The sequence below is a fragment of the Oncorhynchus kisutch genome, linkage group LG18 (genome assembly GCF_002021735.2).
Source record: "Oncorhynchus kisutch isolate 150728-3 linkage group LG18, Okis_V2, whole genome shotgun sequence".
In the NCBI taxonomy this organism is placed as follows: Eukaryota; Metazoa; Chordata; class Actinopteri; order Salmoniformes; family Salmonidae; genus Oncorhynchus; species Oncorhynchus kisutch.
In genome coordinates this window covers 75,635,585-75,696,532 of record NC_034191.2, presented here as the reverse complement: position 1 = coordinate 75,696,532, position 60,948 = coordinate 75,635,585, and the positions used below count along the sequence as shown (strand labels likewise).

General features: G+C 42.8%; 5 protein-coding genes and 1 long non-coding RNA gene across 9 annotated transcripts in view; 3 read left to right on the top strand and 3 right to left on the bottom strand.

The window, feature by feature from the left end:
- Positions 1–1,415: 1,415 nt before the first annotated feature.
- LOC109880270 (importin-4-like) lies at positions 1,416–6,145 on the top strand. Its single transcript, XM_031796804.1, has 10 exons — positions 1,416–1,589; positions 1,696–1,761; positions 2,045–2,146; positions 2,260–2,343; positions 2,543–2,698; positions 2,821–2,874; positions 3,092–3,201; positions 3,393–3,631; positions 3,885–3,998; positions 4,233–6,145. Exons 1-10 carry the CDS (start codon positions 1,530–1,532, stop codon positions 4,322–4,324), a joined length of 1,077 nt encoding a protein of 358 aa, XP_031652664.1. The 5' UTR covers positions 1,416–1,529; the 3' UTR covers positions 4,325–6,145.
- Positions 6,146–7,264: 1,119 nt separating this feature from the next.
- Positions 7,265–8,101, bottom strand: LOC116354823 (uncharacterized). The gene is made up of 2 exons (XR_004204054.1): positions 7,689–8,101; positions 7,265–7,494 (listed from the first exon to the last, which is right to left on the bottom strand). It is a non-coding gene; the product is annotated as an uncharacterized LOC116354823 (long non-coding RNA).
- Positions 8,102–8,335: 234 nt separating this feature from the next.
- LOC116354716 (flap endonuclease 1-like) lies at positions 8,336–9,315 on the bottom strand. The gene is made up of 3 exons (XM_031795308.1): positions 8,906–9,315; positions 8,643–8,709; positions 8,336–8,497 (listed from the first exon to the last, which is right to left on the bottom strand). The coding sequence occupies exons 1-3, from the start codon at positions 8,965–8,967 to the stop codon at positions 8,336–8,338; spliced, it is 291 nt and encodes a 96-aa protein (XP_031651168.1). The 5' UTR covers positions 8,968–9,315.
- A 4,727-nt stretch (positions 9,316–14,042) lies between these two features.
- LOC109909747 (homeobox protein Hox-A3) lies at positions 14,043–16,934 on the bottom strand. 2 transcript variants are annotated; one of them, XR_004204053.1, is made up of 5 exons: positions 16,389–16,934; positions 15,475–15,824; positions 15,234–15,350; positions 14,616–14,963; positions 14,043–14,186 (listed from the first exon to the last, which is right to left on the bottom strand). XR_004204053.1 is itself a non-coding variant. In XM_031796803.1 (4 exons), exons 1-4 carry the CDS (start codon positions 16,720–16,722, stop codon positions 14,766–14,768), a joined length of 999 nt encoding a protein of 332 aa, XP_031652663.1. In that variant the 5' UTR covers positions 16,723–16,934; the 3' UTR covers positions 14,043–14,765. The 2 variants fall into 2 exon arrangements, 1 of the variants encoding a protein (XP_031652663.1); XM_031796803.1 differs by having other exon boundaries at positions 14,043–14,963.
- Positions 16,935–21,410: 4,476 nt separating this feature from the next.
- LOC109909626 (importin-4-like) lies at positions 21,411–33,232 on the top strand. Its single transcript, XM_031796802.1, has 29 exons — positions 21,411–21,476; positions 21,766–21,852; positions 22,001–22,080; positions 22,223–22,264; positions 22,466–22,595; positions 22,793–22,972; positions 23,079–23,144; positions 23,484–23,585; positions 23,705–23,788; positions 24,082–24,237; positions 24,360–24,413; positions 24,631–24,740; positions 24,932–25,170; positions 25,424–25,537; positions 25,772–25,885; positions 26,140–26,263; positions 26,425–26,536; positions 26,789–26,910; positions 27,108–27,185; positions 28,360–28,417; positions 28,551–28,656; positions 30,212–30,405; positions 30,945–30,995; positions 31,083–31,208; positions 31,473–31,699; positions 31,876–32,008; positions 32,304–32,408; positions 32,511–32,580; positions 32,682–33,232. The coding sequence occupies exons 1-29, from the start codon at positions 21,411–21,413 to the stop codon at positions 32,810–32,812; spliced, it is 3,261 nt and encodes a 1,086-aa protein (XP_031652662.1). The 3' UTR covers positions 32,813–33,232.
- A 25,311-nt stretch (positions 33,233–58,543) lies between these two features.
- LOC109909788 (programmed cell death protein 6) overlaps positions 58,544–60,948 on the top strand; it is an 11,636-nt gene continuing 9,231 nt past the window's right edge. Inside the window, exon 1 of one of the 3 annotated variants that reach the window (XM_020508811.2) lies at positions 58,544–58,753. In XM_020508811.2, the coding sequence (XP_020364400.1) occupies positions 58,641–58,753 (113 nt within the window). In that variant the 5' untranslated portion in view covers positions 58,544–58,640. Of the gene's footprint in view, positions 58,754–58,798; positions 59,013–60,948 lie in introns of those variants that run through there. The other 2 variants (XM_020508812.2, XM_031796801.1) reach the window with 2 other exon arrangements.

The following is a 60,948-nucleotide window of genomic DNA, read 5'->3' as shown; positions in this document are numbered from 1 at the left end:
AAACACTAAGATTTTGGAAGAGCCAAGATGTCTGGGGAACTAGAGCAGATTCTCTTACAGCTCACGCAGCCTGACAATGCGATTATTCAGCAGGTAAAGACTCTCCTGATTTAGCCTGTGAAATTGGGATTGACACTTACCCTGGCATGCTTTGATAACAAGCACCAACGGGCTATCAAACTGTTAACGTTTAGTTATCAAAATGGACAACTATTAGCAAGCCAAATTATGTCACGAACGAGTGTGGCTAAAACAGTTATTTTCCTACATGGTCTGTCTCACTTTATAAACTTGACAGTTCACGAATGTTTTAGCTGCCTGGCTAGTTTACTTTATTTCAGTCAGTATTCGCCATATCCAACATTTTTTTCCTCCTACAGGCCACCGCCCAGCTGAAGCTGGCTTTTAAAGACCCAGCCATCATCCCAGCGTTGTGTGCTGTCATGACTGGGTCCCAGAACACGCAGGTATGTAGGTGACACATGAGTTACACTAACACCTATCATCTGTGTGAAGATACCAGATGTTGAACCCAGGGCCTTGCATGAGTTATCTTTGTGCTGCTTATCGCTGACTCTCACCAGTGAATTAATCGTTGCTCCCCCCTCTCATCAGATCTGCCAGTCAGCTGCAGTAATGTTGCGGATGAGAGTGAAGAAGCATTGGAAGAAGATTAGCCCTGATCACAGAGAGAGGTTGGCTGCCCTTTGTTGTCCAATTCCCCCCCCCCCATCAGTAATTTTCAAGTCCTCTGTATTTGGACTGTTGAATGAATTCCCACTGAGCATTATTTTTTAAACATTTCTATTGTATTTGAGATGTTTTTTTTGCTTCATAGTTTGAAAGCAGTGGTCCTGAAAGCCTTCCAGCAGGAGACAGAGTAAGCATATTTTATCCTTTACATAAAAACACACAGTCACACATTTTATTTTGAGGTGGAAAACGCGATTTATTAGAATATCAGTGGATTATCAAACAGATAGCTATAACCTATATCGGACCATAACCACTAACTCATCCATACACACCGATGAAACTTGTTACATCTGAACTTGACAATAACCCCTGTCTCTGTTTCCAGACACACAGTACGCCACTCCCTCTCGCAGCTCAGCGCAGTGATGGTCAAACACGAGACGCCAGACCGCTGGCCTGCTCTATTCACACTCCTCAACCAGTCCACCAAGAGCAACAACCCAATGGACAGACAGGTATCAGCTTCTTTAGATAGAACTAAAAAACTGCAACATCTTTGTTGTAATTCACGGGATATAAAAGGATGGCTTCAGTTGGCTTGTCCTGACAACGTGAACATCGAGAGGTTGGGCTTTACGTGGATTTGACCGGCGCTCTTGATGGTTGCTCACTGATTGGTCAGAATATGCATTGATCAAAATGTCTCCCTCAGGTGGGTCTACTCTTGCTCAGCAAAGTGGTGGAGTCCAATCCGGAGCCCTTCAAGCCCCACTATCGCCAACTGCTGCAGCTGTTTGGCACCGTGCTGCGAGACCTGGACAACCCCCACAGCCATGTACTACAGCATCCTCACCCTCACCGCTATGACTGCCTACACTGGCACAGAAGAGATGGTGAGGCCACAATCTTATCTATTTGATGTCCTTTTGGAGTGAACAGAGGTTTTAGTCTACCAGTTTCCTTCGTTGCTGTGTTGAAATGAAATGTCTTGTCTTTCAGAACCTAATGCGCTCCCTCATCCCAACACTGATCATTGCTCTCAGACACCTCATCAAGGCAGACCAGGTAGGGAATAGTTCAATATGTCAGCCCCCACTAGCACCACTGGTGACTGCACCAGTCTTCAGGGATGACTGTTGAAAAACACTATTGTCCCTTGATTGGAGTTATTCTATGTGTTGATCAGGCCAGTGAGCCCATGGAGGTGTTATTAGACTGTTTCTATGTGTTGACCAGAATCAGGCCAGTGAGGCCATGGAGGTGTTATTAGACTGTGTCTATGTGTTGACCAGGATCAGGCCAGTGAGGCCATGGAGGTGTTATTAGACTGTTTCTATGTGTTGACCAGGATCAGGCCAGTGAGGCCATGGAGGTGTTCGATGAGCTGATGGAGAGTGAGGTGTCCATCATGGTCCCACACATCACTGAAATTGTCCACTTCTGCTTGGAGGTGAGAACAAGGAGCTTATAAAAATATTTCTAATGACTTTTTGCTTACATGCCATTGTAGGAAAAGTGATGGTTTGTCTTATTGACAATGACATGTGTGTATGTGTGTCTCAGGTCAGTGCAGACACTACACTGACTGACTCCCTGCGTGTGAAGGCTCTGTCCTGCATTGCTTTTCTCATTCGTCTCAAGAGCAAGGTAAAGTCACCAGTTATAAAATGGATGCCCTGGCCTAGATTCACCCTCCAGTGAGCCCTCTTGTCCTTAAACTGAGGTATATGTCAAAAGTCTCTCTAAACCACTAAACCATAGAGATGAGCCTTTCTCCTTTTGTCAGTTAAAAAATGTGTAGCTTGTCAAGTGATGTATGCTGGGTTGTTCTCTCTCTCCGCTTCAGACAGTGTTAAAGCAGAAGCTGCTCAATCCCATCCTGCAGACGGTGTTCCCCGTGCTTAGTGCAGCGCCACCACCTGGGGAGGAGGACCCTGAGGACGAGGAGAACAGCAATGAGGACGACACTGACAACGAGAGTCCCAAACACTTTGCTGCTCAGGTAAACTTCCCTTCTCTGTTGTTGGACTGTATATATCATGCACAGAAAATATATCATGCACAGAAAACAGGTGATGTTTTTTCAGAGAGCGTGTTTGAAATAGAATGTATTTTTGTTTGCAGGTTATTGACACCATGGCTCTTCGCATGCCCCCTGAGAAACTATTCCACCAACTGGTTAGTGAACACACTCACTCGCTTCATACATCATTTGCCTGCCAATCAGTCATTTCAATTCATATTATTATCATCTCTGTGACATAGCGGTAGGATTGTAGCAGCAGTATTTTTTAAACTAATTTGCGGTCTTGTACTGAGGTACACCAATTTCCATGCATAGAAGTACATATGGTTTTAGTAAGTATGTATGTCTGACCCATGGTGTGTCCATCAGATGCCGCTGACTCAAGCATGTCTGGCCAGTGATAACCCCTATGAGAGGAAAGCTGGCCTGATGTGTCTGGCAGTGCTGGCCGAGGGCTGTGCCGACCACATACGGACCAAGTGAGTCCCCTGTGCAATGCTGTTTCTGATGTCTATTCAGTGGCTCCGTGTCCAAAAAAATAAGTTTTTTTAAAGGTTTACATTTGGCAATGTGTGTAATGTAGATATAAACCACAGTCATGGTTTTTATTTTTCCTCTTATTCAAATGGAGAGATTGTATTTTTCCTGCTAATCCCACTCTGTCTGTCAGGATGCTGTCGTCCATGTTGCAGACGGTGTGCCAGAGTCTGTCAGACAGTAACCAAGTGGTCCGCAGCGCCGGCCTCTTTGCCCTGGGACAGTTTTCTGAGCACCTGCAGCCTGAGGTCAGTAAGTATTGTGCTGAGCTGATGCCACTGTTGCTGGGCTACATGTCTGCTCTGAACCAGGCCAAGATCGGACACGTCACCAAGGCCTTCTACGCCCTGGAGAACTTCCTGGAAAACCTGGGTGAGGATCCTCCCATTCACCTTATCCTGATCCATAACCATCTGTCTTGCTATTATTTGATTCTGTTCTGTTCTATACTCAGATAATAAAATGCTAAACTGTAGCTAGGTAAACAAATATTCAGTCAATGACTCTCTTGTTTTTTAGTCTCGTCCCCAGACTACTTTCAATGTACAAATAAGATGAGGTTGAATTTGTCATCATCTCTGTTCTGTGCTGATATTTTCACTAACAGTGTTCCATCCCCTATCAGGTTCAGAGATTGAGCCCTACCTGCCCACCCTGATGGAGACCATGTTGTCTGCCCTCAGCAACGCAGAGAACCTGAAGCTCAAAGAGCTGGCTGTCAGTGCTATAGGAGCTATAGGTAACACCCAGCAAAAGGCCTTTCAATAGAGCATGTTACATCTCAATAATGTAGCGCTGGTGTCTTCCTTCATCCACACTGGTCTGAAAGCTAAAAGGTAGTCCCAGTTGTTTTAAAAACTGTTTTCAGATCAGTGCAGATGGAGAGGACAGAAGTTGAGGAAGCCACTTGAGACTGTTGAGATGCAAGTGGTGCGTACGTAGCTAACTGTATTAACTCTTCTCTTCCTTTCAGCCAATGCAGCCAAAGAGAAGCTAGTTCCTTACTTCCTGCCTGTCATTGAGAGTCTGAATGCAACTCGGGGGTTTATGGCAACTCTGAACTAATTGGAATATTGCAGCACCTGCTGCCCTCTTAATACCGCACAAGTTGTCGAGGTCCAACCTAAAACCAAGTATTGGGTCAGTGTTTGCTCTGATAAGACATGCTTTATTTGTACAACCAGGCCTTGTTTCCCCTTTGCAAGAGTGACAGATCAGGCAACAAAATTACATTACCAAAAATCCTGGTCGAAGCATTCCATGTGGTTCAGTGTAGAGCTATTAACAGTTGCCAGGTTCTCCAAACATGTCTGCCTATAGAAAAAAATGGCTGAAAGCCATGGTGTATAGCACCTTAAACCACAGGTACATGTTTACTGTTTCTAATTACTTGTTTCTAACCAGTTTATAATAGCAGTAAGGCAACTCGGGGGTTTGTGGTATATACCACGGCTAAAGGCTGTATCCAGGCACTCCATGTTACATAATGCATAAGAACAGCCCTTAGCCATGGTATATTGGCCATATACCACACCCCGCCGGACCATATTTCTTAATGTAGTACAGTAAATAACTTTTTATAGGTATCATAGGACAATTCAGGCAACTTGGAGACAGATGTCTACAATGGCCGGACATGTAAATGCAGTGTATAGTCAGCACCTGGTAGCAATGCTTTCACATACTGGACCAAACTGGCCCAAGAATTACCATTCAAATGCTTGAATGCTTTAGCCTACCTCCGTGGCTGCATTGCAATTGTAATGGTTCAGTTAGAGGTGAGAATATGTGATCATGTTGAGACTATGGGACTATTGACATAGCTACTGATCTCTAACTGGGCAGGGGGGGTCATAGGTGTGGAGTGTGTGTTTGGCAGGTTCGATAATCGATTTCTTTAGTGTCCGTGTCTCTTTTGTGACCTTTATTAAAAGGTGCGAATTGTCACCTCATACTACTCTGCATGTCAATTGAGACATGCTCAACTACAACAACGTTTTTACAACTTGAAAACGTGTAGAATTAGACACGCACTCATGCAAGAATATTCTACGGTAGTTTGTTCACAAACAATATTGATCATTTTCGCCCCAAAACAGGCGCTCTACACTTGTAAAGCTGATGTTGATGTGTATTTCAATGTGGTATGGAACACCGTTTGGGTCTTTGCGTGTCAAAAAAGGTACACGTCAAATAACACTATTTGACACGTTAAATAATCTCATAATTTGACAAATAACAGTTTAATTGTAGAATGTTGTGTTGGACTGCAACTTCTGGGGTAGCTAGCTAGCGTTAGCTTGGTACCTAGCTAACACCAATACAACCAGCCTGAAAACAATGACCAGTAGAAACTGCAGTTATTTTCATTATTCTTAGCAATGATTTAGGAATCCTTGTAAGTATTAGCAAGTAACCGCACCTAAAGGACATCAATAAGAAGACTTGCTTGTGCCAAGAAACACACGTAATGGACATGAGACTGGTGGAAATCTGTCCTTTGGTCTGGAGTAAAAATGTAAGATTTTTGGTTCCAAATGCCATGTCTTAGTGAGACGCAGAGTAGGTGAACAAAAGATCTCTCCATGTTTGGTTCCAACTGTGAAGCATGAGGATGAGTTGTGATGGTGCTTTGCTGGTGACACCGACAATGATTTAGAATGCAAGGCGCACTTAACCAGCATGGCTACCACAGAATTCTGCAGCGATACACCATCCCATCATGTTTTCCTACAGGACAATGACCCAACACACCTCCAGGCTGTGTCAGGGCTATTTGACCAAGAAGGAGGGTAATAGAGTGCTGAATTACAGAGTACTTTGTTGAAGCACCTTTAGCAGTGATTACAGCTCCAATCTTCTTGAGTATGACACTACAAGCTTGATACACCTGTATTTGGGGAGTTTCTCCCATTATTCTCTGCAGACCCTTTCAAGCTCTGTCAGGTTGGATGGGGAGCATCACTACACAGCTATTTTCAGGTCTCTCCATAGATGTTAGATCAGGTTCAAGTCCGGGCTCTGGCTGGGCCACTCAAGGACCTTCAGAGACTTGTCCAACAGCCACTCCTGCCTTGTCTTGGATGTGTGCTTAGGGTCGTTCTGTTGGAAAGTGAACCTTTGCCCCAGTCTGAGGTCCTGACCAGGTTTGAGTGAAGGATTTATTTTACTTTGTTCTGTTCATCTTTCCCTCGATCCAGACCAGTCTCCCTGCCCATGAAAGACATCCAATGGAGGCCAATGTGTTCATGGGGAACTTCAAGGCTGCAGACATGTTTGGGTAACCTTCCCCAGATCTGTGCCTCGACACTATCCTCTCTCAGGGCTCTACGGACAATTCCTTCAACCTCACGGCTTGGTGTTGGCTTTGACATGCACAGTCAACTGTGGGACCTTATATAGACAGGTGTGTGCCTTTCCAAATCATGTCCAATCAATTGAATTTACCACAGGTGGACTCCAATCAAGTTGTAGTAACATCTCAAGGATGATCAATGGATGCAGGATGCACCTCAATTTCGAGTCTCATAGCAAACAGTCTGAATACTTATGTAAATAAGTTGTTTATAAATATGCAAACATTTCTAAAAACCTGGTTTTCGCTTTGTCATTATGGGGTAGTGTGTGTAGATTGGGGGGGGGGGGGGGGAGTATTTAATCCATTTTAGAATAAGGCTGTAATGTAACAAAATGTGGAAAAAGTCAAGGGATCTGAATACTTTCTGAATGCACTGTGTGTGTGTGTATATATATATATATATATATATATATAGAGAGAGAGAGAGAGGGAAAAAAAGGACAGTATTAATTTAACATAATGCTTTTAAAGTCTACACAAGAACGGAAATGTGCTATAAAAACATTTCCCCTTTCTAATGACTCTATACTCTAGCACATTTTGTTTGTCATATTGATAATGCAACAAAGCTTCAGCAAGAGGCATCTCCCTCTCCCCTAGCTCTGACTTGAATGGGAATGCACGTTACATTTAATTTGATATAAAAAAAAAAAACTTTATTCAAAAGAATAAACATTCATAAAACTTGCCTAGTTCAACATGAAAAACAGACTTGATCAGACGCACTATAATTGTAGCTAAGTAATTGTAGCTAAGTGATTCATACACTCCTGCACTAACTTCTGCTATACTTGCTTCACTTCCTGTTTGTAGTCTATTTGCCTGGGGTTGCACCGGTCTTCTGCTTCTTCTTGTTGGATCCCTTTGTCTCAGGTTCCTAAACAAGGAGGAAGTAGAGGATTATTTTAACATGGATACAGTATGGTCAAGAGACTTCATGTTGTTGTTTCTCTCTCAAGACAATCTGTAATAGAACAAACTGTCAACCATTTAGATTGTTCAGGTTTCTAGCTCCACTTCTCTCCCTCTGTGTGCCATGCTGTCAAGTATGTGATGTAGTGACCTAAGCACCTTGCGTTTTGATGACAGAGACCCGGTGATGGTGAAGAAGGTGTCCAGTCGTCCCTGTGTGCTGCCCTGTCGGCTCTTCAGAATCTTCTTACAGCCGTTCTTGATGCGGTCCTCACTGAAAACACATCACACACACACCTGAAAGGATGAGTCACAAACTTCATCACTCACACATGCATGCATAGATTCACATTGTGATATTGTTGTATTGAACATGTTGTGGATGTGTGGTGGTGTAGAGATGTTATATGATGTACTGTTTAATCTTTAGTTCATTCAGTACAAACGTAGTTCACTGTTTTATCTTTGGTTTTTACATATAATGTGGGTGCTTTGGTGTGTTTGGACCCCAGGAAGAGTAGCTTAAGGGGATCCATAATAAATAGAAATACCAACCACGGCATAACTTGTGGATGTGGTGTGAAATTGGTGTGGCAGGTAGCCTAGCAGTTAAGAGCGTTGGGGCAGGGTGCTTCTGCAAGGGGCCAAGGAGACAGACACTCAGACTGACTTCTGGGACAGTGAGAACTGCTGCATCCTTGTTTTGAACTTAAACTAAAGACTGTTAGTAATGTGGGAGTGTCCTGAATGTCTGCGCTGAAGAGGAGCAATGGAGACAATGGAGAATGTAATACAGTGAACACTACTTAGCTACGGACAGTCAGTAGAGCAGTACTCACAGACGGGTCGATGTTCTCCAGAATCTCCTCGATGGAGCCGTGTTTGATCAAGTCAATGGCTCTCTTGGGCCCGATTCCCTTGATAGTACCACAGTAGTCACAGCCCAGCAGTACGCACAGGTCTATGAACTGAGACAGAGGCGAGAGAGGGGAAGAGTGAGTGGCGGAGGTAGAGGACTACACAGTTACAAACAAAAAGGTCATGGTCTGATGTCACAACATGACATTATACTGACAGTTCTTGACCACAGAAGACGGGTATGTCTGGAGATACCTGCTCATGGGTCAGATTAATGTCCTGCAGAAGGCTACTGAACAGGAACTCCTGGATAGGAAGCTTTCTAGGATAGAGGAACATAAATGTTATAAAACTAAAAAATATATGAATATCTAACACACATCAAATACAATAACATACACCGCTTTTTCTACTGGTAAAATAGGACCACAAACTGTATGGCTGTGATGCTGCAAATACTGTATAATGGGATGAAAAGATAGGTAATGATTAAGGTAGTATAGGAAGTGCAGTAGTACTTGGCTTCGCTGGCAGTGAGTTGCCTTAGTAGGACCCCTGTTCCAAAAGTCAGACCGTCCATATTCTCTGTTGCAGTGGCAAACACCTTCCCAGCCTTAACCAGAGCAGCGCAGCTCGCCTCAGCCTCACACGGAGCTTAGATGGGAGATTGTATCTTCACTATCAAAACAGAACAAATGATCTAGCCAAAACAGAAATACTATCAGATGGGCACATTTATGCCGACATATGTACGCAAGCCAGGTAGCCTATAGGCCTACTTCTAAGCGTAATCAGGTGCATGTCCTTACTCAACATTGACAGGAACGCTCCAAACAAAAGACAATGACTAAATTGAATTGACAAAACTCTTAAAGGGAATGACATAAACCTTTCATTGTTTCTCACAAGTGTTGCATAGGTTGTCCACTCTGACAACGAGAATGGTAAAAGGAGTAATAATATATTGAATGCATTAAACAGAAATGACCGTAACCAAACAAACATTGTAGATTAAAAATTATAGGAAGTAACGGTAAATGTAACTGGTGATAACCATATCTACACGTACATACTACCTCAATCAGCCTGACTAACCCCACTGCCAGCGAAGTCTGTATGTAGCCTCGCTACTGTATATAGCCTGTCTTTTTACTGTTTTATTTCTTTACCTACCTATTGTTCACCTAATACTTTTTTTGCACTATTGGTTAGAGCCTGTAAGTAAGCATTTCACTGTTGTATTCGGCGCACGTGAAACTTTGATTTGATATATGTAATGGGGAATAGACAAACTAGCAATCAAACACTAACAATCAAATGCAAACAATTCACACAATGCAGTTATGAAACAATGAATGTGCACAAATTGGCGGGAGAGAGCACATTCTGGAGACAGAAGTACATTGTGCATCTGGATGCCGCATGGTCAATCTGACGTCTGCACCTTTACGGTGATACCGCCTCTGCAAAAGTCAGAGCATTGCTGTTGTGAAGGAAGTTGTCAAGGAAGTGAGTTTGTGTTTAATCAGGATGTACCGCCCTCACCTACCGTCAACCAATCATGTCAATGCGGAGCTATACAGAGCCCTCCGCATTGTTACAACATTTGGGAGGAGCATGGCATTGCAGCACAGAGTTTGATTTGGCACACAATTCCAAATATATTTTTTTGTTTACTCAAATGGATTCCAATGGACATTGGCTAGTAGCGGTCATCAACCACATGGACAGATTATTTGTGTTGTGTAATGTATATGGATACTGTTCTAGTCCTCCAAATAACTTACTTCTAGAGGAAATTGAAGAAACTCTTAAAAGTATTTTGAGAAAATGTCCGTCCAGTCAGATTGTAGCTAGTTGAGATTTTAATATGGTTTATTCTAATGAGACTGATAGATTGCCTCATAGGCCTAACATTGGTGTGAACACGTTCGTGAATTTCTGTCAAAACCCGGACTTAATTGACAAATGGAGAGTTAAAAACCCCGGAGAGAGACGATACACATGAAGTAATAGAGATTGTTCTCTACAATCAAGAATTGATTTGTGGGTGATAACCTCTAGTCTTGAGCTCAACACTGTAGAGGTAAAAATATTGCCTGCAGTCCTGACGGATCATAGAGTCATATGGTTGACTGTAAGAATGTGCAGCAATGATGGTAAGGAATACTCGGGTGGTTATTGGAAATTAAATAACTCATTGTTATTGCATGATGATTTAAAAAATGGGATTAAGAATCTAATTTCTGTTTACTGGATTTTAGCTACATCTAATGCAGAATTTGGTCAATATTGGGAACTGCTGAAATTTAAAATCCGCTCAGCCTGTATTACTTATGGAAAACGGCTTGCTTTAAGAAGGAGATGTGAGGTAGCTGAACTCTAAGACAAATGCGGATATCACAGAGATTGAGCATCTTGATTTTATTGAAAAAGCTAAATTGGATGATTTACAGAATCAACTAGATACATTGTATGAGGAAAAGGCTAGAGGAGCATTCATAAGATCCAGAAAACAATGGCTTGCAAAAGGCGAAAAGAACAGTAGATACTTTTTTAATTTGGAAAAGAGGAGAGGGGAACTCAACACACTTCGGAAATGTAAGATTAATGGGGTTACCACTGAGGATAGAGAGTTGTTATCAGACTTTACCACTAAATTGTATGAGAATCTTTAATCCTTAGATAACAATTTGGGTGACTCTAAGGATCTCCTTGATTCTATAGAGAAAGTTAATTCGGTTAATGAAGAATTCAATCGGTCTTGTTGTCAAGATTTATCCATTATGGACATCCAGTACGGGATTGCTCAGTTAAAAAAATAACACATCTCCAGGTTGTGATGGATTAACCTCTGAACCTTCTCTGAAGAAAGAGCACAATTTTTACTTGAAACCTTTAAGGAGGCTTTAAAGAAGGGAGAACTACCTGCCTCTTTGAAGCAAGCGGTTATTACTCTTATACCTAAACCACACAAGGATCTCTTAAATCATGATAATTGATAACCTCACTTTTTTGAAAAATGTGTCACAAACGAGATTAGCATTGGATATCGTGAAGCAGTTCTCCAAAATCTCAGGTTTGGTATTAAATCTTTCCAAATGTGAGATGTTTGTTTTGAAAGGAGCTTTCAATTCAGCAGAATGTAACATCTCTGAAAAAGATACTGTAACCTACCTCGCTGTAAAGATCACCAAAAATCTGAAGCCTGTGAATGATCTTAATTTGAACCTTGTAACTGAATCTGTCAAAAAAATCTCATGGTTAGGGAGGGATTTAAGTCTTCAAGGAAGGGTGCTTTTATCCAAAGCTGAGGGGCTATCTCGTGCATCCTATCTTTTTTTAATCTATTGACATTCCCAAATCCACTTGCTGTTTCTTAGATAGGCTATTGTACATGTTCATATGGAAAAACAAGCCACATAAGATTAAAAAAAAGAGATGTTTATCACCAACAGGGTTTGTGGTGGCGTTCTAAATGTCTTAGACTTCACTCTATTCAATCAGATATCAAAAATCAATTGGGTTAAAAGGTACATAAAAAATCCTCATAGTTTCTGGAAATTATACCTCTTTTTGTTTTTCAGAAGTTCGAAAAGCTTCATTTTTTTACTACAATGTCCATATATTGTTGGTAAACTTCCTGTGAAACTGGCAGCTTTTCACAAGCAGGCTTTAATGTGCTCGGCTTTGTTCTATAAACACAACTTTTCACCTCATACATGTTTTATATGGAACAATGGGTCGTTATTACATAGAAAAAAATATGTTATTTTACCATAAATGGTTCTCGAAAAACATTATCATTGTCCAGACAATTTGTTAATATTAGTGGGAACCTATTTACGTGGAGATAATTTATGGAAAGATACAACTTTGAGGTTTTAAGCGAGGAATATGACACTGTTATTAAAGCTATACCTAGTGGGATAAAAACGTTTCTTCAGAATATTGTATATTTTGGAATATCTCCGATTGTAGGTGATATCCAGGTAAATGGCATTGGTCTACTAGATACGAAATTCAACAATTGTTTATTAAGGGATATTTTCTACAGGAAATCTATTCCCTCTGGGATATTTCGTTGGCCTTCATCGTTTGATGTAAACTGGAGCCGTGCTTGGCTCACTCCACACACATTTATGGTGACCAATAAAGTAAAGGAGATGTCCTTTAAGATTATCCATAGATTCTATCCGTGTAGTACCTTGATTTCTAAATATATACCTGATGTTACCAGTGAATGCAGTTTTTTTAAACTAGAAACGGAATCTATTGAACACTTATTCTGTCATTGTTTATATAGTGAAGTGTTCTGGACTGATGTAAAACTATATCTTGGCCTCAAATTGCATACAACCATTGAAATGTCTAAGTTTGACATATTATTCTACTACACTGATTCCACAATTGAACGTGAGTATGTCATAAATCTCTTTATTTTAAGAGGAACATCTGTCTTACACAAATCAAAATTTGTGTAAGACAGATGTTCCCCTTTTCCCATTTTTTTTAGATCTGATGTGGAATGCTATTTAGAGTCATTAAAACGTATACAAAACAAAATGTAAAAAAAATGTATTCGCTACATGTCTGTATTTGAATTGATATGTGGATTCGTTTTTTTTTCAATTTCTTTGTGGAATCACTCTGGCTGTTATGTTTTGTATGTTACTGTTAATAAAAAAAAAAAATTTTTTTAAAGGATCAAATTTAAAATAATTGTAAAAAAAAAACACAGGACGGTTCTTATTATAGCTCAGTACACATTACAACAGTGAATATGCACACTCAAAATATGATATATTATTTAAATGGACAAATATGAGGGGTTAATGAATAATCATTTGAAGATAGATTAACGAGGTGGCAAGGACAAGTTTTGAAACTCTGTATTGGAGGTGTGTTTTTTGCTTCTTCACCCCGCCCACTCCGAAAAAGTCAGCCGTCGTTATTTGTATTTTTTAAGGTGAGGTGTCGGTCTCCTTCGATTCATGTGTCTTTAAAAGTACGAGACATATCTGGATTCCTATATAATGGATGTAGCACAATCGAACCTAAATTATAATTTTTTATCAATATTTAGATGAATCCCCGCAGGACATTGGTGAGGAGATCTGACATGTGTCAGGAACATCCGAGTAGAGGAACACACCCAATGCGTGTCCTGTCTTTTGAGGTAGTTAATCTGATTGGTGGAAGCAAAGTGAAAAGGGTGTTTGCTTAGCCAATCACATACAGGCCAATTATCGCCTCCAGGAAGTGGGGAAAGATGCATTTGGAAATGACTAACAGGGCTGTGTACAGACCTCCTGTGGGGGGAAAATAAATATAGATGTCAGACAGACTGCCACAAAGGCTGAAAGGGGATGCAAGGAATTATGTTAATGGCTCTAGAAGGGGATGAAAGTGTATGACGTGAATGTGTCAGTGTGACGCAGGCTTGCGGTTTGGCAGAAGGATCAGTTCTAGCATGATGTAATGTCAGTGATGGACCAATATTGTGTACCATAGTTGCCATCGACTGAGTTGGTTCCAATGTAAATAGAATCTTTTCAATAAAGACATCTATTACAATGAGATAGATATAGCGAGTAAGACGAGATATATACACACACACACAAACCAAGTATTGAGTCAGTGTTTGCTCTGATAAGACATGCTTTATTTGTACAACCAGGCCTTGTTTCCCCTTTGCAAGAGTGACAGATCAGGCAACAAGATGACATTACCAACAATCCTGGTCGAAGCGTTCCGTGTAGAGCTTTTAACAGTTGGCGGGTTCTCCAAAAAACTGCCCTGTGTAAAGACAAAGAAAAGTAAATCCCACCAACATGGCCACATCATTTCATTACAGGTGGACGGTAAAACCAAAAGGGTTTATGATCCAAATAGAAGGGAAAAAAAGCATAAGGCATAACTAAAAGAGGTAAAAATTCTAAAAAGTTAAAAAGAGAAAGGTCACACGTTCAGATGTGTAGCATCTGTAGTTAAGTGATGGCTTTAAAAAAAAACAAAAAAAGCCTGCCACTTCCAACATAGACAGTGAAAAAGTTTGTCAAACATATGAATAAGGGATAAAAGTCCAAACAGACCTGCACATTTTTAAGATGGATTGATATAATTAGCCAACACTGCATTATTTGAGAATAACCTGTGTCTGAATCTCAACCTTAATTATAAGAATCCTTCCAAACAACCACACATTTGGGAAAACAGTCGATTTACCACTGAGACATTCCCCTGTGTATTATTGGCTAGCATTGTGAAACAGGGTCGTATGGAGCTGTTGGTATGAGTAGGGCTCCTGTCGTCGTGATGCTGGAGTCGTGTTTTACACTGTCCCTGTTGTAGCCCCTTGCTGTGCTGTAGAAGCCATTAGTGGGGCATGGCTGGTGGCAGGGGCCAGTTGCCCAGGGGCCTCGCAGTGGCCTGGGAGGGAGAGGAGGATGGCTGAGGGTATCCACCGGTGTAGTAAGGCAGGTTCTGCTGGCGGCTCTCAATGAACATGGCCTCTTGGAACTGTTGAGTGTTGGAGTGATGATCCAGAATCTGTGTTTGGGCCTCTCCCTGAAACTAGAAAGAGATGGTGGTTAATATCACCATACGATCAGCATGAAGCTAGAGCACTGATGTGTGTAGAGATGTTTCATCCTGCCTTTAAAGACACTATGTCCAAGCCTATTGCCCCTGTTACCAACCAACAGGAGGCACAAGCTAGACAACTGCTGGAGCAATAACTGTAGTTTAAGATAAATGTAGTCTTGTACAACATAACCAAACATATCAAATAGGAAAAGAACATGTCTGTTGTGCAGTTTTACACAGCATTATAATTGTGCTCACCTGAGGGCGTGGTGGCATGTTAGGGTAGCCAGGGTTTGGATACCCAGCAGATTCCCAACCGTTGTCTTTCTGGTGCCTTTTCAGTTTCATCCTGCGATTCTGGAACCAAGTTTTTACCTACAAGACATGCATATAATTAGTCAACATCTGAAGTAAATACCAGCTAAATGTATGATTTGACACAATGGTGAAGAGTGGGTTACGCTCATAACAGTAGGCTAACAGTAGGCTATCAACTCACCTGTTTGTAAGTTAGCCCCGTCAGTCCAGCCAGGGCCTTCATCTCAGCAGGGGATAGGTACCTCTGCATGTTAAACCAATGGGTCAGGGCATCCATCTGGCCTGTTGAAAAAGCAGTCCGTGCTTTTTGTTTGGGGGTGTCCTTGTTCGCTTTCTCCGGGAGAGGCAAGGGCAAAGACGGTGGGGCGTTGTCCTCACTCCCCAGAATGTGTACGCTTGTGTTCTCTGGATAGGAGCTGGAGACAAGCTCACTACCATTTGGCCTTCCACTTTCCATCTCCTCTTCCAACTCCCTTTTCACCCAGGTGGCAGGGTTGGTTTGAGGATAGATTTTCTCCGAAGTCCAAGAATCTGCGCGAGAAAATAGGAGAAAGTTATTTACACTTGTCGGTACACAAAGTCTGCATTTTGGCTTGGTTGAATTTGAACAGTTCCACAGGGTGGCGCCATTGTACATGCAGTCTGACTAAAGGTTAAGAGGGGACACTTTTGGCGGTTCACAAGCACAAACATGTAGTTAGCAAGATGGCGTCAGATACTCACACATGGACTTTGTTTGAGAGGGAGATCGCAACTTTCGCCAGAGACCCAGCAAATGCAAGTACAATAACTACCACTATGGCGACCTAACAGTCTGCTTCATAGACAATTCAAAATCAAATGTATATAGCCCTTCTTACATCAGCTGATATCTCAAAGTGCTGTACAGAAACCCAGCCTAAAACCCCAAACAACAAGCAATGCAGGTGTAGAAGCACGAACTACCTAGAGTACTGTAGGCCGTATATACACGGTAAGAGACCTGCTCTTAACCATATTGCACAAAACAACTAAATGTAATGTCAACTAGCTTGGCTAGCTAACGTTATTTACCTGGTGATCTGTGCAACACTGGATCTCTTTGAGTGTAGTTACCTGGCTGCTCGATCTCCTTCGGCGGTTGATCAAACGGAGTCCGGTTGTGGGGAATGAAAAGGCCTCCAATCGGAGTATGGCTCTGAGGGTCGCCGAGATACATTACAGGACCTGGGTGGTGGGAATTGCCATTACTAATGTTGTGTTCGGGATTCCTGGGTGGGGATTCATGCGGCGCTTGCTGGTGGTAGCCGCCGCTGACCCCAGAGTTGTGAACGGCCTCTGCCCAGCCTGAGATGTTGGGATGATTTTGCTCAGGCCCTGTTTGGTACATGATACCATAGGAAAAAGCATGGTAGGATGGATTGTAGCTCACTGACTTCCAATCTGCCATCGCTTCCACAGTTCCTCTTCTTTGCAAGCAAGAAATGTCCAAAAAGACCCCCTAAATTAAGGATGCTGTAGCCAACCTTCCGGAAGTTTGAGCTCTTCTTGGTGTAGCTAGCTAGTATAAACTAACTACCGGACTGCTGGAAAAAACCGAAGTTTATCGCTTTGAAGAATATTTATACTGTCCATCGAATCTGGGGGTCTTGTTTATAGGGCAAGGTGTGGGTCAGGTCTCAGCCAATCATCAAGTCTTCCATTCAGGTATCGGTATTGAGGCCGCGCCCCTTGAAAGGTCTGTTCAGGAGAAATTACATTTTTGTCATTTAATCACTGCCCTGAACTTTTAATGTATTTCTTGAACTAGTAATTCTAAGAAGCAAAATAAGCAGCAAAAAACAACATTTTTTTTCTCAGAAACACTATTTGATGGTTGATTTATTTTGGTGCAATTCATTAGTCATTATCCAACATATATATCAGATATCCATTAAATCTTCACTATTTTATATTTTAAAACATATGAGTTTAAAAGTTTCATTAATTGGAAGTAACACAATGAGTGGACACTTAATGGTCACAGTATTTTGTAATATTTGCAACTGTTCGTGTATCCCATATTTTATCCTCTCTCAATCTTTGATTAATTAATGTGTTGAAGTTTAATGAGTACAGTTTTCTGCTTAGTCTGCTTCTCTTATATTTTAATTTGTTAGCTCTATAATTGAAATTTCAATCATAGAGTCATATCAATTCTATGTGTAAAGCCTAATTTATAACAAATGTCAAACATGTTTACATTTCCGGCTTGGATCATAATGTTCATTCTCTCACATCCCTGCCATAAAGTGTCTCTTCAGAGCTGTCCCATTGCCTCAAGGCAATAGTGACCACAACAGTTAATGTGACCAAGGCTGCTGGTGGTGCATTATGCTTGAATTGTAGAGAAAGGCTACAGAAATGTGTGTAGCAATGGTGGTAGAAATACTGTAGATGTATTTATTTAATCTGCAGAAATGTGTTGACTAGTATGTAGCCTAAAGACTATGTTTTATTCTCCCTAGTTTTGCCCAGACATAGGACATAGACTTGGGTCGGGGGACAACTCCACTTGGTTAGATGTGATTATCACATATGCATCTGTGTTATTTGGCTTAAAAGTGGAAATGGAAGCAGGAATCTATATGTTTCTCACAGCATGCTGTTGACGATGCAGTTAGCATAACTCAAAACACAAGGTAAGTGATCACTGATCACTTTCTACCTGAGCCTTTATCCCTTCTCAAATACAGATTTTTGTAGTTCAATTCAGGCAACTTGGAGACAGATGTCTATAATGCCTGGACATGTAAATGCAGTGTATAGTCAGCACCTGTTAGCAATGCTTTCACATACTGGACCAAACTGGCCCAAGAATTACCATTCAAATGCTTGCTTTTAGTCTACCTCCTTGGCTGCATTGTAATTGTAATTGTTCAGTTAGAGGTGAGAATATGGGACTATTGAAATAGCTACTGATCTCTAACTGGGCAGAGGGGGGTGATAGGGGGGTAGAGTGGGGTGTGTGTTTTGGGGGATGGGTGTGGTGGGAGGCTTGTTGTTGGGGGGGGGGGGGGGGGGCAGGCAAGTGAATAGAAGATGTATCCTAAATGCTTTTTTATTCTAAATGCATTTAGTATATAAATCATAGGGCTATTTTTTTTATTTAACTTTCATTTAGCATCCTTTGTAGATGCCCAAAACAACACAGACAAATGTAACTGCATGTTATGGCAAATGTGACTGAAGCCTATCTATTCTCAGCAGTTTGTGGGTAGAACTTTATTTGATTGTTAAAAGGTTAAAATCGGATTGTGTGAACGTTTGGTTTTGCTGCACCAATGAAGGGAGAAATACTTATTATAAACCGGGTTGATGGAGCCCTGAATGCTGATTGGCTGAAAGCTGTCGTATATCACACCTTATACCACAGGTACTTGTTTACTGTTTCTAATTACTTTTGTAACCAGTTTATAATAGCAATAAGGCAACTCGGGGGTTTATGGCAATATTGTGTACTGTAGTTGACATCGACTGATTTTGGGTCCAATGTCAATACAATCTTTTCAATAAAGACATATTTCTATTACAACTTAACACTTTAAAAATGACTTACTGATCTAGATAGAGTGAATAATATGCAGCTGTAGTACAGTTAGTCTCCATTTACTTTACATGGACCGCTTTGGGATAAATACAAATCAGCCAAGAATGCAAATGGCTGCTGAAATCCTAGCCAATCAAAGTTACTGTCTACCTTTCCACTCTGAACTAATTGGAATATTGCAGCACCTGCTGCCCTCTTAATACCGCACAAGTTGTCGAGGTCCAACCTAAAACCAAGTATTGAGTCAGTGTTTGCTCTGATAAGACATGCTTTATTTGTACAACCAGGCCTTGTTTCCCCTTTGCAAGAGTGACAGATCAGGCAACAAAATTACATTACCAAAAATCCTGGTTCTCCAAACATGTCTGCCTATGAAAAAAAATGGCTGAAAGCCATGGTGTATAGCACCTTAAACCACAGGTACATGTTTACTGTTTCTAATTACTTGTTTCTAACCAGTTTATAATAGCAGTAAGGCAACTCGGGGGTTTGTGGTATATACCACGGCTAAAGGCTGTATCCAGGCACTCCATGTTACATAATGCATAAGAACAGCCCTTAGCCATGGTATATTGGCCATATACCACACCCCGCCGGACCATATTTCTTAATGTAGTACAGTAAATAACTTTTTATAGGTATCATAGGACAATTCAGGCAACTTGGAGACAGATGGCTACAATGGCTTCACATGTAAATGCAGTGTATAGTCAGCACCTGTTAGCAATGCTTTCACATACTGGACCAAACTGGCCCAAGAATTACCATTCAAATGCTTGAATGCTTTAGTCTACCTCCGTGGCTGCATTGTAATGGTTCAGTTAGAGGTGAGAATATGTGATCATGTTGAGACTATGGGACTATTGACATAGCTACTGATCTCTAACTGGGCAGGGGGGGTCATAGGTGTGGAGTGTGTGTTTGGCAGGTTCGATAATCGATTTCTTTAGTGTCCGTGTCTCTTTTGTGACCTTTATTAAAAGGTGCGAATTGTCACCTCATACTACTCTGCATGTCAATTGAGACATGCTCAACTACAACAACGTTTTTACAACTTGAAAACGTGTAGAATTAGACACGCACTCATGCAAGAATATTCTACGGTAGTTTGTTCACAAACAATATTGATCATTTTCGCCCCAAAACAGGCGCTCTACACTTGTAAAGCTGATGTTGTGTATTTCAATGTGGTATGGAACACCGTTTGGGTCTTTGCGTGTCAAACACGTCAAATAACACTATTTGACACGTTAAATAATCTCATAATTTGACAAATAACAGTTTAATTGTAGAATGTTGTGTTGGACTGCAACTTCTGGGGTAGCTAGCTAGCGTTAGCTTGGTACCTAACTAACACCAATACAACCAGCCTGAAAACAATGACCAGTAGAAACTGCAGTTATTTTCATTATTCTTAGCAATGATTTAGGAATCCTTGTAAGTATTAGCAAGGTAGTCGCTTGTTGTTCGCCTATTGACATTAAACTTCAGTTCATGAAAATAAATAGCTAGCCAGCTACTAAACCCTGTTGCCCAAAGTTAACGTTATAAGCAGCCAGCTAGGACCGGGACCGGTTTGTGAAGCTAGCCAACCTCGTTTAGCATGAGCTATTCAATTATGGCATAATTCTACTATTTGTATTTTATTTGCATCACTGTCAATTACATAATTTTATTTTGGAGGCTAACTGCAAAAGTCCACTATTGTGGTTAATCCTTATTGTGGCTAGCTTCACATAGATGGGTCTGATCATCAATCAAATAAGAACTGTCTTGTAAATTAGGGTTATTTTAGATGACCCCTAGCTACTGAAACAGATTGTTGTTTTTGCTATGCTTTTGGGGATGAACATTGTTTGCATCCATGAGCTAGCTAGCTCTTTTTATGACCAGCACTGTAGGTGCTCGATTCAACTTTAGCATACGTATCGATGAATCGTTGTGACATATTAAATACGAGTGATAGTGTAATCAATGTGTAATAACTAGTAAACATTTTTTTAAATGTATGAATTCGTTAAATTATGTGACGTGCAGTCATATTCAGGTCCTGGGTGGTCAACAAGCTTATTTGACACGTCAAATAGTGTTATTTGGGACGTCAAATAGGGTTGATATGACACATCAAATAGTGTTATTTGACTTGTATCTTTTTTTCTCTCAAAACGGCGTTCCAGAATGTGGCCCTTTTAACGAGGCTGTTCACGTGGAACCCTCCCTGGGTTGGTTCTGTGCCGCGTGGCATTGTGATAGAACGAACCAGACTGGGATTCGAAACCCAACCGTCGCCTATATTGAGGTTCCTATAAATCGGCGGAGGAGAAGATTATCCATAGATATGTTTTGATACGCTAATAGCTAGCAGAGTTGCTAACTAGCTACATATAATTTGTTGACATATTAGTCGAGTTAGCAAACTGGCTATACTTTGACCATTCAGACCGTTCTCCCAGTTTATGCCTGTCAAAGGGTCATGTTTTAGCGTGACAGTTTGCGCATCATTTTGAATAATAACATCTCAGAAACACTGAGATTTTGGAAGAGCCAAGATGTCTGGGGAACTAGAGCAGATTCTCTTACAGCTCACGCAGCCTGACAATGCGATTATTCAGCAGGTAAAGACTCTCCTGATTTAGCCTGTGAAATTGGGATTGACACTTACCCTGGCATGCTTTGATAACAAGCACCAACGGGCTATCAAACTGTTAACGTTTAGTTATCAAAATGGACAACTATTAGCAAGCCAAATTATGTCACGAACGAGTGTGGCTAAAACACAGTTATTTTCCTACATGGTCTGTCTCACTTTATAAACTTGACAGTTCACGAATGTTTTAGCTGCCTGGCTAGTTTACTTTATTTCAGTCAGTATTCGCCATATCCAACATTTTTTTTCTCCTACAGGCCACCGCCCAGCTGAAGCTGGCTTTTAAAGACCCAGCCATCATCCCAGCGTTGTGTGCTGTCATGACTGGGTCCCAGAACACGCAGGTATGTAGGTGACACATGAGTTACACTAACACCTATCATCTGTGTGAAGATACCAGATGTTGAACCCAGGGCCTTGCATGAGTTATATTTGTGCGGCTTATCGCTGACTCTCACCAGTGAATTAATCGTTGCTCCCCCCTCTCATCAGATCCGCCAGTCAGCTGCAGTAATGTTGCGGATGAGAGTGAAGAAGCATTGGAAGAAGATTAGCCCTGATCACAGAGAGAGGTTGGCTGCCCTTTGTTGTCCAATTCCCCCCCCCCATCAGTAATTTTCAAGTCCTCTGTATTTGGACTGTTGAATGAATTCCCACTGAGCATTATTTTTTAAACATTTCTATTGTATTTGAGATGTTTTTTTTGCTTCATAGTTTGAAAGCAGTGGTCCTGAAAGCCTTCCAGCAGGAGACAGAGTAAGCATATTTTATCCTTTACATAAAAACACACAGTCACACATTTTATTTTGAGGTGGAAAACGCGATTTATTAGAATATCAGTGGATTATCAAACAGATAGCTATAACCTATATCGGACCATAACCACTAACTCATCCATACACACCGATGAAACTTGTTACATCTGAACTTGACAATAACCCCTGTCTCTGTTTCCAGACACACAGTACGCCACTCCCTCTCGCAGCTCAGCGCAGTGATGGTCAAACACGAGACGCCAGACCGCTGGCCTGCTCTATTCACACTCCTCAACCAGTCCACCAAGAGCAACAACCCAATGGACAGACAGGTATCAGCTTCTTTAGATAGAACTAAAAAACTGCAACATCTTTGTTGTAATTCACGGGATATAAAAGGATGGCTTCAGTTGGCTTGTCCTGACAACGTGAACATCGAGAGGTTGGGCTTTACGTGGATTTGACCGGCGCTCTTGATGGTTGCTCACTGATTGGTCAGAATATGCATTGATCAAAATGTCTCCCTCAGGTGGGTCTACTCTTGCTCAGCAAAGTGGTGGAGTCCAATCCGGAGCCCTTCAAGCCCCACTATCGCCAACTGCTGCAGCTGTTTGGCACCGTGCTGCGAGACCTGGACAACCCCACAGCCATGTACTACAGCATCCTCACCCTCACCGCTATGACTGCCTACACTGGCACAGAAGAGATGGTGAGGCCACAATCTTATCTATTTGATGTCCTTTTGGAGTGAACAGAGGTTTTAGTCTACCAGTTTCCTTCGTTGCTGTGTTGAAATGAAATGTCTTGTCTTTCAGAACCTAATGCGCTCCCTCATCCCAACACTGATCATTGCTCTCAGACACCTCATCAAGGCAGACCAGGTAGGGAATAGTTCAATATGTCAGCCCCCACTAGCACCACTGGTGACTGCACCAGTCTTCAGGGATGACTGTTGAAAAACACTATTGTCCCTTGATTGGAGTTATTCTATGTGTTGATCAGGCCAGTGAGCCCATGGAGGTGTTATTAGACTGTTTCTATGTGTTGACCAGAATCAGGCCAGTGAGGCCATGGAGGTGTTATTAGACTGTTTCTATGTGTTGACCAGGATCAGGCCAGTGAGGCCATGGAGGTGTTATTAGACTGTGTCTATGTGTTGACCAGGATCAGGCCAGTGAGGCCATGGAGGTGTTTTTAGACTGTTTCTATGTGTTGACCAGGATCAGGCCAGTGAGGCCATGGAGGTGTTCGATGAGCTGATGGAGAGTGAGGTGTCCATCATGGTCCCACACATCACTGAAATTGTCCACTTCTGCTTGGAGGTGAGAACAAGGAGCTTCAAGCTTCAACAACATTTCTAATGACTTTTTGCTTACATGCCATTGTAGGAAAAGTGATGGTTTGTCTTATTGACAATGACATGTGTGTATGTGTGTCTCAGGTCAGTGCAGACACTACACTGACTGACTCCCTGCGTGTGAAGGCTCTGTCCTGCATTGCTTTTCTCATTCGTCTCAAGAGCAAGGTAAAGTCACCAGTTATAAAATGGATGCCCTGGCCTAGATTCACCCTCCAGTGAGCCCTCTTGTCCTTAAACTGAGGTATATGTCAAAAGTCTCTCTCAAGTGGCGTCATCCCTTGTCTCCTTTCCCCATCTCACTAAATAAATGGACAGGTGAATGCAAATTCCCTAGCCTGTGTTTTCAGAGAAGGAGAGGAAGCCACTAAACCATAGAGATGAGCCTTTCTCCTTTTGTCAGTTAAAAAATGTGTAGCTTGTCAAGTGATGTATGCTGGGTTGTTCTCTCTCTGCTTCAGACAGTGTTAAAGCAGAAGCTGCTCAATCCCATCCTGCAGACGGTGTTCCCCGTGCTTAGTGCAGCGCCACCACCTGGGGAGGAGGACCCTGAGGACGAGGAGAACAGCAATGAGGACGACACTGACAACGAGAGTCCCAAACACTTTGCTGCTCAGGTAAACTTCCCTTCTCTGTTGTTGGACTGTATATATCATGCACAGAAAATATATCATGCACAGAAAACAGGTGATGTTTTTTCAGAGAGCGTGTTTGAAATAGAATGTATTTTTGTTTGCAGGTTATTGACACCATGGCTCTTCACATGCCCCCTGAGAAACTATTCCACCAACTGGTTAGTGAACACACTCACTCGCTTCATACATCATTTGCCTGCCAATCAGTCATTTCAATTCATATTATTATCATCTCTGTGACATAGCGGTAGGATTGTAGCAGCAGTATTTTTTAAACTAATTTGCGGTCTTGTACTGAGGTACACCAATTTCCATGCATAGAAGTACATATGGTTTTAGTAAGTATGTATGTCTGACCCATGGTGTGTCCATCAGATGCCGCTGACTCAAGCATGTCTGGCCAGTGATAACCCCTATGAGAGGAAAGCTGGCCTGATGTGTCTGGCAGTGCTGGCCGAGGGCTGTGCCGACCACATACGGACCAAGTGAGTCCCCTGTGCAATGCTGTTTCTGATGTCTATTCAGTGGCTCCGTGTCCAAAAAAAGAAGTTTTTTTAAAGGTTTACATTTGGCAATGTGTGTAATGTAGATATAAACCACAGTCATGGTTTTTATTTTTCCTCTTATTCAAATGGAGAGATTGTATTTTTCCTGCTAATCCCACTCTGTCTGTCAGGATGCTGTCGTCCATGTTGCAGACGGTGTGCCAGAGTCTGTCAGACAGTAACCAAGTGGTCCGCAGCGCCGGCCTCTTTGCCCTGGGACAGTTTTCTGAGCACCTGCAGCCTGAGGTCAGTAAGTATTGTGCTGAGCTGATGCCACTGTTGCTGGGCTACATGTCTGCTCTGAACCAGGCCAAGATCGGACACGTCACCAAGGCCTTCTACGCCCTGGAGAACTTCCTGGAAAACCTGGGTGAGGATCCTCCCATTCACCTTATCCTGATCCATAACCATCTGTCTTGCTATTATTTGATTCTGTTCTGTTCTATACTCAGATAATAAAATGCTAAACTGTAGCTAGGTAAACAAATATTCAGTCAATGACTCTCTTGTTTTTTAGTCTCGTCCCCAGACTACTTTCAATGTACAAATAAGATGAGGTTGAATTTGTCATCATCTCTGTTCTGTGCTGATATTTTCACTAACAGTGTTCCATCCCCTATCAGGTTCAGAGATTGAGCCCTACCTGCCCACCCTGATGGAGACCATGTTGTCTGCCCTCAGCAACGCAGAGAACCTGAAGCTCAAAGAGCTGGCTGTCAGTGCTATAGGAGCTATAGGTAACACCCAGCAAAAGGCCTTTCAATAGAGCATGTTACATCTCAATAATGTAGCGCTGGTGTCTTCCTTCATCCACACTGGTCTGAAAGCTAAAAGGTAGTCCCAGTTGTTTTAAAAACTGTTTTCAGATCAGTGCAGATGGAGAGGACAGAAGTTGAGGAAGCCACTTGAGACTGTTGAGATGCAAGTGGTGCGTACGTAGCTAACTGTATTAACTCCTCTCTTCCTTTCAGCCAATGCAGCCAAAGAGAAGCTAGTTCCTTACTTCCTGCCTGTCATTGAGAGTCTGAAGGGCTTCCTCACTGACACCAGGGATGAGATGAGGTCTCTGCAGACACAGGCTCTGGGTAGGTTAACTATCTCTAAGGCTTAGTCAGTTTGATGTGGTCGTTCAGCAGACACTTTTAGTCAATATGACTGACAGCTTAGACTTGACAGTATACTATATGTGGCCCCGGTAGGTTTCTAAATTTAAACTCTTATATTTCATAGCACTATGCTCCAACTAACTGAGCTATCGGAACCCGTCTTGTGTAAACAAGATGAATGAACTATGAGTCACCTGTGAATGGGGATTGATGGGTATACATTGTCCTTTCAGATACTCTGTCAGTGCTGGCCCGCACCATAGGTAAGGAGGTGTTCAGCCCCCTGGCTGCAGAGTGTGTTCAGCTGGGACTCAATCTCACCAACACTATCGATGACCCAGACCTGCGCCGCTGCACGTATGTAGTTACCGGGTGTTTGTGTGCCAGATACTGCTACTCTCTAGTAGAAGTCCTGCCAACCTTTTTTGGGGTGGGCTTTCAGAGTGCATGGCTGTTTTCTGACTTGTAGATTAGTTTGTATATCGCCCAACTCTCTGCCTTTCTCTCGGTGTGTGCAGGTACAGCCTGTTTTCGGCTGTGTCCACAGTGAGTCCAGACTGTCTGAACCCACACCTCACTGCCATCACCACCATCATGCTTCTGTCTCTCAAGTCCACAGAGGGAGTCACGGTCAGTCAATGGACTTTATGGCTCCAAACCCTTCCTATTCTCACCACTCAGGACGTGGTGTTGTATTCCATTTCAACTCAGCCAATTCAGGACGTGACATGAAATGCATGAATGAAAAGTCCACATAGATACGTAATGACATTTTCAATGGACCGAATTGAAATGGAGTTGATCCTGGTATCATGATATGCACATCCATAATGTCTGAAAGAATTGATCCTCTGATGAACTCTTTCTTTTCTCCATGATCAGGCTCACCTTGAGGAGGACAAGACGTTTGTCCTGCTGGATGACGATGATGATGACGACGAGGCTCAGGGAGACACCATTTTGGACGAGGAGGGGACTGACAACGTGGACCCAGACATCGCCGGGTATGTCTGAGATGTTGATGATGATCTTGTGATGTTTGATGTTCATACACAATGCAAAGGCTCCCTAAAGCAGCCTTTCAAGTCAGCTCTCATAAAAGGTGTCAATGGTAACCATGTTGTTTTCCCCGGCACTGAGCTAGGCAGAGGGACCTCTCCATCCCCCATCCTAACCTCTGTGCTCTCACTTCATTCCCCAGGTTCAGTGTAGAAAACGCCTACATTGATGAGAAGGAGGACACCTGTGACGCCCTGGGAGAGATTGCCTTCAACACCGGGTAAAGACTCGAGATCATAGACATCTTTGGTGGTGGTTGTCACAGACCATTAAGGCTCTATATTCATTCAGGACTGCATGGTATCAGCAGCCAGCCACTACTCTGGTTCCACTGTTCATTAGTCAGTGCATGAGCAATTCGACATCTGGCATTGTTGGTCTCCATTCCTCTCTGTGCCGGGAGACCTGGTATACAATCGTTTCACTTCCCAGCAACTGAAATGTTCTGTTGAATAAAATTTTAAAAAGGTTATATATTCATTCCTATGCTGTATATACACTATATATACAAAAGTATAATGAGTGGATTTGGCTATTTCAGCCACAAACAGGTGTATAAAATCTAGTACACAGCCATGAAATCTCCATAGGAAAACATTGGCAGTAGAATGGCCTTACTGAAAAACTCAGTGACTTTCAACATGACACCATCATAGGATGCCACTTTTCCAACAAGTCAGTCTGCTAGAGCTATGTTAACTGTAAGTGCTGTTATTGTGAAGTGAAAATGTCTAGGAGCAACAACGGCTCAGCTGTGAAGTGGTAGGCCACACAAGCTCACAGAACGGGACCGCCGAGTGCTGTTGCACGCACCGTGTAAAAAATCATCTGTCAGTTGCAACATTCACTACCGAGTTCCAAACTGCCTCTAGAAGCAACATCAGCACAAAAACTGTTCGTCGGGAGCTTCATGAAATTGGTTCTGGCAGTCCAACGGACAAATCTGGGTTTGGCGGATGCCAGGAGAATGCTACCTGCCCCAATGCATAGTGCCAACTGTAAAGTTTGGTGGATAAGGAATAATGGTCTGGGACTGTTCATGGTTCAGGCCCCTTAGTTCCAGTGAAGGGAAATCTTAATGCTACAGCATACAATGACATTCTAGACAATTCTGTGCTTCCAAATGTGTGGCAACAGTTTGGGAAAGGCCCTTTTCTGTTTCAGCATAACAATGCCCCCGTGCACAAAGCGAGGTCCATACAGAAATGGTTTGTCAAGATTGGTGTGGAAGAACTTGGCTGGCCTGCACCTGACCTGTTCGATGAGTGGGTGTCCACATACTTTTGGTCATGTAGTGTATTTCCCCTCATATACAATGTTAGCACTTTGAGCACTGGGACAGCGTCAAGACCATTAGTTACTGATGTCCTTTTCTTTCCTGTTCACCCCTTCAGTGCTGCCTTCCAGCCCTTCCTGGAGTCCAGCTTTCAGCAGGTCTATGAGCTGCGTGATGTAAGCACTGTAGCACTGCTCATCCACCCCCTCCTTCTGTGTAATGAGCCATGAAGGGCATTCAGTCAGTGTGTGTGTGTGTGGGTTAGCATTTGTTTCTCTGACCATGCATTCTGTGTCCCCCTCCCCTCAGTTTCCCCACGAGGATGTGCTCAGGGCTGCCTTCGTGGCCATGGGCCAGTTCTGCCGAGCTCAGCACAAAGTGTGGCAGGAGAATCCCACTGAGGCCGACCACCAGGGTATCTCTCTCTTGCTCGCACTCTCTCTCAGCACACACATACAGTACCAGTCAAACATTTGGACACACCTACTCATTCAGGGGTTTTTCTTTATTTTTTACTATTTTCTACATTGTAGAATTATAGTGAAAACATCAAAACTATGAAATAACACACATGGAATCATGTAGTGACCAAAAAAGTGTTAAACAAATCTAAATATATTTTAGATTCTTCTAAGTAGCCACCCTTGATGACAGCTTTGCACACTCTTGGCATTCTCTCTACCAGCTTCATGCATTTCAATTAACAGCTGTGCCTTGTTAAAAGTTCATTTGTGGCATTTCTTTCCTTCTAAGACACGAAGGTCAGTCAATTCGGAAAATTTCAAGGACTTTCAAAGTTTCTTCAAGTGCAGTCGTAAAAACCATCAAGCGCTATGATGAAACTGGTTCTCATGACGACCGCCACAGGAAAGGAAGACCCAGAGTTACCTCTGCTGCAGAGGATATGTTCGTTAGTTACCAGCCTCAGAAATTGCAGCCCAAATAAATGCTTCACAGAGTTCAAGTAACACATCTCAACATCAACTGTTCAGAGGAGACTGTGTGAATCAGGCCTTCATGGTCGAATTGCTGCAAAGAAACCACCACTAAAAGACAACGGATGGAAATCTGTCCTTTGGTCTGATTCCAAATTTGAGGTTTTTGGTTCCAACCACGTTGTCTTTGTGAGACACAGCGTAGGTGAACGGATGATCTCTGCATGTGTAGTTCCCACCGTGAAGCATGGAGGTGTGATGGTGCGGGGGTGCTTTGCTGGTGACAGGGCCAGTGATTTATTAAGAATTGCGAGGCACTCTTAAGCAGCATGGTTATCACAGCATTCTGCAGCGATACTCCATCCCATATGGTTTGCGCTTAGTGGGACTATTATTTGTTTTTCAACAGGACAATGGCCAACACACCTCCAGGCTGTGTAAGGGCTATTTGACCAAGAAAGAGAGTGATGGAGTGCTGCACCAGATGACCTGGCCTCTACAATCACCTAATCTCAACTCAATTGAGATGGTTTGGGATGAGTTGGACCGAGTGAAGGGAAAGCGCTCGGCATATGTGGGAACTCCTTCAAGACTGTTGGAAAAGCATTCCAGAGTGCAAAGCTGTCATCAAGGCGAATATAACTCTTTTTTTCTTTTTCTTTTACTACATGATTCCATATGTGTTATTTCATAGTTTTGATGTCTTTGCTATTATTGTACAATGTAGAAAATAGTAAAAATGACGAAAAACCCTTGAATGAGTAGGGGTCCAGTAGGTGTACTGTGTGTTTATCTATACCTCTCTTGCTCTTTCTCTTCTTTATATATCTCTATTCCTCTCTCTTTATACCTCTCTGCTAAACACGTGTATGTGACCAATAAAATCAAAAAAATGTATACCTCTCTCGCTCTACCTCTCTATTTATCCTCTCTCTCTATTCCTCTCTATCTATACCTTTCTTTCTCGTAATACCTCTCTCTCTTTCTACTTCTCTGAAACAAAAAATGGAGTTATGCTTCTCTTCCTCCGTCCAGCCCTGCAGAAGCTGCTGGGGGTGGTGCTGCCAAGCTTCCTGGAGGCGGTCCATAGTGAGCGTGAGCGCCAAGTGGTGATGGGCGTGCTGGAGGCCATGAACGCTGTGCTGAAGGCCTGCCAGGGGGAGGCACTGCAGAGCCCCGGGCGCCTGCAGGAGATCAGCCAGGCCATCCGAGACGTGCTCAAGAAGAGGGTGAGGCCAGACCAACCAAGCTGGGCCTGAGCTGGGTTTCCCAGATTCATTCATTTAGGATATCTGAAATCAGGATATGTGTTTGTATTTATTATGGATCCCCATTAGTTCCTTCCAAGGCAGCAGCTACTCTTCCTGGGGTTTATTAAGGATCCCCATTAGTTCCTGCCAAGGTAGCAGCTACTCTTCCTGGGGTTTATTAACAGATCCCCATTAGTTCCTGCCAAGGCAGCAGCTACTCTTCCTGGTGTCCAGCTAAATGAAGGCAGTTATATGCAATAAAAATAACATTAGATTTCACAACACATTGTGTTCCCTCAGGCCACTACTCTCCTACCACATATCTACAACACAGAATCCATGTTGTGTGTGGAGTGTGTGTCTCTGTGTGTGTCTCTTCACAGTCCCCACTGTTCCATAAGGTGTATTTTTATCTGTTTTTGTTCCAGTGGACTCTAGTGCGTTAGCCTAAAAATGTCTACAGTAAAATAGGAAAACATTCTGATAAGCCATTGACCCTGTCCCCCATCCCTCTACAGACTGTGTGTCAGGACGGAGGAGGAGACGAGGCAGATGATGAAGAGCAGCAGGTGAGACTTCCTCTCTTTCTTTTACCACTCCTGTCCATCACCGGCAGGACTGGCTGTACTTTCAGGTGTATGATGTGAACGTTCTAGGCGGAGTATGATGCCATGCTGCAGGAGTTTGCCGGCGAGGGGATCCCCCTGCTAGCCTCTGCCGTCCCAGCGGAGACCTTCCAGCCCTATCTCAACGAGCTGCTGCCGCTCATCATGAACAAGGCTGTGAGTAACACAACCATCACCACACCTTTTCTCCCTTAACACAAATCATTTACTCTAGTTGACAAGCCATCAATATAGAGATAAATAGACCTAATTCCTAGTTCATTTTTGGTTGAAATTGTACAATTTCCTCAATTAAAGTTTTATTTTGAGTTTGCAAAAAAAGTCACCATGAGCACAGAAAGGATAAACCTTTTATTTAGAGATGTAGTTAAATGTAGTTATATGTATTGAATGAGTGGATTTATTTCTCTTCCTCTGTAGAAGTTGTCGTACACAGTGGCCGACCGTTCATTCTCCGTGGGCACGCTCGGAGAGATCCTGCAATCCCTCGTCAACGTATCTGGGGGCAGGGCCTGTGCCGGCAAACTGTCCAATCAGCTGCTGCCTGTCCTAGTGGCTGGGGTGAGAGACAGCGACAGTGAGGTTCGCAACAACAGCGTGTTCGCACTGGGAGCACTGGCCCAGGCTGCTGGACCCCTCGTCGCACGGTATCCCTCAATAATAATGAAGTGTATGTGTGCGTGTTCAGGGTTGATCACTGATATGGTTCTGATGAGAAGCTAGACACATTGACCAGCCCTGACCATATCAGTAGATTCTATTACTATGTTACTGACCTGTCCCAGAAGACCAGGGTCTTTTCCTCAACTCCTGTCCCTCCCAGAGACTACCCCATGATGCTGTCCCTCTTCTCCAACCTGCTGTCTAAAGAACAGGATAGGAGGGTGATTGACAACCTGTGTGCTGCCCTCTGCAGGATGATCATGAGCAACATGGAGGGTGTCCCTCTGGAACAGGTACTGTCTATGCACATTCATTCATGGGATATAATACCGGGCCACTGCCTACCTTGAGGTTTGTGCATGACTCAAATATTTGTGTAGAAGTTTGAGTGGCTCTGATGTTAGGATTTGGACCCTCTTGAGAATATCTGCGACCTGTGTCTGTACTCCAGTTCTTTAATGTCCCAAATGCTGTACATTAGATTTACAATGTAAGAGTTTTCCACATGCTTTTTGACATACAGACACATGAGTTGATGAACTGATTGTTACTCAGTGATGCTCACTTAGCTAACTCTGCCTGTCATAGGTGTTCCCTGCCCTCCTGGCTCGCCTCCCTCTGAAGGAGGACATGGAGGAGAATAAGACTGTGTACAGCTGCTTGGCCATGCTCTACTCTCAGAACCCTGCACTGGTACGCTGATCTTCAGTGGTGTTCTTCCATCATGTTGACTAATCTGATTGTGCTGTTACATACCCATCTGTTTGTATATTAGTATTTATGTTGTCTCCTCAGGTCCTGAGTCAAATTAAGCCAATAGTATCTGCTTCCAGCCACGTCCTGGGAACCAATGATCTTGACACAGGCGAGAGCTTTAAATCCTGACAGGTTTCCTCACCTTGTTGTGTAGAAATGTTGTCTTAACGTTCTAACAATGTAATAACAATGTAGGTATTTGTGTTCCAGAAACCCAGAACACCCTGGTCATGCTGCTCCGAGACGTCGCTCAGCGTCACTCCAAGGAATTCGAGGTCGCCATGAAGTCACTTCCCGCTGAGCAGAAGATGAAGCTGACAGGGGCCGTTAGCCAATCCTAGCACACCACGTCAACCAGCTATTCCATGCCAGTCAAAGCCAGCGAATTGTAGGATTTGTGTTACTACATATGACAAGTGGGACAGTAGTTGGAACACATTCAAATTGGGTAAACCTGCAAACTCCTGCACTTGAACCATTCTACTATTAGGATTCTATCATTATTCAGAGGTTCTGTTCCTAGTTCTCACTTTTTAATTTATATTGTCTGTGCTTTTTAGAAGTTATTTAATTTTTTGTGTGTTACTAGTATGTGTTTGTTTGTTTATTTTTAGTCTGATACTGGTTTAATCTTGTTGTAACTGAGAACCTCCATCTATTTTCTGCTGGCCCCCTTTTACCACACATTTGATCAACTGGCTTGACTAGTATTGAGTGTGAAGCAATGAACTGAACTCATGATAAATGCCTTTTTCTCAGACTTGTCAGTGTCACACACTGTTTGTTCTCTGCCTTTCCCCTCACGTGTTGTCAAACCCCGTTTCCCCCCCCCGGTACCATTGTTTCTCTCTCCACTGTCCCTCATTCAGAGAGCTCCCCATCATGCTTAGCAAGGTGGTTTTGTGAATCGGGCCAATCTGCCACAATGCACTCGTGACCTCCAGTGTGGAGATTCCAGTTCTTCCTTTGTGCCCAAATGACAGGATTATAATGGCAATTTTTGTTATATTTTATTTACATCGGACACAATTGGCATCATATGCTTGCTGATAGATAAACACTCAACACACTTATCTAATAGCTTCTGCTGGGTTCAGCGATCAAATCTACTAACATGTCTTCCCATTTTTTATTATTCATTCTGTCAATAGCTTTCAGCCCACAATCAGTAACAACTAGTTACATCACCTACTCAAATCCATCTTATATGTATATACAGGGCCTTGCCCTGCTACAGTGCCTTGCAAAAGTATTCATCCCCCTTGGTGTTATTCCTATTTTGTTGCATAACAACCTGTAATTTAAGTAGATTTTTATTTAGATTTTGTGTAATGGACGTACACAGAATAGTCCAAATTGGTGAAGTGAAATTTTAAAAAAGAACTTGTTTCCAAAAATTTGAAAAAAAATGTAAACTAAAAAGTGGTGCGTGCACATGTATTCAACCCCTTTGCTATGAAGCCCCTAAATGAGATCTGGTGCAACCAAATACCTTCACAAGTCACATAATTAGTTAGATTGCACACAGGTGGAGTTTAAGTGTCACATGATCTCAGTATATATATATATACACATGTTCTGAAAGGCCCCAGAGTCTGCAACACCACTAAGCAAGCAGCACTATGAAGACCAAGGAGCTCTCCAAACAGGTCAGGGACAAAGTTGTGAAGTACAGATCAGGGTTGGGTTATAAAAGAATATCTGAAATTTTGAACATCCTACGAAGAACCATTAAATCCATTATTAAAAACAACAAACAAACAAAAAGAGAGGGCCGACCACCAAAACTCACAGACCAGGCGAAGAGAGCATTAATCAGAGAGGCAACAAAGAGACCAAAGATAACCCTTTAAGGAGCTGCAAATCTCCACAGCGGAGGTTGGGGTATCTGTCCATAGGACCACTTTAAGCCGTACACTCCACAGAGCTGGGCTTTACGGAAGAGTGGCCAGAAAAAATAAGTAAACATGTTTGGTGTTCGCCAAAAGGCATGTGGGAGACTCCCCAAACATATGGAAGAAGGTACTCTGGTCAGATGAGACTAAAATGGAGCTTTATGGCCATCAAGGATAACACCTCTCACCCTATCACTATCCCCACAGTGAAGCATGGTGGTGGCAGCATCATGCTGTGGGGATGTGTTTCATCAGCAGGGACTGGGAAACTGGTCAGAATTGAAGGAATGATGGATGGTGCTAAATACAGGGAAATTCTTGAGGGAAACCAGTTTGTCTTCCAGATATTTGAGACTGAGACGGAGGTTCACTTTCCAGCAGGACAATGTCCCTAAGCATACTGCTAAAGCAACACTCGAGTGGTTTAAGGGGAAACATTTTAAATGTCTTTGAATGGCCTAGTCAAAGCCCAGACCTCTTTCCAATTGATAATCTGTGGTATGACTTAATGCTTAAATAACCCATCCAACTTGAAGGAGCTGGAGCAGTTTTGCTTTGAAGAATGGGCAAAAATCCCAGTGGCTTGATGTGCCAAGCTTATAGAGACATACCCCAAGAGACTTGCAGCTGTAATTGCTGCAAGAGGTGGCTCTACAAAGTATTAACTTGGGGGGGGGGGTCAATAAATATGCATGCTCAAGTCCTCTTTTTTTTGTCTTATTTCTTGTTTGTTTCACAATAAAAAAATATTTGCATTTTCAAAGTGGTAGGCATGTTTTTTAAATCATATGATACAACCCCCCCCCCCAAAAAATCTATTTTAATTCCAGGTTGTAAGGCAACAAAATAGGAAAAATGCCAAGGGGGTGAATACTTTCACAAGACACTGAATAACAAGCAATAGCTAGACAAACCAAGTCTATAGAGATGCCAAATATTACATAGCAAACAAAGTTCATGAAATAATATTACAACAAATACTTGGAAAGAAATATATATATAAGGCAGGATTTAGATCAGGGATGTGCAACTGGCGGACCACATGCGGGCCCCCCTTTTGAAGGCCCTCGGCTCAATTTCCTCAGTTGGGATCTCCACTTACTTTTGTGAGTTTAAATAGTAGAATAAGCAAGGTGCAATTTTGAAATGTAGTTGTGCGTCTACAGTTTCCCGTCATATATCAGACACTAATAGTCAGTCAATTAGCCCATATCAGCTAAAATGTTTAAGATTGGTAACTTAATCTAGCCGGCCAGCTATCTAAACTTGTAGTAATCATGGTCGAATTACTGTCAGGGGGGCCCACATTTGATTTTTGTTAGTCTCACTCAGATATCATTAAAAACTGCAAACATTTCTCTCCACCCTATGAAAAAATCTGTAGAATTGCAGCAAACTTGCTTTAAGCAGCAATATTTTCAGGGGTTCAGAATTTGTGGCCCCCACCCCAATCAAAGTTATCCATCCCTGATTTAGATATAGAACATGGTATAACAGCAAAGGCATAGATAGCTTTACAGGTCGACTTTGCTTTTGTCTTTTCTTTTTTACTTAAATGTTTATACGATTCAAAGCCCTAGTGGCTGATCCATGTTTAATTGCACTGATCATTAAGTTATAGCTTTTTCTGGCGATGATCCTGAGAGTTCCCTCACACCTCTCGAATGTCCTGTTTGGGCTGTGACTCGATGTCCAAGGCCACGGTCATCTCTACTGGCTGGAAGCCGTTCTCCTCTGAAAAAGGCCCAAAAGACTTCAATGCAGGGATGCCAATACATCAAAACATTTCTATGAGTAGAATGAGTGTCAGCTTGAGGAATTTGCTTTGCCATCTCGGGAATGGGGTACTAGGGTTAAGTATATGAGGTCGTATCAAATAGGAAACCACAGTCAATGATGTAAAGTCTATGCTAAGTGGGGCAAGTACCACACATGCCCACTGACCGAACACCATTCTGAAGTTGTATAGACCAGAGGGGCAAAGTGTGAGATATCTGGGTGGATTATTAATGATGCAATGGCATGCAGCATGATCTCATCTTGGATTCCTATCACTGCCGCCTGGTGCATGGCTAAATCCACAGCACCTTGAGAACTCGGCAGCTGAACATTTGTCAGGTCCGTGACCAGGGCAAGGGGATGGGTGGCATTGGCATTGATAAATTGAGACATTCATATTGAGAACACAGGAGGTGCCTTCAGTTTGCCAATAAAGTTTAGGCCTATGCTAGTGTAACCGATGTGAAATGGCTAGCTAGTTAGCGGTGGTGCGCGCCAATAGTGTTTCAATCAGTGACATCACTCACTCTGAGACCTTGAAGTAGTTGTTCCCCTTGCTCTGCAAGGCCCGTGGTTTTTGTGGTGCGATGGGTAACGATGCTTCGTGGGTGTCAGTTGTCTATGTGTGCAGAGGGTCCCTGGTTCGAGTCCGCGTAGGGGCGAGGAGACGGACTAAAGTTCAACTGTTACACTAGCCTGGTTGTCAGTCTGTTTATCTAACATTCCACTATGTCATGTGCTAAACACAGAGTACAAGGAGTGGAATGTAGCTAAAAAGACTGACAACCAGGCTAGGCCTATGTCTGGTGCCAAACCAAATCCTTACCTCAGTCCCTATTCCCTATTCCGTCAGTGTTTACACATCGAAAGGAACTGGATTGGTGTAAAGCAATACGGCAAAAGCTCCATGAAGACTACATAGAGCTATCACAATTTTGCTCACACCCATCCAACTGTATAGCTATTGACAAGATATAGTGTGGAGAGTGACGTGTGTGTCCCAGACCTGTCTGTGTGCGACTCTTCCAGGGCAGGATGTCCACTCCGGTCCGACAGAAGGAGCGGTCCGTGTGGGACTCGGTGCTGTAGAGTACCTCCTGGGTCTTCTTGTCTCCGGGGATCTGAGCCTTGACCCGTACCTCCAAGATGGTGATTTCCTTCTCCTTCAGTTTGCCTGACTTGCTCTTCACCTGCGTCCGCTTAGTGTCCACCCACACCACCCGCTCCTTCACTGCGGATCTGAGCACACAATTCACAATTCAGACCAGAACCTGACTTCACCCTGACCGATCAACATCGACACACATCTGATACAAACTATGGAAAACATCCATCATCATGTCAACATAGTCCATGTACAGCATGTTGTGCATTATGTGGCAGCAAATGTCCTGCAACACTTTGGAGTACATACTGATCATCTGACTGGTCATGTAGACAACAACACACACACTGAAACCTGTCACTGGTCATGTAGACAACAACACACACACTGAAACCTGTCACTGGTCATGTAGACAACAACACACACACTCAAACCTGCCACTGGTCATGTAGACAACAACACACCCTCAAACCTGCCACTGGTCATGTAGACAACAACACACACACACCTGACACTGGTCATGTAGACAACAACACACACTGAAACCTGTCACTGGTCATGTAGACAACAACGCACACTCAAACCTGTCACTGGTCATGTAGACAACAACACACACACTCAAACCTGTCACTGGTCATGTAGACAACAACACACACTGAAACCTGCCACTGGTCATGTGGACAACAACACACACTCAAACCTGCCTCTGGTCATGTAGACAACAACAGCACACTCAAACCTGACACTGGTCATGTAGACAACAACACACACTGAAACCTGTCACTGGTCATGTAGACAACAACACACACACTCAAACCTGCCACTGGTCATGTAGACAACAACACACACTGAAACCTGCCACTGGTCATGTAGACAACAACACACACACACCTGACACTGGTCATGAGACAACAACAACACACACTGAAACCTGCCACTAGTCATGTAGACAACAACACACACTGAAACCTGCCACTGGTCATGTAGACAACAACACACACACACCTGACACTGGTCATGAGACAACAACAACAACACACTCAAACCTGTCACTGGTCATGTAGACAACAACACACACACACCTGTCACTGGTCATGTAGACAACAACACACACTGAAACCTGTCACTGGTCATGTAGACAACAACACACACTGAAACCTGCCACTGGTCATGTAGACAACAACAACACACTGAAACCTGCCACTGGTCATGTAGACAACAACACACACTGAAACCTGTCACTGGTCATGTAGACAACAACACACACTGAAACCTGTCACTGGTCATGTAGACAACAACACACACTGAAACCTGCCACTGGTCATGTAGACAACAACACACACTGAAACCTGCCACTGGTCATGTAGACAACAACACACACACACCTGCCACTGGTCATGTAGACAACAACACACACTCAAACCTGTCACTGGTCATGTAGACAACAACACACACTGAAACCTGCCACTGGTCATGTAGACAACAACACACACTGAAACCTGTCACTGGTCATGTAGACAACAACACACACTGAAACCTGCCACTGGTGGACTCACTCTTCGATGCCCAGGTCTGCCAGGGTGGTGTCCAGGAACGGGAAAGGCTGGTCAGCACTGATGACCTCGATGGGCAAAGGGACACTCATGGGCACGTCCCATTCCAGCTCGGTGCGTACCATGTTCCCCAGGACAGGGGAATCTTTTGGGCTGTGTTGTTCTCCGTTGGTCTGTGTCTCCTGGGCCTCCGAGGTGTGATTCGTCTCTTCTGCCATGTCAGTGTCTTTGGCCAGCCTGACTTAAAAAACACCACTATCTAAAATGGGACTGCTCCTTTCCCGTCTTTCTGTTATTGCGGTTTGTTTCTGATTGACTTCTCAGTATCTATCCAGTAGACAGTTGTCGTCTTCCGTTACTTCTACAGTTGCTTTGGTCTGAAGAAAGGCTTGTCTGTGATACTAAGTCCAAGTGAATGGTTCAGAATGAAAGCAGGTCCTTTTCCTTCCTCTCTGAGCAGAGTGGTCGAGCCTGAAGGTGGGTGTGGTGCTGTATGCAGGCTTGTTCTCTCCCTCCTGAGGATTTAAATGGTCGGGGGGTGAATGTGTGTAATGTGACGGTCAGGTGTGAGGTTTATTAGTCCGTCAGGGGCTGGCTGATGGACTGACATGTTGTTTTTATTGCCAGGGGATTATCCTCTGTCTTTGTATTCATGTGTGTGTGTGTGTGTGTGTGTGTGTGTGTGTGTGTGTGTGTGTGTGTGTGTGTGTGTGTGTGTGTGTGTGTGTGTGTGTGTGTGCGTGCGTGCGTGCGTGCGTTATCAATTCAGGAATCATAGCACTGCCAATGTATCCACGATTAGTGTTTAATGTAAAAAATACAAAAGTCTGCACTGTTCAGAATGGTTTCTCAGGTGTGTGTGAACACCTGGTGATCCTATTTACATGTCAAATTGATGGGCAAACCTGTTCTGTGGGGTCAAAAGTGCACATTACCACACTTTTCATTTTACAATTCACTTTTGGCAGATTTATGTTTATCAATAATTAGGCATAGCTTATTTGTGATATATGCAGTGGGTGACTTTTTGGCTGACCTCTTGTAAATATTTAGACTGTAACTGATTGTCTCTGGCAGTGTGACAGGTGTGTATGAGCCGTGATCGATTTACAGAACATTGGCAATGTGGTGTCACATTTGTAAGCGTAAAAAAAAAAACTGTTTGCCCAATAACCCTTACAAGTCTCTCCTGTGTGCAGGAATGTGTGGCACGTGTGGTTGCATGCCTGTGTGTTGTGTGCATGTTCCATAACTGTGTGTGTTGTGTGCATGTTCCATAATTGTGTGTGGTCACTCCCCAGGGAAGGGGGAGTTCCTGTTCCACTAACACACATGCTGACTGGCCCATGCGACATACCAGGGTTTCACAACAAATTCTATCACCTAGATACCACACCAACAACCCAATATAAACTCTATATGGATATACAATTATTTTCCAATGCCAAGACATTTTAGCGATCATTTTGTGATGCGTTCAGTCCCCTCTGTGAAATGACAATAGCAGAGGGTTGTTGATTTTCACGTTGTGTACTGGTCAGTGGTCAGTGGTCACACATTGCACAGTGACATCAGAGAGGAAGAGGTGAAGTCAGTATATACCATGATCTTTGGTGACCTCCACCTTTTGGCCTGAGCAGGATGTGGAAAGTAAATTGAAAATTACCTAAAAAGGCTAGTAAAATAGACCAACTATTCTCTTGGCTGATGGATTTACACTGGTAATGTCAGCTCTCTGCCAGTTCAGTACTAGATTACACGGGTAATGTCAGCTCTCTGCCAGTTCAGTGTAGATTACACTGGTAATGTCAGCTCTCTGCCAGTTCAGTGCTAGATTACACTGGTAATGTCAGCTCTCTGCCAGTTCAGTGCTAGATTACACTGGTAATGTCAGCTCTCTGCCAGTTCCGTGCTAGATTACACTGGTAATGTCAGCTCTCTGCCAGTTCAGTGCTAGATTACACTGGTAATGTCAGCTCTCTGCCAGTTCAGTGCTAGATTACACTGGTAATGTCAGCTCTCTGCCAGTTCCGTGCTAGATTACACTGGTAATGTCAGCTCTCTGCCAGTTCAGTGCTAGATTACACTGGTAATGTCAGCTCTCTGCCAGTTCAGTGCTAGATTACACTGGTAATGTCAGCTCTCTGCCAGTTCAGTGCTAGATTACACTGGTAATGTCAGCTCTCTGCCAGTTCAGTGCTAGATTACACTGGTAATGTCAGCTCTCTGCCAGTTCAGTGTAGATTAGAACATGAAATAAGTCTTCTCTCTCCGGGGCCCTCGGTCACACTTCCATTTTGTCCCCTGGGCTGGTCTGCATTCAACAGAGAAACAGGCTGTCACCATCACTCCATGTACCACAGCAGTGACCTCTGCCTCGTTTGCTTTTGTTTATTGCAGCCCGCTGCTACATTTGGGCTGTGTGATACAGGCTGCACAGACCCCTCTCCTTCTGCCCACAAGTTGAATTGTATTGAGTAATTAAGCCATGAGATCAGATGTGATTTTTCTGCCAGCCAGACACAATGACGTCAAGGGGAGATAGGAGCGGGACGAGGTCATAGTCCAGAATAGATCTCTGCTGTTAAATTGCTGAGACTGACTAACTACTAGTCCTCAACTGCCCCCTACTGTCCCCTTGCAGACTATTCCTAAATTGTACTCTACAGTAAAGCAAACTAGCTGGTATCTAATTCAATTTATTGACCAGAAATGTAAAGGGATTGTTCAGCCCCAAAATCAAAGTTAGTCAGATGTTCATGTTTTCATAGCTCAGATGTGGATGAGTCCACGTTCAACAATACAATCTCTTTAGATTCCAAATGAATGGAAAACAATGGTACCAATAATGGCTCCAGACAGAACTACATTTTGTAGATTCCTGGGGCTGATAAAAAAATTGTAATATTTGATATTTTATTAGGATCCTCATTAGCTGTTGCAAAAGCATCCGCTACCCTTCCTGGGGTTCCACACAAAACATGACATAATACAGAATTATATAATACAGAATGACACAATACAGAATGACATAATACAGAATGACATAATACAGAATTATATAATACAGAACATTAATAGACAAGAACAGCTCAAGGACAGAACTACATCCATTTTTTTTAAAAGGAACATGTAGCCTATATATCAATACATACACACACTATCTAGGTCCAATAGGGGAGAGGCGTTGTGCCACGAGGTGTTGCTTTATCGGTTTCTTGAAACCAGGTTTGCTGTTTATTTGAGCAATATGAGATGGAAGGACGTTCAATGCAATAAGGGCTCTACATAATACTGTATGCTTTTTTGAATTTGTTCTGGATTTGAAGACTGTGAAAAGACCCCTGGTGGCATGTCTGGTGAGATAAGTGTGTGTGTCAGAGCTGTGTGTAAGTTGACTATGCAAACAATTTGGTATTTTCAACACATTAATGTTTCTTATAAAAATAAGAAATTATGCAGTCAGTCTCTCCTCAGCTCTTAGCCAAGAGAGACGGGCATAGTATTAATATTAGCCCTCTGATCATAATGAAGAGCAAGACGTGCCGCTCTGTTCTGGGCCAGCTGCAGCTTAACTAGGTCTTTCCTTGCAGCACTGGACCACACGACTGGACAATAATCAAGATTAGACTAAACTAGAGCCTGCAGAACTAGCTTTTTGGAGTGTGGTGTCAAAAAAAAAACATCTTTATTAGGGCTAGACCTCTCCCCATCTTTACAACCATTGAATCTATATGTTTTGACCATGGCAGTTTACAATCTAAGGTAATGCCAAGTAATTTAGTCTCCTCAACTTGTTTAACAGCCACACCAGTTTACTACTGGCCACCCATTCCAAAACAGTCTGAAACTCATTAAGGGTTTCAGTGACTTCATTAGCTGTGGTTACTGATGCGTATATGGTTGAATCATCAGCATACATGGACACACATGCTGTGTTTAATGCCAGTGGCAGGTCATTGGTAAAAATAGAAAAGAGGGCCTAGAGAGCTGCCCTGCGGTACACCACACTTTACATGTTTGACATTAGAGAAGCTTCGGTTAAAGAAATCCCTTTGAGTTCAATTAGATAGATTGCCCTATCATGGATTCAGAGCTGAGTTTGAAAAGCCATAACACATACACTACCATTCAAATGTTTGGGATCACTTAGAAATGTCCTTGTTTTCCATTAAATCATACTTGAAATGAGTTGCAAATGAATAGGAAATATAGTCAAGATGTTGACAAGGTTATAAATATATTTTTTAATTGAAATAATAATTGTGTCCTTCAAACTTTGCTTTCGTCAAAGAATCCTCCATTTATTTAACCAGGCAATTCAGTTAAGAACAAATTCTTATGTTCAATGACAGCCTAGTACAGTGGGTTAACTGCCTTGTTCAGGGGCAGAATGACAGATTTTGTACCTTGTCAGCTCAGGGATTTGATTTTGCAACCTTTCGTTTACTAGTCAAATGCTCTAACCACTAGGCTACGCTGCCGCCCCATTTGCAGCAATTGCAGACCTTTGGCATTCTAGTTGTCAATTTGTTGAGGTAATCTGAAGAGATTTCACCCCATGCTTCCTGAAGCACCTCCCACAAGTCGGATTGGTTTGATGGGCACTTCTTACGTTCCATATGGTCAAGCTGCTCCCACAACAGCTCAATAGGGTTGAGATCCGGTGACTGTGCTGGCCACTCCATTATAGACAGAATACCAGCTGACTGCTTCTTCCCTAAATAGTTCTTGCATAGTTTGGAGCTGTGCTTTGGGTCATTGTCCTATTGGAGGAGGAAATTGGCTCCAATTAAGCGCCGTCCACAGGGTATGGTATGGTGTTGCAAAATTGAGTGATAGCCTTACTTCTTCAAGATCCCTTTTACCCTGTACAAATCTCCCACTTTACCACCACCAAAGCACCCCCAGACCAACACATTGCCTCCACCATGCTTGACAGATGGCGTCAAGCACTCCTCCAGAATCTTTTCACTTTTCTGCGTCTCACAAATGTTCATCTTTGTGATCCGAACACCTCAAACTAAGATTTGTCTGTCCATAACACTTTTGCTCATCTTAATCTTTTCTTTTTATTGGCCAGTCTGAGATATGGCTTTGACTTTGCAACTCTGCCTAGAAGGCCAGCTTCCCGGAGTCGCCTCTTCACTGTTGACGTTGAGACTGGTGTTTTACGGGTACTATTTAACGAAGCTGCCAGTTGAGGACTTGTTCTGTCGCTGTTCTGTGAAGGGAGTAGTACACAGCATTGTACAAGATCTTCAGTTTCTTGGCAATTTCTCGCATGGAATAGCCTTCATTTCTCAGAACAAGAATAGACTGACGAGTTTTAGAAGAAAGCTCTTTGTTTCTGGCCATTTTGAGCCTGTAGTCGAACTGTTAGCTTTTAATTCTCAGAGTAAATAACTCAACGGACACTAGAAAAGCTTAACCAAGTTTTATTCTTCCCAAAGGGTAGATACAGCTGTATTCAGACAACGACCATTTCACACACGCACTGATATTTAACCCTTTCTCCTAGGCTGAGTCTCCTCCACATCTGAACAGCCAATGCATCTCTGTTGCTAGACAGAACCTTAGTGATATCTGTTCTTTCTCACTTCATCTGACCTGACCGCTACCCCAAAGTGCTCACTCCTCCCCAACTCAAGGCTGTCATGGCGATTGATACCAGACTGTGTCTCTTCTCCTTCCAGAGGATCCCTGATAGCTAACAATAACATATCTTGACATACTGTAAACATTATACATTTAACCCTCTCTCCCTCATTTATGTTATGTTCTATGCTCTCCACCTGTCTCCCCTACACATTCCAAAGCCATCTGGCTCCTACACATAACCATTAACTTCTGATTATAACAATGTTCCAAGTTTAACCCAGAATCTTAACAGAACCCACAAATGCTGATGCTCCAGATACTCAACTAGTCTAAAGGCAATTTTTTTTGGTTTCTTTACAGTTTTCAGCTGTGTTAACATAATTGCAAAAGGGTTTTCTAATGATCAATTAGCCTTTTAAAATGATAAACTTGGATTAGTTTGGATTAGCTAACACAACGTGCCATTGGAACACAGGTCCATTACCAGCAACCATCACTCCTATGTAGATATTCCATTTAAAAAATCTGTAGTTTCCAGCTACAATAGTCATTTACAACATTAACAATGTCTACACTATATTTCTGATCAATTGTATGATATTTTAATGGACAAAATGTTTTGTTTTTCTTTCAAAAACAAGGACATTTCTAAGTGACCCCAAACTTTTGAATGGTAGTGTACGTTTTTTCAACAACAGGTTACTGTCAATAATATCAATGGCTGCATTGAAATCTAACAGTACAGCTTCCACAATCTTCTTATTATCAATTTCCTTCAACCAATCATCAGTCATTTGTGTCAGTGCAGTACATGTTGAGTGCCCTTCTCTATAAGCACGCTGAAAGTTTGTTGTTCATTTGTTTACAGAGAAATAGCATTGTATTTGGTCAAACACCATTTTTTCCAACAGTTTCCTAAGAGCTGGCAGCAAGTTTATAGGTTGGCTGTTAGAACCAGTAAAGGCAGCTTTACCACTCTTGGATAGCGGAATGACTTTGGCTTCCCTCCAGGCCTGAGGACAAAGACTTTTCTCTAGGCTCAGATTAAAGATGACAGATTGGAGTGGCTACAGAGTCAGCTACCATCCTCAGTAGCTTTCCATCTAAGTTGTCAATGCCAGGAGGTTTGTCATTATTGATCGATAACAACCATTTTTCCACCTCTCCCATAATAACTTTATAAAATTCAAACTTTCAATGCTTTTCTTTCATTATTAGTTTTTTTATGCATTATTACAATTGCTCACTGTTCGTTGTTGGCATTTCCTGCCTAAGTTTGCCCACTTTGCCAATTAAATAATCATTAAAATAATTGGCAACACCAAATGGTGTTGTGATGAATGAGCCATCTGATTCGAGGAAAGATGGAGTTGAAGTTGTCTTTCTGCCAATAATTTCATATAAAGTCCTCAAGTTTTTTTTACATCATTCTTTATATCATTGATCTTGGTTTTATAATACATTTTCTTCTTTTTGTTGAGTTTAGTCGCATCATTTCTCAATTTGCAGTAAATCAGCCAGTCAGATGTGCAGCCAGACTTATTAGCCATTCCTTTTGCCCCATCTCTTTCAACCATACAGTTTTTCAATTCGTTATCAATCCATGGAGCCTTAAAAGTTCTAACAGTCAGTTTCTTAACAGGTGCATGTTTATCACTAATTGGAAGAAGCAATGTCATACATTCATCAAGTGCTGCGTCTGGATGCTCCTCATTAATCGCATCAGACCAACAACAATTTTTAACATCATCCACATAAGAGTCACAGCAAAATATTTTGTATGGTCACTGATACACTATTTTAGTTCCAGCTGTTGGAACCTTGGCTTTCCTGGATATAGCCACTATATTGTGATCACTGCATCCAATGGGTACGGATACAGCGTTAGAACAAAGCTCTATAGTATTACTAAAAATGTTATTGATACATGTGGATTATCTTGTTCCTGTAGTGTTTGTAAACACCTTAGTAGGTTGATTAATAACCTGAACCAGATTACAGGCACTGAACCAGATTACAGGCACTGGTTACAGTGAGAAGCTTCCTCTTGAGCGGATAACTTGATGAAAACCAATTAATATTCAGGTCCCCAAGAAAGTAGACCTCTCTGTTTACATCACATACACTATCAAGCATTTCACACATATTATTTAGTTACTGACTGTTAGCACTTGGTGGCCTATAGCAACACCCCCAAAAGAAAAGGCTTTAGATGTGCCAAGTGAACCTGAAAACCACAACACTTCAAGAACACTTGAAATAAGATCCTCATAAATGCTTCACCGTAAGAACAGAGTAACATCATACCACAATAAGATAGAAAAGACATCTGAGAAAAGTTCACCAAAAACGTTGCTGTCAACAATATCAACTTTCATGACAGTTGACAAATAAATTAGAATAAAATATATCCCCTGCTAAATACATAATATTAAATATATTAACAATAAATACACTCTTCAATAGATTTAATAGTATAAATACCAACTCTGGATAAAAATTTTAAATATTAACAATTACCTTTCAATAATAACTCAGTAATTTCACTTGTTATAAAAAGGCTTCACTAAATGTTTTACAATTTTTTTTACAAAACTCAAGAGGTCCTCGTGTGTGCTACAAAACAGTTTGAGGTGATGGCCTCACAGGAATTAAATTTGGGACATGAATTAACATTATTCGTTTTAAAAGTACGGCCGCACACATCCCGTGTGTGTGTGTGTGTGTGTGTGTGTGTGTGTGTGTGTGTGTGTGTGTGTGTGTGTGTGGACATCCTCTGTGTTCCTCAGGCGTGCACAGTGCTGAATGGTCCAGGGATGATGGTAATGGGGCTGTAGGATTCAGCCTGATGTACAGCCAGCTCCTTAGCAGACACCAGCGTTCCTAGGAAACTATGCAGTTTTTTGTTTTTTTACGTGTTATTTCTTACACTAGTACCCCAGGTCATCTTAGGTTTCATCACATACAGCCGAGAAGAACTACTGAATATAAGATCAGCGTCAACTCACCACCAGTACGACCAAGAATATGTTTTTCGCGATGCGGATCCTGTGTTCTGCCTTACAACCAGTGCCACGGGATGGTTCCCATGCAGCGACCCAAAAAAACGACTCAGAAAAAGAGGGAAATGAAGCGGTCTTCTGGTCAGACTCCGGAGACGGGCACATCGTGCACCACTCCCTAGCATTCTTCTTGCCAATGTCCAGTCTCTTGACAACAAGGTTGATGAAATCCGAGCAAGGGTAGCATTCCAGAGGGACATCAGAGACTGTAACGTTCTCTGCTTCACAGAAACGTGGCTCACTGGAGAGACGCAATCCGAAGCGGTGCAGCCAGCGGGTTTCTCCACGCATCGCGCGGACAGAAACGAACATCTTTCTGGTAAGAAGAGGGGCGGGGGCGTATGCCTTATGGCCAACGTGACATGGTGTGATGAAAGAAACATACAGGAACTCAAATCCTTCTGTTCACCTGATTTAGAATTCCTCACAATCAAATGTAGACCGCATTATCTACCAAGAGAATTCTCTTCGATTATAATCACAGCCGTATATACCCCCCCCCCCAAGCAGACACATCGATGGCTCTGAACGAACTTTATTTAACTCTCTGCAAACTGGAAACGATTTATCCGGAGGCTGCATTCATTGTAGCTGGGGATTTTAACAAGGCTAATCTGAAAACAAGACTCCCTAAATTTTATCAGCATATCGATTGCGCAACCAGGGGTGGAAAGACCCTGGATCATTGTTACTCTAACTTCCGCGACGCATATAAGGCCCTGCCCCGCCCCCCTTTCGGAAAAGCTGACCACGACTCCATTTTGTTGATCCCTGCCTACAGACAGAAACTAAAACAAGAAGCTCCCACGCTGAGGTCTGTCCAACGCTGGTCCGACCAAGCTGACTCCACACTCCAAGACTGCTTCCATCACGTGGACTGGGAGATGTTTCGTATTGCGTCAGCCAACAACATTGACGAATACGCTGATTCGGTGTGCGAGTTCATTAGAACGTGCGTTGAAGATGTCGTTCCCATAGCAACGATTAAAACATTCCCCAACCAGAAACCGTGGATTGATGGCAGCATTCGTGTGGAACTGAAGGCGCGAACCACTGCTTTTAATCAGGGCAAGGTGTCTGGTAACATGACTGAATACAAACAGTGCAGCTATTCCCTCCGCAAGGCTATCAAACAAGCTAAGCGCCAGTACAGAGACAAAGTAGAATCTCAATTCAACGGCTCAGACACAAGAGGCATGTGGCAGGGTCTACAGTCAATCACGGACTACAGGAAGAAACCCAGCCCAGTCACGGACCAGGATGTCTTGCTCCCAGGCAGACTAAACAACTTTTTTGCCCGCTTTGAGGACAATACAGTGCCACTGACACGGCCTGCAATGAAAACATGCGGTCTCTCCTTCACTGCAGCCGAAGTGAGTAAGACATTTAAACGTGTTAACCCTCGCAAGGCTGCAGGCCCAGACGGCATCCCCAGCCGCGCCCTCAGAGCATGCGCAGACCAGCTGGCCGGTGTGTTTACGGACATATTCAACCAATCCCTATACCAGTCTGCTGTTCCCACATGCTTCAAGAGGGCCACCATTGTTCCTGTTCCCAAGAAAGCTAAGGTAACTGAGCTAAACGACTACCGCCCCGTAGCACTCACATCCGTCATCATGAAGTGCTTTGAGAGACTAGTCAAGGACCATATCACCTCCACCCTACCTGACACCCTTGAGCCACTCCAATTTGCTTACCGCCCAAATAGGTCCACAGACGATGCAATCTCAACCACACTGCACACTGCCCTAACCCATCTGGACAAGAGGAATACCTATGTGAGAATGCTGTTCATCGACTACAGCTCGGCATTCAACACCATAGTACCCTCCAAGCTCGTCATCAAGCTCGAGACCCTGGGTCTCGACCCCGCCCTGTGCAACTGGGTACTGGACTTCCTGACGGGCCGCCCCCAGGTGGTGAGGGTAGGCAACAACATCTCCTCCCCGCTGATCCTCAACACTGGGGCCCCACAAGGGTGCGTTCTGAGCCCTCTCCTGTACTCCCTGTTCACCCACGACTGCGTGGCCACGCACGCCTCCAACTCAATCATCAAGTTTGCGGACGACACAACAGTGGTAGGCTTGATTACCAACAACGACGAGACGGCCTACAGGGAGGAGGTGAGGGCCCTCGGAGTGTGGTGTCAGGAAAATAACCTCACACTCAACGTCAACAAAACTAAGGAGATGATTGTGGACTTCAGGAAACAGCAGAGGGAACACCCCCCCATCCACATCGATGGAACAGTAGTGGAGAGGGTAGCAAGTTTTAAGTTCCTCGGCATACACATCACAGACAAACTGAATTGGTCCACTCACACAGACAGCATCGTGAGGAAGGCGCAGCAGCGCCTCTTCAACCTCAGGAGGCTGAAGAAATTCGGCTTGTCACCAAAAGCACTCACAAACTTCTACAGATGCACAATCGAGAGCGTGCTTCTCCACCTGCATTGCTTGCTGTTTGGGGTTTTAGGCTGGGTTTCTGTACAGCACTTTGAGATATCAGCTGATGTACGAAGGGCTATATAAATAAATTTGATTTGATTTGATTTGATCCTGGCGGGCTGTATCACCGCCTGGTATGGCAACTGCACCGCCCTCAACCGTAAGGCTCTCCAGAGGGTAGTGAGGTCTGCACAACGCATCACCGGGGGCAAACTACCTGCCCTCCAGGACACCTACACCACCCGATGCTACAGGAAGGCCATAAAGATCATCAAGGACATCAACCACCCGAGCCACTGCCTGTTCACCCCGCTGTCATCCAGAAGGCGAGGTCAGTACAGGTGCATCAAAGCTGGGACCGAGAGACTGAAAAACAGCTTCTATTTCAAGGCCATCAGACTGTTAAACAGCCACCACTAACATTGAGTGGCTACTGCCAACACACTGTCAATGCCACTGACTCTACTCCAGCCACTTTAATCATGGGAATTGATGGGAAATGATGTAAATATATCACTAGCCACTTTAAACAATGCTACCTTATATAATGTTACTTACCCTACATTATTCATCTCATATGCATACGTAGATACTGTACTCTATATCATCGACTGCATCCTTATGTAATACATGTATCACTAGCCACTTTAACTACGCCACTTGGTTTACATACTCATCTCATATGTATATACTGTACTCGATATCATCTACTGTATCTTGCCTATGCTGCTCTGTACCATCACTCATTCATATATCCTTATGTACATATTCTTTATCCCCTTACATTGTGTATAAGACAGTAGGTTTTTTTGGAATTGTTAGTTAGATTACTTGTTCGTTATTACTGCATTGTCGGAACTAGAAGCACAAGCATTTCGCTACACTCGCATTAACATCTGCTAACGATGTGTATGTGACAAATACATTTGATTTGATTTGATTTTGATTTGACAAACACCACACACACATGTCACAATACAACACACGCACCCACATGTCACAATACAACACACGCACACACATGTCACAATATAACACACGCACACATATGTCACAATACAACACACGCACACACATGTCACAATACAACACACGCACACACACAGATGTCACAATATAACACAAACATATGTTACAATATAACACACACACACACAGATGTCACAATATAGCACACACACACACATGTCACAATACAACACACGCACACACGTCACAATACAACACACACACACACACGTCACAATACAACACACACACACACGTCACAATACAACACACGTACACACACACAGATGTCACAATATAACACACACACACAGAGATGTGACAATACAACACGCACACACATGTCACAATACAACACGCACGCACACACACGTCACAATACAACACACACGCAAACACGTCACAATACAACACACGCACACGCACGTCACAATACAACACACGCACACACATGTCACAATACAACACACGCACACACATGTCACAATACAACACACGCACACACATGTTACAATACAACACACGCACACACGTCACAATACAACACACGCAAAACGCATGCATGTTTGTTAGTGAAGTAAAACAATATTGGAATGCGATATCTATATTTTTCTCTGTTCTCTCTGTCAGCTCTCACCTAGCAGTTTGGAGAGCATGTAAGCTGCAGTACTGTAGTATGCCTCCAGGGGCAGCAGAGAGTAGAAGGTGACCTTGCCATACCTAAGGAGGAACGAGGACACCACACTGAAAGCTGCAGAGAGGGAATGATAGCCATGTCTAAAACACTGCCTAGACTGTTACAGATAGATAGAATATACAGAGCATAACATAATGGGTGAGTTAGAATAGATGGAGCAATACAGTAATGGGAGAGATAGATATAGAATAGATGGAGCAGTACAGTAATGGGAGAGATAGATATAGAATAGATGGAGCAGTACAGTAATGGGAGAGATAGATATAGAATAGATGGAGCAGTACAGTGATGGGTGAGAGATAGATATAGAATAGATGGAGCAGTACAGTAATGGGAGAGAGATAGAGATAGAATAGATGGAGCAGTACAGTAATGGGAGAGATAGATATAGAATAGATGGAGCAGTACAGTAATGGGAGAGAGAAAGATATAGAATAGATGGAGCAGTACAGTAATGGGAGAGAGATAGACATAGAATAGATGGAGCAGTACAGTAATGGGAGAGATAGATATAGAATAGATGGAGCAGTACAGTAATGGGAGAGATAGATATAGAATAGATGGAGCAGTACAGTAATGGGAGAGATAGATATAGAATAGATGGAGCAATACAGTAATGGGAGAGATAGATATAGAATAGATGGAGCAGTACAGTAATGGGAGAGAGATAGATATAGAATAGATGGAGCAGTACAGTAATGGGAGAGAGATAGATATAGAATAGATGGAGCAGTACAGTAATGGGAGAGATAGATATAGAATAGATGGAGCAGTACAGTAATGGGAGAGAGATAGATATAGAATAGATGGAGCAGTACAGTAATGGGAGAGATAGATATAGAATAGATGGAGCAGTACAGTAATGGGAGAGATAGATATAGAATAGATGGAGCAGTACAGTAATGGGAGAGATATATATAGAATAGATGGAGCAGTACAGTAATGGGAGAGATAGATATAGAATAGATGGAGCAGTACAGTAATGGGAGAGATAGATATAGAATAGATGGAGCAGTACAGTGATGGGTGAGAGATAGATATAGAATAGATGGAGCAGTACAGTGATGGGTGAGAGATAGATATAGAATAGATGGAGCAGTACAGTAATGGGAGAGAGATAGATATAGAATAGATGGAGCAGTACAGTAATGGGAGAGAGATAGATATAGAATAGATGGAGCAGTACAGTGATGGGTGAGAGATAGATATAGAATAGATGGAGCAGTACAGTAATGGGAGAGAGATAGATATAGAATAGATGGAGCAGTACAGTGATGGGTGAGAGATAGATATAGAATAGATGGAGCAGTACAGTAATGGGAGAGAGATAGATATAGAATAGATGGAGCAGTACAGTGATGGGTGAGAGATAGATATAGAATAGATGGAGCAGTACAGTAATGGGAGAGATAGATATAGAATAGATGGAGCAGTACAGTGATGGGTGAGAGATAGATATAGAATAGATGGAGCAGTACAGTGATGGGTGAGAGATAGATATAGAATAGATGGAGCAGTACAGTAATGGGAGAGAGATAGATATAGAATAGATGGAGCAGTACAGTAATGGGAGAGAGATAGATATAGAATAGATGGAGCAGTACAGTGATGGGTGAGAGATAGATATAGAATAGATGGAGCAGTACAGTAATGGGAGAGAGATAGATATAGAATAGATGGAGCAGTACAGTGATGGGTGAGAGATAGATATAGAATAGATGGAGCAGTACAGTAATGGGAGAGAGATAGATATAGAATAGATGGAGCAGTACAGTGATGGGTGAGAGATAGATATAGAATAGATGGAGCAGTACAGTAATGGGAGAGAGATAGATATAGAATAGATGGAGCAGTACAGTGATGGGTGAGAGATAGATATAGAATAGATGGAGCAGTACAGTAATGGGAGAGAGATAGATATAGAATAGATGGAGCAGTACAGTGATGGGAGAGAGATAGATATAGAATAGATGGAGCAGTACAGTGATGGGTGAGAGATAGATATAGAATAGATGGAGCAGTACAGTGATGGGTGAGAGATAGATATAGAATAGATGGAGCAGTACAGTGATGGGAGAGAGATAGATATAGAATAGATGGAGCAGTACAGTGATGGGTGAGAGATAGATATAGAATAGATGGAGCAGTACAGTAATGGGAGAGAGATAGATATAGAATAGATGGAGCAGTACAGTGATGGGTGAGAGATAGATATAGAATAGATGGAGCAGTACAGTAATGGGAGAGAGATAGATATAGAATAGATGGAGCAGTACAGTAATGGGAGAGATAGATATAGAATAGATGGAGCAGTACAGTGATGGGTGAGAGATAGATATAAAGCAGATACTAATTCAGTGACTAGAGGGGTATTTATAAACACCTTCCTCAACAGCCCCTCGGCAGTGACTTCTCTAGTCAGTCTCCTCTTCTCTGTCTGGTAGAACCACATGTGCCTCCACGTGCACTGGGGCTTCTTCCATGGGAGACTTGAAAAGAGCAGACACTGAGCTATCTAACCAAGACAACTACTACTGCAAACAGTTATACAAATATATCTTCTTCTTCTTCTCTTCCTGCCACTTTCTGTCCCTCTTTCCGTGTCTCTGCTTTGATCTAGGGAGAGATTCCCAGCATCCGTTTCTCTCTTTCTCTCTATTCCTCAGTTTGCTCACGGGATCTGTCCTCTTTGGGACGCATCCAGAAGAACCTCAGTTGAAAACAGAGAACACATGACAGATTCAATGGTGTCATCATAGATATCTAATTCTAGTTCTGTTGGTGTCATTCTAGAAATCAAATCTAATTCTAGTTCTGTTGGTGTCATTCTAGAAATAAAATCTAATTATAGTTTCCTTGGTGTCATTCTAGAAATAAAATTGAATTCTAGTTCCGTGGGTGTCATTCTAGAAATAAAATCGAATTCTAGTTCCGTGGGTGTCATTGGAACTAGAATTTGAAGTAACTGTGACAGTGAAACAATGTCCGACCTGATGCTTCAGATGGAGGGGCTGCTGCTGACTCCAGCAACTGTCCTGGGACCTGGGGATACAGGAGAGAAAATACATTAGATGCTGTTATTCCAGACTATAAATTGTTTTATGTTTCGTATGGTATGTATTAATTTGTGGATGTCCATCATCCATTTCCTATGATATGTTACAAATTGCAATTCGTACAATATGTTATGGTTAGAGTTAGCTAACATGCTAAGTAGTTGCTAATTAATGCTAAAGTTGTCAATGATGAGATTTGAACACATAACCTTTGGGTTGCTAGACGTTCACGTTATACGCCCACTCATCCACCCCGATAACATATACTAATTTGCGTGTCCCGGATTTTCAATTACTATGTTACGTCTAGTCAATGAGACCAGGCTGGAGCTATATGAACATTATCAGTATGCCTTGTCCTTCTGTTCCCTCCTCCCTTGGTTACGTTAGAATTCCCCGTCAAGTCTTTATTATGTAAACTAATGTTTACAAATTTCCTGCACAAGTGTCCCCTGGTGGCATTGGTAATATAGAGAACACAGTGTCAAATGACCTCATTTGTTTATAAAGGACACGGAATATGTAACAGCTTCAATTGTTTTATTGTTCATCAATTGATAATCAGAATGAAAACTAATGCAGAAAGTTACATAGCAAATATAGACCTGTTCACCTCTTGCATGCCAGTCCCTCTTCATCCCTCTGTCCAGCTCGGAGCTTCCCTCCTCCTTCGTCTCCTCCCCTATGCGTGTCTCCCCAGAGCGAGTGAGCATTGTGAGGGCAGCGCACTGTTTCCGTAGCGACAAGAGGTCGGGGTACAGGAGAGCTGCAGGAGAGCTGTTAGAAAAAAGACTCACTGTGATATCTTCATCATGCTCACGGTGTGGCAGTTCTGAGGTGGCTCAGTTGGTTGGAGCATGGTGCTGACAACATTAGGGTTATGGGCTTGATTCCCACGTGGAGTACAGTGCTGACAACATTAGGGTTATGGGTTTGATTCCCACGTGGAGTACAGTGCTGACAACATCAGGGTTATGGGTTTGAGTCCCACGTGGAGTATGGTGCTGACAACATTAGGGTTATGGGTTTGATTCCCACGTCGAGCACGGTGCTGACAACATCAGGGTTATGGTTTTGAGTCCCACGTGGAGCACGGTGCTGACAACATCAGGGTTATGGTTTTGAGTCCCACGTGGAGCACGGTGCTGACATCAGGGTTATGGGTTTGATTCCCACGTGGAGCATGGCGCTGACAACATCAGGGTTATGGGTTTGATTCCCACGTGGAGCACGGTGCTGACAACATCAGGGTTATGAGTTTGATTCCCATGTGGAGCACACATACAATACTACAATATAAGAACTATGAGCTGCTTAGAATTAAAGCATATTACAGTATTACTACTATCTGCAGAGGAGCTATAATACTCACAGCCAGAGGGGGCACTGTAGAGAGGAGCTATAATACTCACAGCCAGAGGGGGCACTGTAGAGAGGAGCTATAATACTCACAGCCAGAGGGGGCACTGTAGAGAGGAGCTATAATACTCACAGCCACAGGGGGCGCTGTAGAGAGGAGCTATAATACTCACAGCCAGAGGGGGCACTGTAGAGAGGAGCTATAATTGCTCACAGCCACAGGGGGCGCTGTAGAGAGGAGCTATAATACTCACAGCCAGAGGGGGCGCTGTAGAAAGGAGCTATAATACTCACAGCCAGAGGGGGCGCTGTAGAGAGGAGCTATAATACTCACAGCCAGAGGGGGCGCTGTAGAGGAGCTATAATACTCACATTCAGATTGGCTGCTGTAGAGAGGAGCTATAATACTCACAGCCAGACGGTGAGCTGTAGAGGAGTTTCTGGGTAGGGAGGTTTATCAACACCTGAGGCTGAAGAAGAGGCACAGACAAGGCAATGAGAACAGGGACTGTCCTGTTCCAACACTTGTAAAGTATCTTCTCTCACCATCATGGAAATGGTCCTGCTGCTCCAAAAGCATGTCAATCTCTTTGCCTGTGGCTTAAGGAAGCCCAGCTTCTTCAAACTGATGGTGAGGGAGATTGAGAGGAAGTTAATAATGAATGACTGAAAGCTCAGGAAAGATCCTTTTGGTTTCACACAGTTGGCTTGGTATGTGTTCACGTGGTTGAATGTCTCTTATTAGGCAAAGTGAGTAACATTCTCAGTTAGTCTAATCCCAAATGTGGTTTCTTTAGAAATATAGCCTTTCTAGGTTTAAACAAATTAGTGAGGTCACCTCTACAGCACTGATGATAAGATTCTCCTTCTCTTTGTAGGTAATGGCATCAGGAGAGGATTTGAAACCTACTAGAGAGAGCGAGAGAGAGGGAAACAGAGAGGTGATTCAAAGAGGGTAAAGTTCAAAGTGTGTCGTAAAAAAAGCTTTTTGTGTGCCACGTGCACAACGGAATTAACTGCGGTTGTACGGGGCGTGACGTGACATTACCGTTGAAAACGTGTTAACGTTGTTGGTAGAAAGGGTTTTTACTGCGTTTGTATTATTGACATTGCCTGAGGAATCCTATAGGATTGTGCTCAAAACCCATCACCCCAAAAGAAGGGGTCCTGTGCCCCCTCAGCCTTGTCCAGCAGGAACAGAATGTGTGGGACATTCAAGGCTTGCCTGGGGAAGGAAACGCTGCTACTGTTACCAGAACGTGGCTGCAAAATATCTGTTGTGCATCACCCAGGTGGGTGCTACACATTGGTGGTGAATGCCATACCATGCACACGATGTACCTTGAGACCTAATGAAAAACACTACATTGATCCAATCCATTAACATGGCCAATATACAATATGTCTGACAGTTATATCGGACAAATCAAGAGGACGTTTGTGTGTGTGGGGGGAAATACGGGAGACTGTGTGTGTTCTGACATGTCAGGCTCGGCCAAGGCGATGCGTATGTCTCTCGGAGAGCTCCATGGCCTGCTGGATCTCCTCAGGAAGAGAGGGGTAAGGTCGCGATGACGTCAAGACATACATACAATGTACTGTACATCTTCCTGATTGGACAGTTGTGGTTCTGTAAAGAAATTCAATAAATGTAATTTAATTTGTCACACATCTTCCGGGAGTGAGCCAGGTGCCCCAGCGAAGTTGGCTCAAAACAAAAGTGATGTTGGTTACACGTGGATTAATGTGCATTAATTTTGTTTTCACATGCAAAAGTGATTTATTTTGATAAAAATATTTTATCTGGGGCTAGGGCTCCCGAGTGGTGCAACGGTCTTGCACTGCATCTCAGTACTAGAGGAAGCGTCACTACAGACCCTGGTTCAATTCCAGGCTGTATCACAACCTTCTGTAATTGGGAGTCCTATGGGGCGTCTCACAATTGGCCCAGCGTCGTCCGGGTTAGGGTTTGGCTGTGTTAGGCTGTCATTGTAAATAAGAATTTGTTCACGAACTGCTTGCCTAGTTTTAAAAAAACCTGACTTGCCCAGTTAAATATAGGTTAAATAAATAAAACATCTGACTTCCCAAAAACTCCGCTTTTACCCGTTCACGTCACGGGACCTAAGTACCCACCACGGTTGAGCTAAATCGAACTCCCTCATTGGTAAATCACTGGGCCGGGCAGAAGACCAATCAAAACGTTTCAAAGTAGAGTAATTTCCGAGTAACCCACTCAGGATGGAGCTCTATGGCGTGTCCACGTTTCTTATGGGAGGGAAGTGGTTACATGCAACGCCTCTGCGCGAGGAATGTCAGGTTGTCACTAGTTCCCACAGCCACAAAGTCAAAATGGGCTCTATTGAAAAATGTCATGAAAACCAACATGTGCTTTTTGGTCTTAATTTATGCTTAGGGTTATGCATAAGGTTAGTAGTGTGGTTAAGGTTAGGTTTAAATTCCAATTTTAAGAAGATAAATTGTAGAAATGGGCGGGGTTTAGCCATAGTTAAGACTTTGTGGCTGTGGTAACTCGTGACGACCGAACGTCAGTGTCAGATTAAAACGAGTATAGGGTAGTGTAGCACAAATTATAAAGGTTTTAAAATGGCATATAATTCCGGTAGTCCGTATAGAGGAGCTCCACAACAACAACAACAACAATACAACAACGCAGCGCCGGGACCGGATCAAGGTTTTCTTTGGAATATATTTCAGAGGTGAGGGAAAACACGTCTTTCGTGGCTGGCTATCCGCTTTGGTTTGAGCTTCATTTTGAAAACTGCTGCCACGGCGCATAATTGGCAGAGATAATAATAGCACAATTTATGTTCGGTTCGCATACAAAGTTATTGTTTTCATATTACAACCATGGTTCCATGAGGACATGTATTTGACAGACTGGTTTTTAATTTATTTTAATTTGCAAAAAAATATATACATATTATTGGGATTTATTTTGCCTGTCATTTGTCTCTAGTAAGTACGTTTTTTCTCACTTCCTATTTTACTCAATAGCATTATGACATTTTCTTGACACACATACAAGGCCATAATGTTGTTCAATGGACTTCTTGGAGTTGATTTAGGCAATAGCATCACATTAAAATAATCGAATAATTTACTATCGGTTTCTATTTTGTCGGGCAGTTATCCAATGAGAATAGCTTTGAGGAAACTTTATTTTACAAGAACTGACAAGAGAGCGGTCTAGACAATTTACATACAGTAATAACTGGAAAGAGCTGGCATAAGGTTGTAGTAGAAAAATAGGAAGTTGCTCTTGTCCCTGGTGGTAGTATTGAGTTATGTAATACTGCAGAGGACCCATGGTGCTTTGCTTTTTCTCAACATTAAAATGCTGGAGGCACAGCAAGACCTGAAACACCTTGTTGAATAATTTATAACAGCCAGATAAGACCTAGTTCTCGTTATCTGTATTCCACCACACACTCCCCATCCAAGCAACTCACTGTGGCTGGAACTCCCTCCCTGGGTGACTCCCTCCCTCATATGACTTGAGTGGTCAAAGTGTAAATGCATGAGTCACTAGCAACTTGGTCCTTTCATAGCATTTCCGCTTGGCATGTGTCGTAGAATGTTCCTTTTCCACTCTCCACCTATAGGATCATCAGATTCCATCACACTGGCATGTCAAAAATGTGGGCCACAAAGACAGCCTTGAATAGAACAGCAAAGGATCAGTCTAGGATCGAGGCCCAGGTCAACATCTCTGTGACGATACAAACAATTGCTTTCACTGTCTGCCGTTAGTGAATAAGCAATGGTTTAGGGTCATGTTGGCTGAAAAACAGTCTCCTATTCAGAAGGGCTACCCCCCCCCCCCCAGCATGACATACACTGCTAAACCATTTGATTGGAAGACTATGTTCTGCCAGGCCTGTCATAACTTGAATCGCTTCATAGGAAAAACGGAGACAGATTGGGGAAATGTAAAGATTCCAATGGCTGCTGTGCTGTGTACCGATCATTTTAAGGATCTGTTCTGAACACCATTCAGCAAATGGGCAGATGGTTCCAACTTCCACTTCAGGCCAGGAAAAGGAATCATAATGATGCTCTCGCACTTCATCTCATGTTATGTAAAACCCAGTGAGGTAAGTTAACCTGAGGTAGAGAGCGGAATAACAAGAAGTAGACCGTGTGTAGTTGGACACTGCACAGACCCTACTCTAAAAGTGTTTAATATTAGGTACACCCTCTGACCAACCTTCATCTTCTTACAGTCTGTAGGAAGTCACAAAGTGTGCCTTCGTGGAAACAGGTTTTGTCCCATCTTGCTATGCAAAGACTGAGGTTTAGTTGGTGTGTTGTTGGGTTTGAGAGGTTGCTATGTGAGTCATTCAGGATGGGATGATTGCCCTTCATTTCACAGAGGAGAAGGTTATTCCAGATCTGGAAGGCAAAGCCTCTTATTTCTGTTAATGTTCAACCCACAAAACGTCTCTCACGTCGAAATAGAACGCTTGTACCATTCTTATACTGTTCAATTGGAACATGATTTTACAAATTAGGCTAATTCGTTTGTGATGCAACACTTCTGTGACAGATAGCGCTGGGTTCTGGGTTCTGAGATTCTACAATAGAATATGATATCTGTGTCTATTGTAAATTCAAAACGAAAACCTTCATTGCATCTCATCTATTTTCCCTCAATGGAAAAGCCTCCTTTCTTTGGCATTGCACGCAAAATATAATAGCTAGCCTGATCCCAGATCTGTTTATGCTGCACTGTACCCAACTCCTATGCTTGTTGTCATGCCAAACATTGCTGGCAAGACTGCACAAACAGACCATAATAGCCCTCTTGCCAACAATCTGGCTATTACATCATACAGGAGTATAGCACTAGTAACTCGCATCATCACGCTGTTTGTATGCTGTTGGTTATTTT

Excerpts from the sequence above, each read along its gene's own strand:
- LOC109880270 (XM_031796804.1), top strand. The coding sequence starts at position 1,530 with ATGTACTACAGCATCCTCACCCTCACCGCTATGACTGCCTACACTGGC. Across the intron at positions 2,344-2,542 it reads TCATTCGTCTCAAGAGCAAG|ACAGTGTTAAAGCAGAAGCT; the intron begins GTAAAGTCACCA and ends TCTCCGCTTCAG. Across the intron at positions 2,699-2,820 it reads CCAAACACTTTGCTGCTCAG|GTTATTGACACCATGGCTCT; the intron begins GTAAACTTCCCT and ends TTTTGTTTGCAG.
- LOC116354716 (XM_031795308.1), bottom strand. The coding sequence starts at position 8,967 with ATGGACGGTCTGACTTTTGGAACAGGGGTCCTACTAAGGCAACTCACT. Across the intron at positions 8,710-8,905 it reads CTCACTGCCAGCGAAGCCAA|AAAGCTTCCTATCCAGGAGT; the intron begins GTACTACTGCAC and ends CCTCTATCCTAG. Across the intron at positions 8,498-8,642 it reads TTAATCTGACCCATGAGCAG|TTCATAGACCTGTGCGTACT; the intron begins GTATCTCCAGAC and ends CCTCTGTCTCAG.
- LOC109909747 (XM_031796803.1), bottom strand. The coding sequence starts at position 16,722 with ATGGCAGATTGGAAGTCAGTGAGCTACAATCCATCCTACCATGCTTTT. Across the intron at positions 15,825-16,388 it reads GAAGGAGATCGAGCAGCCAG|ATTCTTGGACTTCGGAGAAA; the intron begins GTAACTACACTC and ends TTTCTCGCGCAG. Across the intron at positions 14,964-15,233 it reads ACATGCCACCACGCCCTCAG|TTTCAGGGAGAGGCCCAAAC; the intron begins GTGAGCACAATT and ends ATCTCTTTCTAG.
- LOC109909626 (XM_031796802.1), top strand. The coding sequence starts at position 21,411 with ATGTCTGGGGAACTAGAGCAGATTCTCTTACAGCTCACGCAGCCTGAC. Across the intron at positions 24,741-24,931 it reads GCCGACCACATACGGACCAA|GATGCTGTCGTCCATGTTGC; the intron begins GTGAGTCCCCTG and ends TCTGTCTGTCAG. Across the intron at positions 25,171-25,423 it reads GAACTTCCTGGAAAACCTGG|GTTCAGAGATTGAGCCCTAC; the intron begins GTGAGGATCCTC and ends ATCCCCTATCAG.